This window comes from Strongylocentrotus purpuratus, unplaced genomic scaffold, assembly GCF_000002235.5.
Source record: "Strongylocentrotus purpuratus isolate Spur 01 unplaced genomic scaffold, Spur_5.0 spur5_scaffold_1, whole genome shotgun sequence".
Lineage (NCBI taxonomy): Eukaryota > Metazoa > Echinodermata > Echinoidea > Camarodonta > Strongylocentrotidae > Strongylocentrotus > Strongylocentrotus purpuratus.
The window spans coordinates 30,260,465-30,324,831 of record NW_022145594.1 but is presented as its reverse complement, the minus strand read 5'-3'; the positions used below and the strand labels follow the sequence as shown (position 1 = coordinate 30,324,831).

The following is a 64,367-nucleotide window of genomic DNA, read 5'->3' as shown; positions in this document are numbered from 1 at the left end:
GCTGCTTGTTCCAGCACATTTCGATGGGATGTTGCTGAACTGGTACTGAAGATAGTTTTGTGAAATCGGTGCCCTCAGTGTTTTCTTTTTTTTTTAAAGATTTACCATCCATTCATAAAGTTTTAATTGCAGCAAAGCAGCTTGAATTCAGGAGAAATCTAACTCACATGTGTCATTACTCATCCTGCTTTCTGATTGGTCAGTTCCAAAGGAAAGCCATGAATACGTGAATGTAACATGCTTGGAAATAAACCTGAAATGGATATTTGAAAGCCATAGCTTTATTGGTTGGCTTGGCTTATTTTACTCTCTGAAATTAACATGCAACTTTTTTGAAGTTTTGATCTAGTGAATGGAACCGAGTAGATCTACAGGTATGCAAAAATACAAATAAAATGACGGGGGGGGGGGGAATAAAACATATACATTTTTAGAATTGAACTTTTCATTTGTTTTCTCATCTTCATCTTTGCCTGAAGAAGGTTTTGCACGACAAATAATAACGCCACAGATATGACGCCGTATAGACCGCCCTTTTTAATGTGTAAATAAATGGTAACTGCATACAAACCAGATCCTGCACGTCTTCACTGAGCTCTGTGTTATAAGAAACAGAAATGTGAAGCATATTACACTCAACATCAGCATAAACAACGCCACGGTATTGCCGCATCATGATATATCTGAAGGAGATTTAGGATGGCAATTAACTATGTCATGCCCATCACACGTGGCTAATCAAGAAAGGTTTGTGTTAGAATATTTTGCACTGAGAGCAAGAAAGGCATTACCTGACCGATACAAATTTGACATCGAATCAAATCAGATATGAGTGAAATGACAAATTCTCTCCCCCCCCCCCCCCACCCCCAGCCCAGCCTTTTCTCGTGAACACTATTTGTGATACATTCTCCTGCTGCGATAATGAACTGTCTAAAATTAAAAGTTGTGCTTGGAGATACTATACAGTTTCATACGCATATTTATAACGCTTGTCTTTTTTAATACAGTGTGTTTGATTTATACAGAAACGGCAAGCAATTAGCGATCGAGATAGAGGAGGGATGGGGGGGGGGGGGGCTATGAAATAAGGGTGGAGGAAGAGGATTTTAATATTTGGAAAGAGAGGGTATGAGAAAGATTATGATGATGATGATGGTGATGATGGTGGTGGTGGTGGTGATGATGATGATAATGATGATAATGAGGGTGATTGCTTTGATCATGATAATGGTGATAATGACGATACTACTTCGGATTATAATACTTGATGATGATAATTTTGATGCCATTAATGGTGATGGTGATGGTGATGATGATGATGATGATAATGATAATGATGATGATGGTGATGATAGTGATGATGGTGATGGTGACGATGATGGTGATGATGGTGATGGTGATGGTGATGGTGACGACGATGATGACGATGTGATGATGATGATAATGATGATGATGGTGATGATAATAATAATGATCATGTTAATGGTGATGATGAGGATGCTAATTATGACATCACAATAGGGGACGCATAAGGTAATATATTGAAAGTGCCTTAAGTTGATTTTCGAAAGTAGTTGGCATGCGATCGTGTTTTTGTCCACCTCCTGAGGTTTTTAAAAATACGTTGGTGGTTATCGTAAATTATTAGAAATACTCATCAACTAAATTGTTGATTACGGGTGTTCTAAACTCGGATGTTGGAAGTTGTTTTAAAAATGTGATCAGGGGTAGATTTGAAGGACAATTTTACAAAGTATTTTGTCATATAACTAGTTGATAGTCTCCTCCTTAGGCTCTTTCCCATCCTGGATGCGGCTTTGTCGTGTAGTTGATATTTGTTCATCATGTTGCCACGCTTGACATGAGCTTGAAACTCTTCAAACTCCCCCAATTTAAACAGGGTCGCTGTCACATGAATTGAAAAACCGTTTCTGATAAGTTTGCCTAAAGACATTTTAACAGCGCCACTGCAGTTTGACGTTTGTTATAAGAAGTTGGACGATTGAAAATGTGGTTTTTCTTTACTTTCTTGATTGGTGAGACGCCGTTTAAAGACTACTTAAATAGAATTATGAAAAGAGAATATATTAAAGGGGGGAGAGAGAGAGAGTGAGAGAGAGAGAGAGAGAGAGAGAGCATGGTAACCATTCCTGTGCCTAGATACCCTTCGAATACTAACCTAATCTTCGTACATAATGGGCAATGTACACATAGATTGTGACTTCAGTTGATTGAGTTTTAAGGCTTCAAGGTTTCTTTCGTTTTCCACATAATATAACAAGTTCAAATGAATGTGCAATACATAAAAATTCGATAACATAATATTAGACAAAAGATAAGACAAAATTATACATTTTGTCAAATAAATCATCTAAGATTGGCACAGTAGTAAAAAAAAACATAGTTGAGGAGTCTATTAAAAAAGCATGTCTTGTAATTAAAGCAAGTATTTGCGTTCCAATCAGCTCTGTTGACTTTAAACGGAGCCGAATCAGCCGATACCCGGATCCAAAGAAATTGTACGCAGAGCAATAGATAAAGGAGTGAACGTTTTACTTTATGGGTGTGTTATTTTATCTCGGGAAGGGAATGTGTTCACTTTGACAGTATAGCCGCGCTTTTATTGGTTTGTGAAATTAGGCATGAGACCCCTTCCCCCCTCATGTTAAACATGTTATAACTGTTATTAAGCTACTGAAATCGTGGCATTTGATTGGCTGAGAGCAAATTTGTCATAGATATTTAGCATTTTGTTTTGTATAACACTTAAGTTGTATGCAACAGGGCCGCTTTACCAATCTTTACCAATTCATTAAGAGACGTAGTTTCCTTTGGATGAGAGTGATAATTATATCCATGGGGTTAAGGAGTCCGACCCCCATGATAAACTGAATTGTGAGGGGATTGGATACCCCCTTTGTTGATCAATGACAATTTGTATATTTTGATTCCTTGTCTGACATCAGACTTTGGGTTTTTAGGAAATTGAACATGGCATGGCTGACTAAAAAAGAAAGGAGTTTACATAACTTATTGGGGAAAAAAGTTCCTCTGTACGCTCCGATGGCTTTTATCGTAACTTTGCCATGATGATGTAAAGAGCAAATTGTATTAAATTTTTTCGTTTTTGTTTTTGTTAATTATATATATAGGCCTAACAACCAAAGTTTGATTTTGTATTTATATTATTTTATGTTCACCTTCGCTCTCTCTCGGAGAGGTAGGAAAGGAAAAATATAGTTTAGCACTGGACAGTTAACCTTTATTATTTGGTACCTGCACCCTGTTCATGGTCGATATCTAAATTATTGTTCACACCATCGATTGAACGGAAGCTGTGAAACTCACTGAATCAATATTTGAACCAGAAAAAAGGAAACAGCGCCATCTAATCATCATTGCTGAATAACTCGAAAAACAGTATTGCCCGGCGGAAATAATCTTTTCAGATTGGACAGCCTTAAAACCCAACAACAACAACAATAACAATAACAACAACAACAACAAAAGGGTGGAAACGATTCAACGGTATTCCCAGCCGGGGGCAAGGGAGGGGCCAAATAGGGGCCAAATTCGGGAGAAAATATTTAGCGGCGAATAAGCGCGGGGGGGGGGGGGGAGTAGGTATAAGAGGAGTTTTTTCTTTCTCAACAGGGGGGAGGGGGTAAGGAGCACTAATTTGTTTCTTCCCAATTCGTGAGAGAATATTTAGCGCCGAATCAGCCAGCCGGCAAATAAGCGTGGGGGGGGGGGGGGGGGGGGGGGGGGGGGGGGGGGGTAAGGAGGTGTTTTCTCATGGGGTGGGGGGAGGGGTAGTGAGCACTAATTTGTTTATTTCTTGAGCGCCTTATCAGCTAGCAAGCGAATAAGTTGGAGTGGGAGGTATGTTTACTCAACATCCACCTACCCCCAACCCCCCCCCCCCCCCCTCGTGAGGAAAGGGGGAGGGGCCTGTCTTAATTTTTTCTTCAAAAAAGGTTAAATTTACCTGTTTTTGGCCAGGGCAGCCCCCCCCCCCCCCCTAGATCCACCACTTTTTCCTATAGGAGGTACTCCAGATGAGTAATAGAGATACCCCCTGAAAGGAGGGAAACAATTTGTCATTGACTCGAGAAGCAGGGGAGGGGCAACTTCGCACATTTAATTTACAATACAATTCCCAATCTACAACAATTACATAATGAAGATAGGAAAACTAGGGGAAAATGCACATAAAAACCGGCAGTCAGGTGTGAAGAAAATGATTAAGATTGTGACCAATGACCACAACACGCAGGTACTACTTGCTTGCAACAAACCTGTCTTTGTTCTCATTCAGCTATTCAACTCATTTCTACACAACAACCGCATATTGGCATAGGCCATAAAATGGGGATTCCCCATGAGGTAATTATAAGAGCGCGCGCGCTCGCGCGATATATGTAGGGCGTGGCGTGGCCGTGGCCATCATAGACAAGTGAAGTAGTGGCATTACGTGCGCAACGATCCAAATGTCGCAGCCATTGCGTAGTATTTTCAGCTAATTTCTCACCATTGACGTAAACCTTGATTTTCATCATCCAAGCTACATGCCCAGACTGTAGACAGAAATGAGACTTTCGTGAAATAGGAAAACCACCATTCCGCGTTCGCTCTAGATCTGATCACACGCATTTGTTCCAGGCTTCCCACCACCCCATAAACGCTACACATACAGTACTTGTGCATGCGGACGAACGAACGAGTGGTTTCCAAAATCGATGTAGCTGTATCCACAGAAAATTACCACCTGGTAAGTATGGGGATATCTTTCTTAAAACTGTACATGTATTTAATGTTATCTTTAATTACCAGAGAATCTGCAAGAAGGTTCTTGACTTGAGTGTATATGGGCTTCCAATTCCATGCAACTCCAGTAATATTCCTCCTCTTCATATCTTGTTATAACTTAGTAACTTGGTGTCTTTGCTTTGCCTTGTATAGACAGAAATAACCGTCTGATATGGGTCATTTCTTTAATAAAACTGACATTTGTTGACATTCCCCATATACAGACGGTACGCCAGAGATCTCGTACCGGTGTGGGGGTAATCTATAGCCAATTCTGGACATCTTTTTGTAATGTTGGCACACGACATTTTCTCCCCCAATTTTCTTTATTTAGATCTACGTTTCTGATCTATATTAAGCAGATAGACAAATACTATGTATTTGTATATTCCTATCTGGAGTAATTACATTTTTATTTACTATTTTAAAATGAGAAATTTACGGACTTACTCTATATGAGTTATCCCATTTTCGTCTCGGAACAATGAAACAGTACGTTCATGCACTCGAACTAGTAATGACATGACCCAGCGGCCGATATATTTTCTGGGTCAACCTATCAAAACATAGCCAATGTCCAATCAGAGCACTCGTTTCGTGAGAGTTCGTTGGTCAAGCCGGGCTGACTCGTACGTATGTACGGTAGCTATTGGACGTTCGAAAAGAAAAAATGAATATTCATCAACTAAAACCAAGATGGCTGACAACGGAGTTATTTGACTACGAGACTTTCTCAGATTAATCATTAATTTAGGATCTAAATGAGCAAGCTATAGATCGTAAGTCAAAATAAGCTATATAGACCAATATGTTATTTTTAATTTTTTAATTTAGATCTAGACTCTAATTATTGCAATATTGCAGCATTTATGAGGATGTAAAGAGTGAAAATCTTGTTGCATATCTCATTCATCTCGGTCCGGCCGAACTGAACCAATTGTTCCGTACAGTCCCCATAGGACGAACTTCAGTCTCTATAATCGAAGGTCTAGTGGAGCCAGACGTAGTCTCAGTGGAACAACCGACGATATAGAGAGACTGAAGCTTTTGGTCTATGCCTTGTATTGCTTTTCTGGTGTGAGTGGAACCAGATGTAGTCTTGGTGAAAAAAGCTGCTGATTCAAAACCTTTTTTGTCTTTGGCTGATCATCAACGAAACGGAGTTAAGTCTTTTGTCAATTCTGTTTGTTGCTTCGGCAGGCAGCCAGCAAGCCAGTGAAAGGGAATTTGTTTAATACAAATTTTATGGAAATGCAAGCATTTAAATAAACAGATCTTTGTTATTCCTAGCTCATCTTTACTGATTGAGGTGTCATATAAAGGGAAAAAATGGACTTTCTAGAAATTTGATTTTCTCTTTGACATTCAGATACCATCCGCCAAATGACTTTTTGGTACCGTTTCTTCAAATTTATTTTCATCACTCATGCATGAAATATGCATCATATGAAATGCATCAAATGAAAGAGGAGGATCAAAGCTTTACAAATATGTGGCATTTGTTAATTGTAATCGTGATTAAGTTATGATAATTCTCGATTTCGTTTTTCTGGGCCGCACTGCACTGTATACAAAATAATTTTTTAACAAAAACATAATTTAACTGATAAAACAATACCAAGTATTATTCATTTAGAAAGTTGCAGAAAAAGATGGGATATTAATTACATTAAGCTATTGCTTGATAGCGTGATAGCTTGGGGGAAAGGTAAGCCGGGGGGAGGGGCATGTGGTGATGACCAAAAATTAAAACCAAAAACTAGTGTTGGGGATGATGTTGATGATGACAATGAAAATGAAAATAAAAATATGCAGATGTAAACAACTCTGACACCAACAAATTATATAAGTATACAGGAGTTATAAAATATAGTGATGGATATTTTATAGGAAATTGAAAATAATAATCAATATTAATTCAGCACTGGGAAAAGATCAAACAATGTACTCTGAAAGAAATGCTTTCTTCGTATTGAATTTAAGGTTCCACATGATTTTATTGAGACTGGGAGATGCATCCCATAAGTGATTTTTTTTGTCTATGATTACACTACTGGAAAGAAAAAAACATAAAAAAACCGTTGAAGCGTCCTCGAATTCGCACATATCTATACAATTTGTATGCATGAAATCTAGGTCTTGAATGTGAAGTGTGAGAAAACACCCTCAAACTTACAATCCCCTAATTCTGTGGAGAAAGGGTGTATTGACATGAAACTTCAGAAAAAATTATATTTAATTATGATGATATGCACTATGAAAAAAAGGTCAGATTAGGGTTCTAAAAATGTCTAATGACAAGGAATTACAAGGAAGAAATTTCGGTAACCGATGTTCGCTTCGTCAGTGCCCTGAGTAGAGCATGTGTATCATTAAAATCACTGAAGTGAGGAGGTTACATGTGTAGAAGGCGTTATCTTGTTTAGCTTACCGAAGTGTGCCTTTAACACTGCAAAATATCAGTTGACATCCAGCAGGCGTTTAAAAAAAACATTCTCCAGAGTAGGATTTCTTTTTTTTTTTGATTATTTTTTTTGGTGTCGAAATACCGGAATGTGAAAAAAATTGATGATTTTTGGTTACAGTGTAAATGCACTGAGCTAATGTTTAGGTTTCTACTAAGTACCATATACTAGTCTTATTCAACCTCGTCTCCATTGATCTCCGCGAGAGCAAGTGGTGAGAACAAGCCCAAGCTATTAATTTTTATGTGTCAAGTCAACTTGATTGTCTACTTCAATATCATACCTTATAATTGAAAGGGTTTGAGATAATTGAAGAAAAAATGGACGGCATTGATTTTTTTATCATAAACAGCATGTGTAACAGTGATTACAAAAATTTAACAAAAAAAGTTAAATCAGGGTGCACTTCGTACATAAAAAGCATTCACTGATGCCAGCACGTACACAAAAGAAATGCACTCATGCAAAGCCAGAGAGATCAATGAGAATCCCTATACGGGGTACTCCAAATGAGTAATAGAAATACCCACAGAAAGGAGGGAAACAATTCAATGGGAATCCCTATAGGGGGTACTCCAAATGAGTAATAGAGATACCCCCAGAAAGGAGGGAAACAATTTGTCATTAGGGACTTTTAGATTTGCATGTTGACAAAGTGGACTGCTACGTGTGACGTCCTTTTAAGGCACTGGCGGTATAAAAGGACTTCACAGTGCCTTAGAAGGACCAAGGAGTTACTACACTAGGAGTGAACACTCTGCCCTTAGGGCTTTTCTTATCACTCAGAGCGGGATTATGAGGGATTAGGGGGTCCAACGAAAAACAAAACGACCTCTTACGCAACGAGGTCACCCTGGTCTCGATCTCCGGACTTTTATGTCCCATGCGCGATGCCGTGCTGAACTGGCCCTCTCTAGGAGGAAACATCGACAGTCCAGTCATAATATATAGGTGGTTTATCTAGACTAGCTCTATACACATGTCGATAGCTTCATCACATGCGACACACACTCTGATGTCGTGGTAGTCTAAGAATTCAGCTCTCGATTGGTACAAAGATCTCGAAAATCGGCAAACGACAAGCTGAGTTTTGACCTGATTATTGTTGAAAAATGTCCTTATTTTGTTCCATTTATATTCATATTTCAATGTAATATTAGTGGTAGACCCAGACTACCCCAGATGAAAATCATTTTTTTGCAGACAAATGAGATTTTCTTCTTTATTTGATGTATGACTCCACCGATCTTGGCCGTTCTTGTTATTGTGATGACCTATTGGAAACCTGTTAACATCTGCTGTGTCACTATTTTCTATTGTCCACTAATATATATTGGTGTGTGTTTCAGTTCACCTGGAGGTATTATTGTGCGTGTTGGACGAGTTGAGGAACTATAGCTGCTAGCTGGGCCGGCCGCCGGGAGGGCATGAATGAGATGACATGCATATAATTATAAGCGCTAAGCTTGGCGGATAGTTAGGATTATATTTAATGATTATTAAACAAACTGTTCTAATACAATTACAAATCCATTGTGATGTCTAGACTCTAGTGATGTCTATTGATTGTCTTTGACTTTTGTGGTGATTAATGATGTTGATTGTGTTGTCAAATATGCAATTAGATCTAGGTCTATTTGTATATAAATAGTCTAATGATAATTGATCCAATGGCCGTGGGTAATAGTATATTTGTAAAGCGCTTAGAGACATCTGTATTAAGCGCTATACCTATACAAATTAAATAGTCTATTATTATTATTAAATTAATATTATTATTACTGGTAATGTCAGGGAGCACCTCCCTGCATATTATCGATGGTAATGCCTAGATGTTTACATTTATGTTTACAATTTAAAGGTGGGGGGGGGGGGGGGGTGGGGGTAAGAGCACATATTTTATTTTGTCCAGTTTTTGAGGAAAAATTTCGCAACGACTCAGTCAGCCGCTGAATAGTCATCAGTCGTCTTCCGACCTTGCGCATGCGCTATGTGATGTTATTTACGACCCGGTGCGACCAGGCAGGGGCATTAATCCATTTAGTGGAATGGCGCTTGGGGAGCGCGGCATACAGGATGGGTCGTTTGATCCTAATCCAGTCCCCACTCCTAGTGTAGTAACTCCTTGGAAGGACGTCACAAGTAGCAGTCCACTATGTCAACGTGCAAATCTAAAAGTCCCTATTGGCTGGAGAAGCAGGACACCTTTGCTCCACATAATTTCTATTTGTTTACAACATATAAAATTCCAATTTAAACATAATGAAGAATATAATAACTATCGGAAAAATTGCAGATAAAACTGGCAGATCAGATGTGACGAAATTAATTAAGATTGTGACCAATAACCACAATAGCAGATACTCGAATACAACTGTGGCTGCAGCGAGGTCGATATCAAATTTTCAAGTCTAAACAAAGGCTTCTACGGGAATCTGTAGCTTTATTGCGGTGGTCACAACCCGCCGTACTTGCAAGTGCGTGCTGTCTACGTGCAAAAATGTGGACAAACTTTGTGTTATACGTACGTGGTGAGACCGCCTCCGAATGGATTCGGGAGCACACTGCACGAGGAACTTTCGCTGCGTTCGGGCTGCGGTTCAGGCTACCGATTCACCCCCAGTACGTGTGATGCGCGTTGCCGGTACTCCCTCCCTGCCTTTGCCACTCCCTCCCTATGTTTTCAGAAAAACGTGACGGCCGTGGCCTCCCAGAAACCGTACGGACTAAAAACACGCACGGTGGGTTGTGACCAACACTTTAATGATTTGAGTAACTATTTCATTTTGTTTCATTCCGTTTCATTCCGTTTCATTCCGTGAAAACTGTGCCAATCACAGATAAAGAATCATAAATACAAGTACATCATAGCATCGTCAATATAGCAATAACACAGTCTCTTTGAGAAACTCATCTTCATAACCTGTAACATAATCCCAGTCACTATTCTAGTCCATCTGCATTATGGCTTTACATAAAGACAAACTCACAATACAAGTGTCTTAACTAGACTTCACTATAGCTTGTTAAAACAATGAACCAGACAATACTAAATTCCAAATCTCTACTTAGTGCTTCAGCACTCTCATAATATATCTTCAAATTATTAGCAGTATCTTTACTGTTATCTTGTTCTTAATATAAAATCAAATGTACATAATATATCATAACAGCATAGGCTTGCATGTATTACATTACATACTAACATCAACATCTCTCAGTATGAATTAAAAACACACACACTAATTTACACTTTATGTTTCGACAATTCATAGAAATACATTAAATATAGAACAAAACTAACCTCTTTGCCTGACTTAATGACAATATTATGACTTCAATCTCCTTGATGCGCTGGCAAAAAGGGGATTTTTGAACTCAGCACAACCATGTTCATGTAGCCTTCTGAGTGTTTGATATCAAGTGAATAGCAATAGATGGTGCTATACTAGGCAACTTGTCTGAGGAAGTGCTATTACAAATATATATGTATTCATGTCATGCATTGTATTTACAATTGCACTGACAACAACAACAACAAAACATGTCTTTGTTCTCATTCAGCTATTCCATTCATTTCTATGCTAGCCTACAAATGCATAATTCGCATACCCGGAATGCCATTAAATTTGGGGATTCCCCATGAGGTAATTTTAAGAGCGCCGCGCACCTGCATGATAACATATATAGGACGTGGCAATGGTCGGCCATCATAGACTATGTTATAGACAAATAAAGTAGTGGCATTAAACAATCCCAATGTCGCAGTCATTGAGTCGTATTTTCAGCTAATTTCTCCGTATTGACAAGGAATTTTGATTTTCATGATAATAATAATAATAATAGCTAGTTCTTATATAGCGCTTTTTCAGGACCAAAGGCCCTCTCAAAGCGCTTTACAGATATATATATTATTACCCCGGTCATCGTATTCGGCTTACCCGCACACAAGTATGCATGCACATTCTCCACTCCCTGGGGAGCATTCCAGCCAGGCGTCATTTTTACAAGCACAATGCTAATCTAAGAACATTAGCTTTCGCATTCCTACCGGGTATTCATTTAACACCTGGGTGGAGAGTGGCAAATGTAGATCCATGTCTTGCCAAAGGACACTAGTGCCGCGGTGGGACTTGAACCGCAGACCCTGTGATCACAGTCCGGTGACTTATCCACTCGTCCCACAAGCTGCCAAGGTTGTACACAGAAACTACACTTTCGTGAAATAGGAAACCATCATTCGCTCCAATCCGATCCGCGCAGTAGCACTTCATAAGTTTTATTGCATCACACGATTTGTTTCCTTCTTCCCAACATCCCATAGTATAGACGCTAAACACACAAGCTTGTGGGCGTTTGGAGATATTATGCTGATGTGACCTAGCTATGACACATTGACGTCATACGACTCCAGTGGCTAATTACGAACTTGCTTTAATATTAAAGGCATCGTTTAACAATGTTAAATCTGAGATACATGTACATTGTGTTAAAAAAATTGTGCATCAAAATGATCACGAAGTGCATCTAAAAGTAAATATCTTTGAGTGACCAGGTTTACCATACCGACTCATTTTCCCCAATGGACTGTAGTGTTATGAAAACCGTTAGGAAAACGCCAAATTAAATTTCGATTTCACTCATAAAATATCTTGATAATCAGAAAAGTCATGGTGGTACTGACTGACCTAAAGTTTTGATTATCAATGCAGCATGAGCTAAATCCAGGATTTCGTTTCAGAATCTGAGACAAAGTTACCCAATCCCTTTAAGATTATAGAGATTTTGATTTATTTTATATCTATTTATAAGCTCTTCCATCAAATTGAAGTATTGTCTTCTATATGATACATATATAAACCTCGTAACTCTACTGTAAGTATACGGTCACCCAGGGGTCATTTTGTGAGCGTTTGCAGTACATGCACCCCACGGCTGCCACGCCTAGCATATTGGCAAAACGGCACTCAAGTCGCTTGCCACTGCACTACGGAAGTAATTTCAGCAGCGTTCGGATATGTCAGGCCAGGCCCACCCTGCAAGTCAAGGGCACACCGTACTGTATTGGCACTATATAGTATGGTATATTAGTGTCAGTTTGTGTCATGTTTGTGTAAATATTATTTGATTATGTTTGAAACCGTAAACATGACATGTTACATTGTAACTCAGATTCTATAATTTCCACTGAGGTATGGCACGACAAGCACCAAAATGCACCATTATTATATGTAAATAAATGCATCAGATTGCACAATTTGAAGTTAAAAAATGCAAAAGCTCCCACACTTTCCTTTTTTGTTTCAACTTTCACTATTCTCCTTGATTTTTCTGCTTACTGTAAGAGTAGGGTGTAAATACAAAGAAATACTAATAGTGTATAATGGGAGTTAACATAGAGACCGTAGTGATATCAGATGCTATGAATTGTAAAAATTTACATATTTCAACAATAAAAAAAAACATTGCACTACATCACGGAGGGTGGTGGGGGGGGGGGGGGAGGGGGATGCTCCCAAGAATTCCTTTGTATTTACACCCTACCATATACACAATGAAAAAATCTCAATATGATATTTGATTACCGGAAGCTTTATTTCATAAATCCTTTACATGTGTATTTTGTTTCTCTGCAGCACAAATCGAGACACCCATCCCGCCCCCTTCCCTTCCTGGATATAAGCTAGATCTTCACATGTCATCCCCTTTTATCTTTGAATAAGATTCAGTATTAAATTGCAAAAGAGTCAAGTCAGGAGGCAAATATTTGGATAAGGGGCGAAAAAGTGTAAACAGTGAACCATTTTTTGTACATTGTACATACACGTACATGTATGTCACTATCATTAATATGAGTAATTTACTCATTGTAAATAGTCATTTATTGTTTTACTCTTGACACTAAATTTACTTATAACTATCTTTTAATTTATATTATATCGCTGTAGAACATGTATTTTAACTCATGTCATGTTTATATTAATGATCTTGTGTTCAATGTTTTCAATGGTGGTGAATAAATAAATTCAATTCAATTTAATTCACTTCAATTTGTATAATTAACTGCATCAATCCCCTTTTTGGTCAATTACAGGATGTCTTGCTGGGGTTATCATTCATGTACCTTTCCAGCGGACTGAGTTTCTGTCGAATGAGAAGGATATCTTGCACCATGGATGGATTCTGCCTTCTCTATCTGCTCATGTCTTGCTGGGGTTATCATTCATGAACCTTTCCAGCGGACTGAGTTTCTGTCGAATGAGAAGAACATCTTGCACCATGGATGGATTCTGCCTTCTCTATCTGCTCATGATCCTCCTGGTGAGATCTGGTGATGTTGAAACCAACCCTGGACCAGACAGGTCAGTCTATATATGTATTTAAAACTATTTCCAGTTCTTTATTGTAACAGTAATGAGCAGTAGGGATATTAAAGTACTTTTCTTATCATTAAGCATAACACTACATTCGTGCATGCCAATTTTCTTCCATATATTCAAGTGCACTGCTTAATGAGGTATAAGCCTTGTGTGTGCACACTTCAATATACCTTTGAATAAATCTCATCAGTACATGTAGCTTTATAGAATCAGATATGTATACTCATGAAGCTGCAGGTACTAACAGTGCTCAGCTGTAGGAGCTAGTGTACATATTTGTAGGCTGGAGTAGTTTATTCTTCCATGTAGTTAGTTGTACAGTCTGTTTCGCCCAAAAGCTCATCAAGAACTGAACTAAACTTACAAAGTATGGAGAAAGGTGCTTTAATGAATCTTCTTCTTATCGAGTTCGAGTCACTACACAAGTCCTGTCCAGAATATGCAGTAGGGGTTACAACACAATAAGAGACACTTAAGGCCCCTCTAAATTGTTGGGAGCCCCAAGAATTTGATGGCAAAATTTCACTTAAATCGTATCATAATGTGAAAAGGGATGTCATTTTATACACATTTCTGCAAGGATTTAAAAAACAAATGTGTTAATGTCGAATGTTGATGGAAGAATACAAAATTTAGGTTTTCTGTGTACAACAGAAAACCGATATTATGTATTCTTTTTATCAATATTTGTCTTCAAACACATTTTTGGGGGAAATCTTTGCAGATGTGTGTCTTAAATGACATTCTTTTTCACATTATCCACTTGACTGCTATTGGCTTAAAAACGTGTTCATACCCCCTGTGCTACAGCACTTTTGTACTGTACAAAAACCTGACAAAAACTGTACACTGTACACACACAAAAAAAAAAACTTTTTTGTTTTTGTTGGAAGAGCGCCATCTACTGTTCAAGACCTGTATAACATCATTGCAGTGCTAATTACACAGTAAGGCTTGGCATTGTGCAGTGCTACGGTCTTGAAAGTGCAATGCCCTAAGCCCGTACATATACGTGGTACGCACAGGCGTGCAAGAGCGAGAAAACGTAAATGTCGTGGATATAGCAGTCAAGTGGTTAAGATACAATTTAAGTGAAATTTTGCCTTCAAATAGTGGTGAATTTGGGGCTCCAAACACTTAAGAAGGGCTTTAAGAGATACTTAAGAGATGCTTGATAAACTCTTGTTTTTAATTACAGGATTGTCAGTGAAAAGGAATTCTTACAGCTGTCCAAGCAAATTGAACCTAGCCACTACAAAGAGGTGGGCATTAACCTGGACATCTCCATTGCAGAGCTTGGTCAAATCAAGGAACGTAGCCAAAATACCAGTGATGCATTGATGACAGTCTTCACGAGATGGAGAGACAAACAGTCTCCAGGCACAGACATCAGGGCTCTTCTAGCAGAGGAGTTAGACAGAAGTGACTTAGGGTCCCTCTCTGGCGAACTACTTGCTGGCAGTCTAGTCCTGAAGCGGACAGGTGAGAAAAAGAAGGAAATCATGTCGGCTGCCCGCATGAAGGCCTTTACTGCCATCGATAATGTATTGCTCTTGCAGGCAGCCAACAAACACTAATTTGACACTTCCTTGTTGGCACAAATAGGGTTATTTTATAGCAGGACATCCCAGTAGACGAACAGCCCATGAGACTGATACTGCTCGTCTGTTGAACCCTAAAAATAGTTGTCAGAACACCAACGAGACCAACATGTCAGTCTTGTGGGTTGTCAGTCCATGGGTAGTTGGTCTCATGGACCTTTTAACAACTTTTCAGATAATAATAATAATAATAGGCATTTCTATAGCGCCGTCTATCTAGATAATTCTATTCCGTCTTGTGGGCTGTCGTTCTCATTGGCTGTGGTCATTAATACATGGTTACAGAACCACTCACTTTGTGCTGTGTAAGGGAGATGATTGAATTAGTTTCACATGAAGCTGTACAAAGATTTTAATTTAAATTTCCGTCATTTCAAGCCCAGCCACTTTTTGACTTATTTTTTTACTTCAAGTCGTGCACATCTTTTGACACAAAGTTTATGAAAATTGTATCATTACAGAGTCTTTAATCTTTTGTGACTTTATGGAAAATTTCTGATTTGTGTACAAAACAAAAGGAAGACTACATTTCTGTAAGTTCTTTCCATATCACGTGGAATTGCTTTGTAAGTTGTAATACATAAGGTTAAATTGTTATTGTTATTGAATCTTAGTCCAGATAACACCCTCAAACAGCAGAACTAAAAAAAATGGAAATTTGAAGTTGACGAACAGTAAATACATCAGAAAATTGTTTATATGTTCATACCCAGGGGGCACAGCAGGTTCGTGAGACATGGAATGTTGTAAAACGTTGTTGGGTATTAACGTGTTCAGGGGACCTCCCTGCACAATTTCTAGGTGGACTACCTTTGCGATATGCTACTGGAAAAACATGGCCGCCATGAATAAATACTGTTCTACAAATATGGAGATTACTTTTAACAGTACCTCATTATACTGTGTCGTCCCTATTTTCACGAAGTGACGGTAGTGAATGAAAATCGTGTACAATTTGCGTGCGGATTTTCCTCATTATCGTCACTTCATTAAAATAGAAACGATGTGTAAGGCGTCATATGAAAGACAATTAAATTTCCCACAAGATTATACCTCACTCAATAGGTTTGGGGATGATTGCATAATAATTTTGAGCAAAAAATGTCATTTTTTACAATTTTTTGCGCCAAAGTACATAAATTTGTCAATATTTAATCGATTATGATGTTGACTAACTTGAAACTTGCTTTAAAACTGTCTAGAAGCATGGTTGATATCATGTGCGAATTTCAAGTCTATTGCTATTTTGACTAAAAAGTTATAGCGCTCTAAAGTTGACACTTTGTTATGAGACAAAATGGCAAATTTGGTTGCTAAGGGCTGTCTTTTCCTTAGCAACGGTAACATAGTGACTGAAAAATAGAATATGTCACAAAAAGACGCTATCACCAAGCAGATGAATACTTTGATAGGAAGTATGATGTCAGATAATGCATTTTCATCATATTTTAATGAAATATATCGCTTAATTTCCGTTGCTATGGTGATAATATGCCTAGCAACCAATATATCAAAGTCAAATAGGATATAGGTCAAATAATACATACAATATGACCTGTTGCAAGTAACAGACATAATTTGCCATTGTAAACATGTTCATAGCGCATGGTGTGGTTCAGAAATTTCACCCTACCCCCCCTCCCCCCCCCCCCCCCCCATTGAAGCCCCCCCCCCCACCCCCATTAAAATCAAGAGTAATTTTGGGATGGGGGCAGTTTGTTGTGTAGGACATGATGTGTGTTCATAAATAATGCAGGCTATCGATCAAGTGATACATAAAATGAGTTCTGGATCCAGAAGATAGTCATGATTTTCAGTCTGAATCATGAAGACAATGGATGGAGGGGTTCAGAATGTGCACCCTACCCCCTTTCTGTGACCCACCCCCACACACACTCCTAGAAGAAAATATGAGCAGTTTGTACAAAGCTATATTCTTAAAGGTACTATGTCCCATTTGCAGGCCAAAAAAATGAAAAAGTTAAATTCCAACTACATTTGAAAGATAATACTAATTTAGAACTTCCCTAAAAAAGGTGGGGCTTGAAAATGTCTTCAAGTGGGAAAATAACCACTATTAGTTATCAAATTGACTTTAGGGCTATAGAGCCCAAAAGTAATAGTCTTGATTTTCAGACAATTGTACCGAATGGTCATACATTTTATGCTGCGCAAAGATTCAATCAGTTTAATCTTGGCCATCACAAGATGTGGGTTATTGATGTAGACAAATGCTCATGTACCCTTTACAACTCTTTTCATGTATGTTATTACCAAAGAAGAAAAAAAGCCAGTCAGTCACTCAATAGTGTCTGACAGTGAAGTCTAGCAAGTAAACGGGTTTCCTTGCATAATTTGAATATGAGGACACTGCTAATGTTTAAATTTCACAGATAGGATATACATGACATATTCATAATTCCTGCAAAGTTCTACAGAATTTGAGGTTGGCTGCAAAAGGGACATAGTACCTTTAAAGTACATTGCAATAAAAAAATTTGGTCTAGTATTTTTTCCCCAAGGAATCTTCTCAATGCGGTTCCATGACACATGCTCCGCCGACGATTGCTCCGCCGACATTTACTCCGCAAAACCCGACAATTGCTCCGCGACATTTGCTCTGCGACATTTGCTCCGACGTCAAATGCTCCACCGACACTTGCTCCGCCGACATTTGCTCCGCCGACATTTGCTCCGCCGACAATTGCTCCGCCGACAATTGCTCCGCCGACAATTGCTCCGCCGACATTTGCTCCGCCGACAATTGCTCCGCCGACAATTGCTCCGCTGACATTTGCTCCGCCGACAATTGCTCCGCCGACAATTGCTCTGCAAAACGCGACAATTGCTCCGGTGACAAATGCTCCTCGAACGACAGTTGCTCCGCCGACATTTGCTCCGCCGACAATTGCTCCCCCGACATTTGCTCCGCATGAAGCGATACTTGCTCCGTACGTGACATTTGCTCCGACGACATTTGCTCCGCCGACAATTGCTCCGCCGACAGATGTTCCGCCGACAATTGCTCCTCCTACATTTGCTCCGCATGAAGCGACACTTGCTCCGGTGACATTTGCTCTGACGACATTTGCCCCTCCTACATTTGCTCCGCATGAAGCGACACTTGCTGCGCCGACAATTGCTCCGCAAAACGCGACAATTGCTCCGGTGACAAATGCTCCGCCGACAATTGCTCCGCTGACAATTGCTCCGCCGACAATTGCTCCTCCTACATTTGCTCCGCATGAAGCCACACTTGCTCCGGTGACATTTGCTCAGACGACATTTGCCCCTCCTACATTTGCTCCGCATGAAGCGACACTTGCTCCGCCCAAAAAGTGTCCCATCAAATACAAATGATACTAGTACTACGACAAATGATTCGCCGACAATATTTTTTATCACGGGTTATTTTCGTTTTTTTTTTCTTCTTCATTTTCTGAATGCATTTCATGAAATATTGTAGATTAAATAAACTTAATGAATGTTGATGATGGGAGGAAAAAGGAGTTACCTAAAAGTCATTTCGAATATACTGAAATAACCATCTATCACTGTACGTCCCATATATTGTACACTAAACACTCATTATATATCGTGGGAAGTTTAACAAAAAAAGTAGAGCAGCAAGCCACATTCCCCAATACGCCCATACCTCCTAGTTAATTTAAAACAGCTCATCAATATGTAAGACCTGACCTCAATGCAAGCAAGCACATGCATCTTAATAGGTAAACCATCTGCAAGTAAAGCATTATACAATGTACTAGGTCATCATGGAAGTTCTAGAAAACAACAGGGGAGGGATCGAAATAAGCTTTGAAGGGCACTTATACGTAAAAGAGATAACTCATTCAGACAGGAAAATTAGATGGCAGCCTTTCTGCTTATTCCCATTTATACAAATCATTTTGTTGCAGTTTGATGTTAGTTCTTCATGATAAGCCAATTGCTCTTCTTCCGGTGGTTCCGTGAGTCTCTTAAAGTCAGTGAAAACAAAGTACTCGAATGAGACGGGGTGTTCTACACACTAATATATATATATATTTAGTAAAGCACTTAACTGAAGGAAAGAAACCTATAGAAAACGGACTGGATATTATTAATAATACTATTCTAAACAAGAATGTACTTCATGTACTACATTACGTTACAATTTCACGAGAGAAATAGAACTCGAGAGGGGGAGAAGAGAAGAAGTGATGAAAATGAAAGAAGACTAATAGCATGAGAGGAAAGAAAAGAGCTAAGAAGACAAGAAAAGAGCTAAGAAGACTAGAAAAGGGTGTGATAAGGAAAAGGATGAGCAAGAGAGAGAGAGAGAGAAAGATAGCCTTGAGCTTTGGATCAGCTAATGAGTAATACATGAAACAGATTTTTAGCGGAGCAATTATCTTTCGCCGGAGAACTTGCATAAGGAGCTTCAACTTGATTTTTTTTATAAATCAAACATTATGGGGAAAAGCAAAAAAAGGCTGAGCATTTATTGCACTAATTGTCAGAGCAGCATTCATGTCTTCCACTAGGCCACACTTTTGGATCAGAGAGCAATTTTATTGTCGGCGGAGCATTGTCTTTTACGGGGTACTTTTGGGGAGGAACAACAATTATTGTCGTAGTAGCCTTTGTATTTTACGGGGCACTTTTGAGCGGAGCAAATGTCGGCGGAGCAATTGTCGGCGGAGCAAATGTCGCGGAGCAAATGTCGGCGGAGCAATTGTCGGAGGAGCAAATATCACCGGAGCAAGTGTCGCTTCAGACGGAGCAACTGTCGGCGGAGCAACTATCGTTCGAGGAGCATTTGTCACCGGAGCAATTGTCGCGTTTTGCGGAGCAATTGTCGGCGGAGCAATTGTTGGCGGAGCAAATGTCGGCGGAGCAATTGTCGGAGGAGCAATTGTCGGCGGAGCAATTGTCGGCGGAGCAAATGTCGGCGGAGCAAATGTCGGCGGAGCAATTGTCGGCGGAGCAAATGTCGCGGAGCAAATGTCGCGGAGCAATTGTCGCGTTTTGCGGAGTAAATGTTGGCGGAGCAATCGTCGGCGGAGCATGTGTCGGGTTACCTCTCAATGCATTTGAAATCTAATGGGAAAGTTTGTCAATGTCTTCTCTCACCCCCCCCCCCCCCCCCCCCCCGATTCGAAAATTTGACCCCAATAATTTATTTTGTACAATAAATTCATTAACCTGCTAATAAGCGTAAGATAGTTAGAAACATGGATAGACTGGCATCATTCTCTAAAAAAATAGATCCTTGGAGGTTGGAATCAAATAAAATGATGAGTTGGGGTGGGGGAGGGGATGCAGCTCCCCTGCCCATTTTGAACCTATCCATATATTGGGCAATCGTCACCTCTTATCCAGGCAGCAAGAAGCTAGAATAACGACATATCCCAGTATGCGACTAGGTGCTGGAATACATATAATCTGGTGTATTTTTCATAACAAAATGACATTTTTACCATAACTAGGTGTACTTTCTAAATGTTTACAATTTGGAATTACATTATGATAGGGAAAAGGAGTCTTGTCTAATTATTTAAATCTTTTAAAGGCCAAGGGAAGATAAATGCCAATGCCCAACTCATTATGTGTGTCTCGGAATCCCTCCTTTCTCCTTATAGACTTTGACCCAAATTTTACAAATATTGACTTCTGCAAGAAACCAATGAACGTCATCAGTGAAAATACACGAGTCCAGTACACTGTCTTCATTAAAGGAATAGTTGAGTGTTGGTCAATACTCACATTAGCGAACGAAACTATGATCTACACATAAAAAACATACAATAAATGTCTAAGAATGCATCATTGAAGATATAAATCCGAAATATTACATTAGAGTGAATTTATATGCAAAAAACCTGTTCGACTGCAAATGATTTTATTTATCAAAAATTTTACTTTCGAGGCGTGTTCAGTGTAATTGTATAGCGCCACCTCTCGGTCAAGCGGCAGCACACCGTGAATTTTCGCCAAGACGACGATCGGATATGGGCGCGCGTGCAAGTAATATCCGAACCATGTCTATAGCGCGCTGACTGATTTATATTGTACACATTATGGTATGCGAGGCCTGCACATAATTGCATGGTCTGTGGTACTGGTAGCGCTATTGTTTTTGAGCGCGATATGCGAATACTGTATGTGTATGTAGTGCGAGTACGCTCGACCTAGTAGTGTATGTGTATGTATTGTACGTCGTATGACCCAGTTGATTACTTCTACAGTGTAAAGAAAGTGGCTTACTCTATCAACCAATATGTGAGACAACGCAAGGGCAATTTTGTATTTCGTTTGTAGGAACAAAGCTGTGGAACAGGGGCGTAGACAACGGGGGGGATGAGGGGGATGCATCCCCCCACCTCACAAGGTGGGGGGGATGGCATGTACAATCATCCCCCCCAGGTTTTGGGGAATGATATTTGCTTACTTAATAAGTCATAATGATGATAATAATAGTAATAATAATAATGATAACAATTATAATATTAATAATAATAATAATTATGATGATGATAATAATAATCCTCATCATTATTGTAATTGTGTTTATTGTTATTAGCCGCATTCACACGGTGAAAGCCAATTCAGCCGGTAAAAAAAAGAAAATCTTACAAGTATTTTGTGGTTATCTTGTGGTTTGGAAACCACAAGAAAACCAGAAGATTAAACAGGCGCGGATCTACGGGGGGGGGGGGGGTTTAGGGGGGTTAACCCCCCCCCCTTGGGCGGCCCAAAAAAAAAAAAAAAAAGGAAAAAAAAAAAAGAAAAAAGAAAGAAAAAAAGAAAGAAAAAAGAACGCACGCTGGAGAGAAACCCTTTCAAGTGCAAATATTGTGAGAAGATATTCAACTCATCTGGTAACTTAACCAAACACATGATAACTCTGGATATAACTTTGTATTTAACTGTTACTTGATTTAAAAAGACGTTATCATGCACTGCTTTTTATGGTCTCCATTGTGTTAATAGATGCCAGGAAAACATCACTTACGGGGTTCAAATAAACACCCCGAAAAAAATCGGCTCGCCGCTTCGCGGCTCGTGGACGATGCTCCGCATCGTCATTATTTTGGTCAACCCCCCCCCCCTTAGCAAAAAGCTAGATCCGCCCCTGAGTCATCCCCCCCAGGTGTACGAACCTGTCTACGCCACTGCTGTGGAATGATCTCCCAGATGAAATTAGATTAAAAACATCGAGGTTATCTGTCCACCTACCTTCTATGTAAATGACGTGGGCCTTCGTTTTTCCTTTTATATTACTTGTCTTCCTTTTATAATATGTGAAGAGTTTCATTCCAAAAGGAGCCAAATCCACTTTGGGTACTTCTGAGTAAATTGCCTTTTTTATTTCTCCACTTTCCCTTTAGCCATGTATACCTTCATGTTGTTATATATGTTAAAGGTGTCACCCTGCATGGACCTGATTATCTGCCAATAATGATAAGAAAAAATCTTCCCTTCGGCTTTTCTGATGTTTACTAATTTTTTTGATTTTTTATTTTCGTGGATTTAGCTCCTTTTGGAATGAAACATGTTATTGTACCTAAAAAATAAAAAATAAATCATATTTTCTCAATAAAGTCACTGAAATTTTATTCAAATTTAGCAGCAAACCTTTCCTTTTAAATAATAATAGTGAAATCACACATAAATATAACCTTTCGAAAAGAAAGTAAACAACATTATTACAGTTTCATTCCAAAAGGAGCTAAATCCATTCAATTCCAAAAGAAGCTAAATCCATGTTTCATTCAAAAAGGAATTACTAAATCCACATTTTTTTTTTGGCACATATCGCACGACAACCAAATGCCCTAAGATGTTGATACCCACTTTGATAGAAAAATAAGGTTTTACAAAATGGAAAAATACTAGAAGAGAAAAGGTAAGAAAGAGTAAAGACGGATTGAGGACGGTAAACCCCAAACAAGAGACTCAAAAGATCTACCCCAGAATCCTCTCACCGGCACCAGAGTTGCCTAGGCCAATGATGGCCGAGAAGATTGCGCAATGTACCGCGCCGGTCTGGCAGGAAGGTGCCAATTGCGGTGAGGGGTTTTCATGGACCAGTAGATCTGAGATTATATTATCCAAAAAAAAGAGATGAATATGAATTGACAAATAGTACCAAAAATAGAAGAAAAAAAAAGAAATAAAGTGAAAGGCGTAAATATTCTAAAAAAGAATGAAACGCCGATAATACCAAACAACAACAACAACACAAAATCTAAAAATTTGATAGAAATCAGAAATAACTGGTGGATTTTTTGTCTTATCATATGTTATAGGTCCAGAGCGACACCTTTAACATATATAACAACATGAAGGTACATGGCTAAAGGGAAAGTGGAGAAATAAAAAGAAATAAATTAAAAAAAATATTAAAAATTGTTGTATCAGTATACTATAATGAATAACAGTAGTGAATTAATTTAACATCTTACTTGATTCATACTTGTCCATAATGCAGTGTTTTTCAGTATTCTTATTTTGGTACTGCATGCAATTGTAAAGTTTAAAAAAAAAAAGTGATTGTCACTTCTTGTAAATAAGTTGTGTTCTACAGTGCCTGTGTATTGCATGACCTACGTCAGTACGTGATAACTTGTAAATGTGTAAAGACATAAGATTTTAATATAATTATAGTAATGCTAAAATGAAGATACATAACATATTTTTATGGTGTACATTGAAAGCTTTATTCGGCCATAACTAACAGTTAAATTTACACAACATTATTGAGATGAATACAAATTATAATTGCTGTACTGAAGGCAATATTTAAACGTGATGTTGATTTCAACCATTGCATACAAACAGATCATGTGTATCAACAAAGGCACATTTTTATTTAGCATCTATCGCTATGACAACTTTAACCGTCGTCATTAAGAAGGAGCAATATACTTTATTTGTATACCACCACGTCTTGTTACTTATTAGTTACTGCTTATTTATATACATCTTATCTTGTGTCTTTCATAAAAACTTGACATACTCTATAGGCAATGTGTAGATAAGTTTACCAAAGAAAAGTATCTATAACAGTAATGTTTCTACGCGCTTGACAAATATACTATTACCCCGGTCATTTGATTCAGTGCTTGCCCGCACACAATGTTTTGACTAGTACGTGATCATACAAATTTTGCCGAGAAACTGCCTACTAATTGATATATTTGGTAAATTATTATATCTATTTGGACTTGATAGATATAACGCATGTGTCGCGCACTTGTGTGTAGTCCCATATACATCTTTCTGTGTACAGTGCTTGTAACTTTACCAAGACTGGGCCAATTTTTTTATCATTTCGATGATTTTAGAACCTTGCAGTACACACCAAGACTTATATGCTAGATGATCAACCTTTTCTGATCGATTCCACAACAATCCTTTCACAATGCAGTCGCATGACCATAACTGGTTTTATCTTTTAAGTTTCACGTCTTACTTTATATATAAATGCTTTAAAAATTGTCTGAGTGATTCTTTTCCTTAATGTGTACGAGTATACATGTATACATACTCCATATCGATCTCAAATCCTGAATCATATCAGTTTCAGCACAAAATTAAGTATAGTTAGGTACATATATGTCTTTCATCTTCCCTAATGCTCGACTATGAATATCACCTCAAGTGATTAACATCCAACATAAGGTTTTTCAAAAAAAATAGCACAGACATTTCAAAACTGGTAATGTCCTATACGCACACAAAAGACAATTCTGCGTTGTGTGTACTGAGTTTCATATGAATCGATCAAACTACTTCCAATAGTTTGCTCACATACTTATTTTACACACTGCACATGCATTGAGTTTTATACTGTTATTATAATGCCTCATCAAAGATACCAAAACTATAAAATTGCTAAAACTTGGAAAGAATATGCTCCACAAGATTATTAAAACAAAATTGTATTCTTTGTGCAAAGCTTGGTTACCATGGAGGTACCTTAACAGACAGACACAACAAATGTGTCTTGCACACCCTCGGGTCAATCGGTATACCAAGTTTTATTACAATTTGCAAAAAAATTGGAAAAAATTTGACCCAGTTTTTTACAATAGACCAACAGAAAGACTCGCCTGCCCAACTGTATCCTTATTCCTTTATACACCCTTTCAAACTACAAAGTAGTTACAGGCAGCATATCTCTTGATGGTATAACCTTGAACCGCAATACTTTGGCGTTGAGCTGATTCACGTTCATTGATTCAAATGATGCATGAAACCAACTGTTTTGCTGTCTTGTGATCATTTCTCTTTTTCGCTTGCATTATTTTAGTCACATTGATTGCATTAAACAAAAAATGAAGACTATTTACAATAAGATATTCTACAAATCTTTCTTCTGTCCATGTTGATTTTCAACAGGTTCCGAAGTATAGTCTTTTTCATGATCGACTGTCACCTCAGTTACATGCACAGTCACTAAAACCAAACACATTGTTGACTCATGGTTTGACCTCTTGGCTGTAAATTTTATAATTACTACCGTAACTTCTTCAAGGAATATAGGTTGCCAAATAGATACAAATTGAAATATCCACCATTTCCACATGAGCAAGCACTGATTTTATCACAAATTATGAATTGTATAAATCACATAGAGCTTTTATACACTGATGTCACAATTTGTCTTTTATATTCCTACATTTCTTCCATTTGTAAACTTGCCAACCTCTTATTGTAATACAATATACAAGTGCCAAGCATGGTGGCTAATCTAGCAACAATAACAATTTATTTCTGGTACATGTATATCATGTGTTATGTGATTTTTTTTCTCCAGATAACCACATCCCCATGATCCCCAGGGACACTCTAGTATCAAGTTTGGTGGTATTTTGTCAAAGGGTCTCTGACATATCAAGAATACATGCTCGTAATGCTAAGCCATGCAATCTTTCACCTCCGGACCACAAAATCATTAGCAACCAAATGAGTCCAAAATGTTAAGTTCCAACCAATCCTCAAGATAGCCTAAAAACATGCCACATGGACAAATTAAATCGAGGCGATTAAGAGTCTTGCATGCAATCATGCAACAATGAACCTCATTTGACCTTTGACCTACTTATGTGACCTTCAACTCCAGAATATCATGGAGGCCAATAAAGGGCATCTACCAATCAAGTATGGTTACAAACAGATGCAGGGTTGGAAAGTTAGCAACCCTAATTGATTTTTGCAGGTAAGATTTCACATTAGACTTCATTCAAATTTGTGTACAGTCACGGAGGATGGACGGAAGGACGCCATTTGGATCCCTTAGTCTCTGCTCGAAAAAAAGCAGTTCTCAAGTCAGACAATCCCAAATGTTCACTACAGAGGATTACATGGATTTCTCTAATCGGCCTAGTCTCCTGGCTAGGATCACATCAACTTGTGGTGGAGGAAATGGTGCAAGCCGGGGCCTTGTGTGTCTAGGGTCATCAGGGAGCAGAACAGCCTTCGAGAACAGTGGTCCTTGGTCCTGTTCTCTGCGTTCCAGTATCGCACCGATGAGTCCTTGTACATACATGTAGGGGTAGGTCTTGGGGACCTTCTCCTTCCGGGCCACATAGTTGTTGGCACGCTTTGACCATACTGCAACATATCTGTATCATAAAATAAAAGAACATGCAAAATGTAACAAGTTGCATTATATGCACACTCATTCTTGTCAATTGGAAATGATTCATATCTCTTAAAGATAAACTTGAGTTCTGGTAAAAAAAAGAAAATGAATTCTCACAGAATCTAACGAAACTTACACTGAATGTTCAAGATTACAAATAAATGTCATGTGCCAAACAATTTTGGAAGAAAATGTATACTGGCTGAGTAATGAGCATAGAAAGATAAGGAAATCAGGGCAGTACTAGCCCCGACAGGCCGACACCATGTGTGTTGTCCCATATACATCTTTCTGTGTAAGTGATTGTTACTTTACCAAAACTCTGCCAAATTTATGATGATTTTGATGACTTCAGAACCTTGCATTACACACCAAGTATATTATTACACTGAATCCAAGTCCGCATTTAGGGTCCAAAATCAGCAGCATGATTGACAAACCATCAGCTTACAGTCCGTCATCTACATAATTTAGATGTGCGTCGTGTACAGGGACAACTTCTTTAGATGACGTCATAGTTTGGCGATTTAAAAGGGGCGTTCCCAGGAAGGACAATTAGATATTTAATAATTTCCCCAAAATTGATAAATTTCATGGGAAAGAACTGCCAATTCGGATTGCCCTGTCCAACTACACAGGGAAAACAAAAAATCATGTTTTTTTTTTTTACTCCACCCACTTTGGATTGCCTTGTCCATCTAAAAAAAAATGTACAAATAAAAATAGGAAAAACAAGAAAGAAAAGAAAACCTTTTTTTCTTTCTTTCTAATTTCCACTCACTTTGTATTGCCTTGTTCATCAATCTGGTCGGGCCTGTCCTTGTGTGCCATGTAGTCGATGACCGCAAGCAAATTCCTTGCCCGGTTTGCTGGGTAGCTGGATGGATAAGACAAACAATTGGTATTACCACTACCATGATGAATGAATAGTAAATGCTTTAGACAAATCTCAGACTCATTGGCCCGTAGTCACAAAGGAGGTTTGTAGGAGGTTTGTACAAACCATGGTTTGACGATGGTTTACATCTATGGAATGCTGCTCGCATACCGTAAATTGTAAATTAACATTGTTAACAAGTATGGAGTTTACATTCCTTCTCGGACTCCATCAGTTTACAAATGGCATTCCATAGATGTAAACCTTGGCCAAACCATGGTTTGTACAAACCTCCTTTGTGAATACGAGCCATTCACTTCAGTTCTGGATTTGTGTTGTAAATTATTGACTCTTAATTAAAGGTAGTTACATTTCCCTGCTACAACCACTCCAACTTGACTTAACATCAGGTACCGACACAAGTACGATACAAAGTCTGCTGTTTCAAGACTCTGCATGCATCCAAAAGTGATTTCAGCATTTATATAGATGTCATTCATAATTTCTCATTAACTTTGCTATTTGCTTCAAAATATGATATTGTAACTGTAACCGTACTGTAATGATATGTTTCAACTTTTCCACAATCTTACTTCAAACATACAAAATGATACTAAAAATACTTACTCAAAGGAATACCGCTTGGAAGCATACATCAGTATATGGTTGTGGAAACACTCGAGCATGCTGGTGTGCCTAAGGAATTATGAAAACAAAATAAAAACTGATATAAATGATAGGGCATTTCATTATTTTCATACCACAAAATCAATATTGAAAATCCCATGTCATACACATGAGCAATTATCTTGACCTGCTGATATGTCCCAATTTTATAGGTCATAACCGAAAAAGAGCTCAATCTTGCAAACATGTACGTAATGAACGCATTCTCATTAAATTCCTCTCAATTTACAGAGCCTTTCGTACATGTATACAGAATCCTACCTGAAGCGAGCAAATCAGCAGAGTAGGCCAAGTTCTCCATGAATTTGCGGTCAAAGGTGACTTGTACTATTCACCTGCTAATTCCCCTACTGCTGCTTGGAATTTCTTCGCTGGGGATGGATTGTGTTGTCTGTTCTTCATATCTGTAAAAAGTGAAGAAACGAAAGTCATTCACAAAGTAAAAAACATTCAGATTTTAAATCACCAAAAGAAATTATTTTGAAGATGGCATTCTCTAATAATTATCACAGCTAGCCAGATTTGGAATTTGCATGACTAATAACTGATGCATTGGTTCTCTGTCATGTATGTGAAGTTGAGACACTCTTTGGTAGAGATAAATATAGATGAGACAGTCACATCTCAAGCAAGCTATAGTATAACCTTGTCGACTTTTAAAAAGAGCAGGATGTTTACCCGGTTGACTAGCCCTGCACGTCATCATTACAAAGAAAACTGCAGTTGTAACGAGGGACATTAAAGGTAGGGTCTATTACAAAGTTTTGGGAAATTTTGAAAATTGGGTGGATAGTGATTCTTTACAATTTTGATATATTTGGATGCCCCTGTGGAAGTATTATAAGCACTAGAAAATTTAGCTCCTAAAACACTTCTGCTTTCGAAAAAAATTGAATATAAAAATTTACCGGTGCTCCCGGTAAATTTTGATAAATTTAAAATAGCGCCTACGGTCGTACAACGGTAGCTGCTACCATAAAAATCCCGGAATATGTAGTTGTGATATATAATTTCAAAAAGGTAATAGCCAATCGGTCAATTGTAGCTTGTTGTATAGCTGAATTAATATATTGACCTTGAGAGAGAGTTATAGTATACCCCATAAAGAGATTATTATTTACAATTTCATCACTTTAGACTCGATTTCAACGCGACAACGTTCACTGAATATTGTAGGATCGCATAGATCTATGCTTCCAATATTTTCATTTGAACCAAATTCATCCAGAGGTCTAGTGGAGCCAGACGTAGTCTCAGTGGAACAACCGACGATATAGAGACTGAAGCTTTCGGTCTACTGTAGACCTAGGCTAGACTATTCAATATCATATGATTCATGAAATCTGAATTAAAAATCCAAGGCAAGAGATAACAAAACGTAATTTCTTAAATTTGCCGATTCCATGCATCTAGTCTCTAGACTAGATCAAATTAAAACGGTAGGCCTACCCAATGCAGTGGGGCGTATATCATTTCAACTTACCTCTCAGTGAGCTGGCATGTCTATTGCATCCTCTAGACTCGGCAACGAGAAGGCCGCCTGCAGCTCGTGAAGTTTCTCCGCCGTACCCTGGCCTTGTTCACAGCCACTCCCGCGCCTCCTCTGGGCCGGATGGTCGAGCTGCCATTGCTTGTTTCTCTCCTTCCTCTTACCGTCTTACTTAGTCTTATTCCGATTTAGCGTAGCCTTAGCCTTGTCCTTAGGCTTAGCACTAGCTGAGTCCGAGTCGGCCATCGTCCGTGACCTCGAGCTCCTTTTCCAATCTCGATCTCGTTATCGTATTTCAATCAAAGCTTGTCTGTAGCTGTCTAGCGTTCGACCGGGCCGGCGCCGGTGATAATCTGATATGAGCTGTGTGTGTTATACTTTACGCGTATTGGAATTGATCAGCTGTACTGTATTACTAGCGCGCGGTCGGATACCCGCCTGCTAGCTACCTGTAGTACTGTACGTACCAACGAACTGAAACACTCGTTGTAAATACGCTGGTTGTTAAATGACATAGAGGGAGCTAAACACGTAAATTCAAAAAATAAACCGTCGAAAGTCAAAAGTGATGTCCGGACGTCAAACACTTTTATATAATGTTTTGAAAGCAAATTGCACAACAATTAGAGCATTTGATTTGGAATTATTATCATCTCCCATGTTTTTTTCGATGATCTTTCATATGGTACTGAAATAAACCAAATTTGTTTTGGAGGGGCACTTTGGAAATTACCAATACTCAACTATACCTTTAAGAGTTATAATTAATCCAATTTGACCGAAAGCCCTCCAACCAATCACAAACCTACATATTTATATCTATTTGGAATGCAATGGCATCTCTATGGGGGTAAGGGGTACATGCATTTGAAGAGAGTACAGAAAGGGGGCACACAAAAACGTAAAAGAGAGAAAACAGAAAGGGAGAAAAGAAGAAAACTTTTGATCCCATTGAATACATGCACCCCAGTATGAGAGGCTAAATGCCTTAGAAATATAATTTTTTGTTAAAGCTCGGTCTCAGCTCACATTAGAAAGTTGCACAGGTCTCATAATTTTGCATACAAATATAGATATAGGGCCTAGTTTATAATTAGCATTTTTTGAATGGTTCCAAATTTGACACCAAAAAGTACTTCCCATTGCTTTGCCCCCTTTTATAAGTTTCACCAGCCTCTTGTGAGATATTGCACCCTAAATAACTGAATGTTTACAATGGGATTCAACTTTCTCAAAAGAAAATCATCTTGGGTTACCTTGCTATATTCCTCGACCGAAGTGTTCGTTAATTTTGTTCATCATTTAAGTAGAAATGAATAGAAAACCACTTTGATCACTTTGCTCCCTTGCAAAATTCCTAAGCCTGTCGCCTTACTCACTTGCTTGTGCAGTTACGTACATGTAGATAAGTTTGGGCAATGGGGTTTGGGCGCAGTTACATTGATTGCTCTAGGCGCCACTTTATTGTGGTATCGGGCCATTGTTGTATCGGGGCAGTTGTGTGAGGGAAATCTCAGTTGAAATTTTTTCATTGATTTCCATCTTCGATTTTTCACAATGTGTTCGCACAAATCTTTGGTTCTTATAAGAGTGTGAGGAGTTCGATATTATCTCCTCCATTAGGCGCTCTAGCCATCATTGGTGGTGTGGGTGTGATCTGTGCATAATCACATATAAGTTTTGAACCACGTCTCTGATCTAGGACTGATATACTCTGGAACTCCCGTTTTAGTGTATAGTTGTCCGGTATTAAGCTGTCATATCTACATTAAGTCATTTAACAATTTTCTTGGTCACGGAGTGATACATATCAGGTAAAAAATGAAAGGAGCTTCCAGCTCATCCAAAAGCCGCCTGAATGCGGCATCATTATGCTCATAAGGGTTCAGTTTCAACAAATCAGAAGGAATGCTCAAAGACTTTAAGTTATTCATAAAGGATGTATGTTATGTTACATCATTACCTACCAAATTGTAACCTCGCCAAATTAGTTGAAACTACCGGTAAATGCTTTCTCTGCTAAGCCTCCTCACTATTTCCTCATTTGATTTTTAAAAAACTTTGTTTGTGTGTATAACTTGCACATTGGCCCCTTTCCCCTTATAAGCCCCTGATTATTACAAACCTCTTAAATCTTTTAGACCCTGCTGTATTATGAATCCAACTCTCAGGTTATTTTGACTTTTGTCAAACTTAGAAAAAGAGGGAAGCAAGAAGGATATAATGTTGGCATATATACTTGCCTTTAACAATCTAGGCATAAACGATTAACACTGATTTTTCAAAATTATATTGTACCTGGCACTAGAGGAGGTTGGATGGGCTTGCGACACAGAAGGGGTGGGGGGGGGGTGCAAGCTATGCAAACCAAAACTAAGTATGTACATGGAAATGTTTCAGAGTGTAAATCCTGTTGAGTCTCGTATTATTTGGTAATGTCCTGATAATCAGTTTCTGTCACAAAACTGGAGATTAGATTTTGATTCATGATTTATTTATCTAGATTTATTTAGAATTTTAGAAGGAAAGAGAAGAGTGAATAATTTCAAGCTTTTCCCTGTATCATTTGATTCTTCATGATCTATTTATAAAATTATAAAATTAAGTGTACTTTTAAATAAATGATGCTTTGCATCAGTTTCTCTCATTCATTTTGAGAGTATGAAGAGGTGGGCCGGGGAGGGGTATTGACATGAACGGTAGTGGCGTTTGAATTGCAGGTTCTGATGACTTTCGTCAATGTCTTTCAATCTACCAAAAAATGAAACGGCAGTACAAGTTTTGAACTAAAGCGTCCAGTTTTTTCTAATAGCTTTGTATCGATTGGATTATGCCAAAGTTTTGAGATGAAAACTATGGAGGGGGTGGCGCGGCAAGAAGTATAACCCACTGACACAGACAGATAAATTAACTATTATAGCCTACCAAGACATTGCAAATGCTGCGTGAAGATTATTTTATCTCTTTTTCATTTGCCACTTACTTTATTAATATAGCTGCGCACTAATTGCTCTAATTTTATTCTAGGCGAGGGGGGAGGGTCACAGATGAAGGGAAGGGTGCACATTCTGAACCCTACCACCCATTATCTTCATGATTCAGACTGAAAATCATGACTATCACCTGGATCCAGATCTCATTTTATATATCACTTGACAGAAATCCTGCATCATTTTTTAACACACATCATGTCCTACACAACATACTGTCCCATCCCAAAATTACTTTTGATGGGGGTAGGGGGGGGGGGGGGGGGGGGGGTTGAAAGTTCTGAACCAAACCATGCACTATGAACATGTTTAGGATGGAAAATTATGTCTGCCACTTGCAACAGGTCTAATTTTATGTATTATCTGATCTATATCCTTATTTGACTCTGAGAACTCATTATATATTGGTTGCTAAGCATATTATCACCATAGCAACGGGAACTAAGCGATATATATCATTAAAATATGATGAAAATGCATCATCTGACATCATAATTCCTATCACAGTAGTCATCTGCTCAGTAATAGCTTCTTCTCGCGATATATTCTGTTTTTCACATCACTATGTTACCGTTGCTAAGGAGAAGACAGCCCTTAGCAACCAAATTTGCCATTTTGGCTCAAATCAAAATGTCAACTTTAGAGCGCTATAACTTTTTAGTTATAAAAGCAATAGACTTGCGATTTGCATATGATATCAACCATGTTTCTGAACAGTTTGTCAGCAAGTATCAAGTCAGTTAGCACTATAATCAATTAAATATGGAGAAATATGTATTTTGGCACAATTCATATTTCTGAAAAAATTGTAAAAACTTAAATTTTTGGCTCAAAATTATAATGCAAATCATTCCCAAACCTATTGAATGAGGTATCATCTTGTAGAAAAATTAATTTTCTTTCATATGACACCTTACACATGGTGAAATAAGGTACTGTTAAAAAGTAATCCCCCAAATTGTACAACACTAGTTATACATGGCGGCCATTTTGAAAAAAGCCGCCATTTTTTTTTCTCCAAAAGCCGCCGTTTTTTCCAGTAGCAAATTGCAAAGGTAGTCCACCTAGAAATTGTGCAGGGAGGTCCCCCGCACACGTTGAGACCAAACGACCTTTTACAATACGCCATGTCTCAAAACCCCCCAAAATGGGGTTTTGACCCCTAGGTATCATGTGTATGTTATCCTCAAATGAAACATTTTGATTGACAGAAAAGTTTTCACACTTCTGTTCTTAAATTTATAGGTGCACCTGCTACGATGTCAGGATCACAGACTCAACCACTTTCTCCTGACCTGATCAAGAAATGTGCAGAAGATTTGAAATCCAAATACCGGACAACTTTCTGTAAGATCAGAGCTGATCCTCTCGACCCTGATTCCATTGTGCAATTTGACGACATGTTTGTTAACCTTGTCCTGGAAGAGGAATATCGTAAAGGCAAGCGACCACTTACGTACAGGGATCTCTTTAATCACAAAGTCAATGGAGAGTTTCCCAAGCGGATCATGATTCAGGGAGAGGCTGGGGCTGGAAAGACAACATTCTGTTCTAAGATTGCCTGGGACTGGATAACTGAGAATCCTGTTCTCCCAAAGTTCTCGTGGGTACTTGTTATCCCTTTTCGTGAAGCCAAACAATACACGATCGGTGAGATTGTCAAGTTGTATCTCTCCAAGGACAACCCAGCAACAGCCTGCCAGATCACTGAGTACATCCGTTCAAATCCAAAAGATGTATTCATTGCGTTTGATGGATTAGATGAGCTTGATGGCAAGGTTGTACAGCAAAGGAAAGCTGGTACAAAGTCAGAATGTCACCAGCCAAAGTCATCAAAACTAACAAGTGACACTTTGCAGCCAAGAGTCCACAGTGCAGAGGCAAGTGGAAGTGCTTCAGAGAGAGGTGGCATTGCACTTAGAGACATTCTTAGTTCAGATGAGCTTGCTGCTTGCCCGGTGTTTGTGACAAGTCGCCCATGGAAGGTCGAAGAGATTAGATGGGACAATAGTCTACGGAAACTGTACACTTTCATGTTTGTAGAAGGGTTTAGTAAGGAGAATGTGGAGGTGTACATTCACAAGTACTTTCAAGATGATGGGGCCAAAGCAGATCAGCTTATCCAATTAACCAAAGACAATGTCATCATATCTGAGAATATGGCCCCGTATCCTATCTACATAGCTATGCTCTGTCTTATGTGGAGAGAACTTGGTGACGAAAAACAAGAAAAGTTGAAGTCATTGCAAACTTTTTCTCAAATATTTGATGAAATGTTTGAATTCTTGAAGGTGCATTATGCTCAGAAAGAGATCACAGATTTAGACAGCCAAGATTTCCAAACCTTTCGCTCTCAAATTGAGAAGCTCATGGAACCAGTTGCCAAAGTTGCTTTCACCGGGCTACAAGAAAACACCCTTAGTTTCAAAGAAGGTGATTTTGAACAGTGCTCAGACTCCATTGAAACAGCTTGTAGAGTAGGGGTGTTGTCGCAGGAGAAAAAATTGTCATCTTTATATGATAAGAGCAGTATGTACCTGCAGTCTACTATCTTCTTTCCACACAAACTCTTTCAGGAGTACATGGCTGGGGTCCATCTTGCTTCCCTGTTTGAATTAGATCACAATGAATTCAACAGACTGATTGAGCAAGTAGTGCTGCCTAGAAAGGAAGAGTTTAGGTATCTCCTGTACTTCACTGTATCACGGGACAAGACCATTGCAAACCATGTCATGAAATGCATGTTACAGGGTGGCACTCCAGACAGCAAGGGGGTGAATTTCTTGGTTGATGTATCCTTTGAGAGTCAGGACCTAGATACTGCAGCCTTGGCGAGGGGTGGAATGTCATCTCTGAAAATACACCCATCCATGACAGCACACACCATAGCAGGTTATGTATTCACTGGACTAGGTGTACATAAAGATGTGGTAAGTTTGATATCTTACGTACATTAATAAGTATTACAATTTAAAGGGGATGTCCACCCTGATATTAAGTAGGTTTGAATAGAAGCAGAAAATGAGAAAAACATTATTAAACTGACTTAAAATTCAAAAGTTTCCTATTTTAAATTGAATATTGCTCAATAATTTGTTTCTCTCCTTTTCCTGATTTTATTAAAACCAACTTAATATCAGGGTGGACTTCCCCTTCAATTGCAAACCCAATGGGCATCTACAGAGATGCATTTTTTTAGGAATGGGTATTTAATATTTATTTATTCATTTATTTGTTCATGGTATGGATCAAAAAATGATAAGCAGCCAATGGCTGAATTGTTCACATTTTACAAGCATGTTTTAAAAATACATAAAAATACAATACTAAAAGTGGTAAGAATATCCAAAAGCCAGATGATACTCATGGTATATAGAACACTGTAGATTAAATAATTTAAGAAAAACAAAAACAATACAAGTATAAGTCATGAAACATAATTCATGGAGAGAAGTAAATTGCACTTTTGATCAATAAATTATGTCCATCATTCCCACATTCTATCCGTCTTCTTCTGCCCCCTCTCTTTCCCCTTCTCTCTCTCTCTCTCTCTCTCACTCTCACTCTCTCCCTCTCTCTCTCTCTCTCTCTCTTGCGTGTGGGTTGTCGGCAGATATATCAATAATTTGGTTACAGATATTTGCTTTAATTCATAGTTCAAAGTATTTATGATAAGCTCAAAAGAAAATATAAATCTAATCAATGGTATGAGTATTAAAAAAAGTTTAAGAAATATTGCATAATCACAATTTACAAACCATCAAATTGGTCAATAAATTGTATCAAATTCTTTTGCAGGGCTTGAATAGCATGTAAAATTGTACACATGGTATTATAATCTAATTAACACTAAATAATTTACAACAATGACAAGATAAACGCATTAAACCGAGGATAAAGGGATTTTGCGGGTACTTTTACCTAAGTATGATGCACAACAGATTTATTTATGGATCCCCCTCCCCCTTTACTTTAAATTTAAATTCAAGAGCCTGATGAGGTAGAGGAGGAGCACTTATTTTGAAGCGCTCCGTTTTAAGACTTCGGACTAGGTTTGGCCATTTTGCAATGATCGACAATGTAAAGTTGATTGCAATGGAGGAAGCCCGTGGTGAAAGTTTGATGATGGGCTGGTCAATCTTTTGAACAGACTCAATGCTAGTTTCTCTCGTCATTCATTGAGAGTGGGCAATTCCAATTCTTTTAGAGCATGTTGGTAAGTACAGTAGTGCAGTCCAAGCACAAGGCAGCATGCTCATTTTTTGGATTCTTTCAATCTGATTACTTTGGTTTTCAGTTAGCCCAGAGGGCCAAGCAGGGGCACAGTATTCTACCATGGGCCGAACGTAAGAACAGTAGACAAATTTGATCATTTGCTGGAAGTTTGAATCTGTTTAATATTCTGAGCATGTATAGTTTTGTGCTTGCTCGCTTGACAATATTATTCACATGATATGAACATTTCAGATCATGTTTAACCAGTACTCCAGGGGGGTGTTTCATAAAGCTGTTCGTAAAGTTACGCATGACTTTACAAATGACTCATATATGAAAAGCCAAATGGGATGCTCAATCATTTTTAACTGCATCAACTTAAGTTGAACTGTGCAGATGTAGATTATTATAGTAACGCTGCCTTGCGTCCTTCCGTGCGTCCGTCCGTGCATCCGTAACAAATTTGGTTTCTGATTGATAACTTCAGTAATGTTTGACGGATTTTAATGAAATTTGATATGAAGGTACATGATATCAAAATACAGGCTATTTTCGTTTTCAGAGTATGTAGGTCAAAGGTCAAAGGTCATAGCTCATTAAATATGCAAAAAACTACACATCTGGTTTCCAAACGATAACTTTAGTAATGTTTGACAGATTTTAATGAAATTTGATATGAAGGTACATGATATCGAAATACAGGCTAAGTTTGATTTCGGAATATGTAGGCCAAAGGTCAAAATCATAGCTCATTAAATATGCGAAAAAATACAATCTGGTTTCCGATCGATAACTTTAGTAATGTTTGACAGATTTTAATGAAATTTGATATGAAGGTACATGATATCAAAATACAGGCTAAGTTCAATTTCCGAGTATGTAGGTCAAAGGTCATAGCTCATTAAATATGCGTATCTGATTTCCGATCCATAACTTTAGTATTGGTTGACGGATTTTAATGAAATTTGATAAGAACGTTCATGGTATTAAAACACAGCCTAAGTTCAATTTCAGAGTATGTAGGTCAAAGGTCATAGCTCATTAAATATGAAAATCTGGTTTCCGATCCATAACTCTAGTATTGTTTGACAGATTTTAATGAAATTTGATATGAAGGTTCATGGTATCAAAACACAGCCTAAGTTCAATTTCAGAATATGTAGGTCAAAGGTCATAGCTCATTAAATATGCAAATCTGGTTTCCATTCGATAACTTGAGTAATGTTAGACAAATTTATTGAAATTTAATATGAAGGTACATGGTATCAAAATACATGTACAGCCTAAGTTCGATTTCTGAGTATGTAGGTCAAAGGTGAAATGTAATAGCTGATTAAATAGACAAAGCACCCAGCACTTTACAAAATCAAATTAATAAAGTTTCAAATAATTTATACACAAAACAACATTTAAGAGAGAAAGAAAGAGATGAGAAGGAAGCATTACAAATTTGCACAAGTCTTCAAGGAGATGTCTTTAATACAATATTTACACTAATGATATTTTTAAGTGGGTATACTACCGGCAATGATGATTATTGATTGTCCATTTTTGTTGTAGTGGAAGGGAGGGGGGGGGGTTGATGTGAAACATACATTATGATAATACTTGAGCAGTATCATTTCATATACCCATCACTATAGGCATATGATAAATATCAACAGTCAACTATTTGAATTAGTTTTATTGGACTACCAACCCTTTTCTGGTTGGAAAATAAACTGTCTGCTTGAAATGGCATCCTACACCTCAGTTTTGCTGCAACCAGTCCTCTTGATCATTTGATGCTCAGACTTCAGAGTAACCCTTAATTTTGATGGATGGAATAATTTAGGGCCCTTTAAAATGGCCTTTACCATGCTGCATTGCAGATAAAATGTTATAGCAGGCCTTCCTTTGCAAATAAATTTGGGATCATATAGGTTTCGTAGCACTACTCTGATGATATCGACCACTGTATTAAGTAACCATTCTGTAATCATTCAATGAGACTTTCTTAATGCAGGCCGAGTGACAGAAGCATCAACAAAATCTGAGGTGGTCTTAAACTTTATCAATGGACTCTGACTTTCTCATATTTTAATTTTTTGTTTGTTTTGTTTTTGTTTTTGCTTTTGATTTAGATCGATCTTGGAGTAAATGGAGAATTTGGACCAATTATATCACATGATATGGGGGAGATTATATGCTCTGTGCCCTCTCTAGAGGATGTTACACTATTTCAAGCTGCCTTGCACAGTGACTTCTATGCAGTTCTCGCTAAAGAAGGAAACAAGTCCAAGGTGAGTGAAAAAACACATTGTAATGCCGTAGTCTAGCCTAAGGGGGCGCTTTGTCAAGACGCAGAACATCAATCGCTTGAAAATTTGAAAAATCACTGTGATTACAGTTGTAGAAACAAAATTAAGTTGGGTCAGGAATTTAAAAGTTAAAAACTAAAATGTGTATTGTTTTTGTCATTCTGTCACTTTGCATCCTCCCAGTAAGATTTACACGAGGATGTTGCAAAATTTTCTCACAACATAATACAAAATTGTAGTGGGAGAGGGGGGGGGGGGTTAACCTTCCCCCTTCAGTTGCCAAACTTCCTTAAATAATATCTTTTGTTTCTTGTTTTGTGTGGAACGTGTTCAGCTTCATAATACTTGTCTTCTTCTGAAGACTGGACAGTGATTGAGACAGTGCCTCCACGCCTATTTGTTTAACACTGCTCAAGTTGTCCTAAACTGTGCAATCAGCACATTGCCCAGTTGACACATTTATCAGGGATGTTGTAGTTGCACTGGATGGATTCGTCTCGACTGCTACCATTACCTTGATGACCATCTCTGTGTCCCTTGTACTCGACATACACCAGATTCATTGTTAGGGCTGGGTGAAAGAAGATGCAGCATCGATATTTACTGTGCAGAGACAGATGTGATGGGTTTTAATTGTTTAAACCCATTTTATCCATGGGGCGGGGTTAGGTGTAATTCCGTCATGCCCACTTTCTTCTTACTTGGCATCTGCATTTGTCTGTTCAAGAAGCATGTCAGGAGAAACACAATTGTGCTTGCCGTCTGCTCTCCTTGCAACAAATGCACCCGCCATAAGTGCTTCATGTACATCAGGGGCTGTTTTAGGAAGATTTTTCATCTCATCAAGATAGAGAGGCAGAGACTGCTGCCCATATTTGTAATGCCCTGCTGCTTTGAGGTAAGGTATCATTCAATATGATTCACAGACATGTCCTACCCAGTCAGCTTCTCGCTGGTAGTAGTTAAATCTATGCAGAACATCAGGAAGGTGGACCAGAAGATTGCTGTTGGTTGATCAACCATTGATTCTGGGAAGAGTTCCTGAAGGGCTGATAACTGTTCATGGGAATTCTGAAGCATTTGCAACTTTTCAGTGGCAGTGATGTCTTTTTCATAGAGCATTTTCAAGACAGATTCCACCTCAGGCTGCCAGTGATCTGTTTCTCTGTCTGCTGCCCATCATGTCTAGAATGCTTCCTAGTAGAGGCGCCACATAGTTTCGCTCAGGATTCTGAGGGCATGTATGGCCTGGTAGTAGTCGGCTTTATCACCAAACATCTTCCTGGCACAGACCAGCTGCAACAAGAAAATCTTCTGCACCTGCCGCCCTAAAGATCTGCAAACTGCTTTCATGTAGTTGTGAGCTTGATGAAAGCCACCCAGCAGTAAGACCACATTGCTGAACTCACTACGATGCTTGTCTCTGATGGCTACAGCGAGCTCATATGTAGCCTGATCTCCAGTTATAATTTTGTATTTGTTACCACGTGCATGTGATGTCCTGACAAGTCAAATCATCATTTCCTTTAGTACAGTAGGGTCAGTTGGAGAAGATGGGATCAGAGGAAGATAGCCAATGATTCTAGCCTGTCTATGTGGATGGAGGTCAGCACGGAATGAGGAAAGCCCGGAAGTCCTGCTTCTAAAACTCTAGGAGCATCCACCAGTTGCGAAGTTGTGATCATTCTACCGAGGCGCCACATAAGCAGAACGTCCTCAGTCTGCATGGCCATCTGAAGAGTGAGTGAGTCTGGAACCATATTGTATGCAGATGTGAATGAAATCTCAGTTGAATTTTTCTCACACATCTCTTTCTTACACTTCACAATCTGCTCTAAGAATCTTTGATGCTTGCAGGAGTGTATGGTGTTTTCCCTCGATATCATCTCCTTCTAGGCGCCTCAGTTTTTTCAGTGCGTCACCAAGTGGTAATGTGGAAGCACATATAAATCCTGAACCTTTGGTTTGATTGAGAACCAAAATATGTGACCCATAGTATTCATGTAATGTATGTTTCAAGATGGTCGCCCGGTATTTATCTCCTTTATCGACACCAAGCTCCTCAAGAATGTCTCGGTACCTTACGCGGATGATTCTACGAGGAATGTGGACAGACCAGGAGCTGGAAAAGAGGAGCTTCCAGCTCATCTACAACATCATAAGGGTTTAACTTTGACCGACCAGAATGCGAAGAGCCTTAAATTTGTTCATATATGTTGTTACACACGTAACTGGATGAAGAATAGGCTTATCACAGATTCTTGTTGGCATATGATGCATTTTGTGTAGTCAGTGCTCATATCTTTGGAAGACTTCTTAGCAGGCACATGCTTCATGGACATGGCACTATCTGCCACACGTTTTCTTGGCTGGTTACTCATCTTGCTGTAGGAACCTATAATATAGAGGGGTGTATCATTTGAATAATAGTTGCACTGTATTTATATTTCATATAAACCTAACTTTGAAATGTTACTTTACATTAGCAGGCAAACTTTCACTCTTTCTTGTAATTCTTGTAAGATCTTAAAAGACAGACCCAGGAATTCTGAAATTCATCTAGTATGAGGTTGCTTTGGTCAATGTCACCCTCTTATACCCATATCAATTATAAAACAACATTGAGATGGGGGTAATAGGTATATTAGTATTGGATTAACAGGAGTATTGGATTAACAGGAGCATTGGATGTAACAAACATGTAAAGTCATCACAAAAGGTTGCAAATCCGATTTAAGTGTTGTGATCCAAAACACAAGATGGAACAAAATTTATGCTACATTATATTAAGGTTTATTCTAATCTACAAGTGTTAAAGTGGAACTAGTATCAGAAACTATATATTTATTGGTTCACTTTCTCTTATATTTACATCAGGTAATGTTTTAATACAGAGTCCTTGAGAAGAATCTTCCGGATTGCTCCATAGTGATGCCAGATGATTACATATGGAAATTCTGTAATAAGCTGCTAGATAATATTTTATCAATAATCCAAAAGTTTGCTATGAGTAAAAATATTCTGATTTGAGTTAGCAAAACTTACTACATCCTCAAACCTGCAACTGAAATTCCTACCTCATACCAAAAGGTTCAAGCTGGTTAGGAAGTTTCTGATAGTTTCTTCATCATTCTATTAGTTGAAATGTACTTGTAATGTTTGATTTCCTGTCTCTCTGATGTTGCTAACAACTCTGTTTAGTCATTCATAGAAAAAGGGAAGAATGCAATTAATCATTCACGTTTCAGTTGCAAACTTGACACATACGGTATGCGGCAATGATGACTCATATTAAATGTATTATCAGGGAACTAAACTGCATATTGTCCAAAATGAACTTTGTTATGCTATAACTTTTTTTACATGAAAAGCAAAACATCTGTAATTTTCAGATCATATTCAACTAATATTACATACCTGCCAACCCTTACAAATAATCCGGAATATTCTGTTTTTCTGGATTAGTCATTTATAGAACTTCATTAAAATATTTGTAGATCCAGACAGGATTCTATGTTTTATTTGACCATGTCATACAAAAACCAAGATTCTACAATTACCTTACACAATTTGTATTAATTACAAATCAGAATTACTAATTTTTGGGTGAATTTATGATTGCCCCTGCCACTTGTGTCTCCCCCATCGCCCAGCCCAACCGTTCACTGTCCCTGCAATCATTAAGAAAAAGGATAGAATGCAATTAGATGATTCACGTTTCAGTTGCAAGGGCAAACCTGACAGATATGCGGCAATGACGACGCACGTTAAACGTATCATCAAGGAACTGGTCTGTGCATATTGTCCAAAATGAACTTTACTACGCTATACATTTTTTTACATAAAAATCAATGAACCTGTAATTTTCAGATCGTATTCAACTAATATTAGGAAGGTTTTCTATATATTTTTAATTCTTCAGTTTCAAAAGTGATTGAAATATGGAGAAATAACTCCACCAGGTGTAAATGGGTACCTGATATTATTCAGCACTAGTTACTTTGGCAGCTCGGCTACGACCAGGGTAATATGCGTAAAGCACCATGAGCGTCAGAGCTTGGCGGATACTGGTGCTATATAATTATCCTATTATTTATTATTATTATTATTATGTAAAATAAATTCAATCATCATGAATGTGGTATCATCTTGTAGATAATTTAATTTTCTTTCATTGATACCACATGCATGGTAAAATGATGTTCTGTTACAAAATTATCTTCTAATTATTGACTATTTTTTTTCCAGAAAAATATTGTCAGGGTAGTCCACCTAGAAATTGTGCAGGAAGATCCTCTGATCATGTTTATACCGACCGACCTACAACATCCCGACCAAAACCCCCCAAATTAAGGTTTTGCCCCCTAGGTATTCAGCTATTTTGTTGTTGCCTTGATGGTATTATGTCTTCATTCAACAGAACTATAGTACATACAAATTATTAAAACATAGCAGGCCACATAATACGAACCACAAAGGAAAATTATTGTAAGGTATGTATATGTTCTATAGCTAGACCACTTTCATGTACAATATAACATCTATTATTATAATCATCATAATCATTTTAAGCTTGTAAATAAAATTATCATTCTTTAAACTCTCTAATAGAATATTATCTTTAGCAATGCTGGTCTAAATATTTGAATTACAATGAAAAGGTGCTATACTGAATATTTTACTGAGAAGATTTGCATTTAATTCACATACCTCTAAAATACAGTAGAATCACTGCAATTCGCTCCTACGCTCAGGAATTCCTGATCTTCCTCTTACCTGAATCTTCAGTATGGTCATATCCTATTGGACTGTCTATCCCTGACTCTTGACAAAGGCCTTATATTTTCATGCACTTTTGATCTAACTATAATGTACATAAAAATCACCTGAAGGTACTAGCTGTAACATCACGGATATCTCCAATTCCGTTTAACCGCCTGTCAAAACCGGACGGTTTTCGGTTAAACGATTTTTTTTTTTTTTTTGGCCGTGTGAAAAAGCAGGAAGGTGATTTAACTGAAGGCGCCGATTTGTGCTTGTGAACTAGTCACAAATAATAGTAACAATGTCGTTTAAGAATAATGTGTAAGATAATTAAAGTAAATTAAAAACAGTAGAGGACCTACATGTAGGATAGAACCTTGTGGTACACCATGTGTTAAACTTGGATGAATATATATTGAGATCTATTACAAAGATTACTTTCAAACCAAGATGACAGACAAATTGGAGTGTTGTTCTAGTTTCCAAGTGGTAAGTCATCACACCGATTACTGAGCTGGGAGACATTGCCAGGCATAGTGCCAGGTGGAGGGGCATAAATCGAAACTTTAAAAAAAAAAAAAAAAAAAAAAAAAATTATTAAAAAAAAAAAAATTATTAAAAAAAAAAAAAAAAAAAAAAAAAAACGGGAAAACGAAACCGTCCAATTGAAAACGGAATCCGCCATGGGCGGTCGGATACCGGACGGTTAAACGTTTGACTACAGCACTATTAAATAATACACATTCTGACTTCTCACTGTCTGATTATACTACGTAATACCAATTTCGGGATTACGTTAAATGAGACCCCGTTAGTGCGCATGCGCTAATCAGCAATTCGTTAGTCGCGTGTTATTTGAGCGAAAGGACCCCTTTCTGGCTCAAGAAATCAGATTTATTATCCACGCAATCCCCGAAATCCAAAGGTAAAAAACGTTTTTAGTTTCACCTTTGACATTTACTGATAACTTTGAGACGCTTATTTTTATAAATCACGCCCTTCTGAAGTGATATTTTATCGATAGAATTGTAATGTCTCAAATGGATAGCAGCACTGCTGCGTTTCCTCCGTCCGCGCTTTCACCCCAGGCTCCGCCTGGTAGCGCAGGAGCCACGGGCTCCGACGGAAAGAAAAAATTACCCAACTCCAGTGGCAAAGTCACGGCTGGCAAAGTCAGCAAGAGTGGGCCGGGGAAAGCTAAAAGTAAAACAAAGTCGGACTCGGAGCCAAAGGCAATGAGCGAGAAAAATCAGGAAGTGGAATCAACGGTTCCATTTTCTACTTTTAATAACAGACTTGATAAAATGGAAGCGCTTCTTGCGCGAGTGGTTGAGGCGTTGCCCGCTACTAATGCTACGGCTGTCACCGGCAGCTCACACCCGTCTTCGTCTCGCGGCCCCACCGGGGCTACCGGCGGGGAAGACTATGTGCAACGGCCTCCGTTCGACCACGGGAATGACATACCGCCCACCGGGCTCATGGATTTTTACGGTCTACCCGCGGATGCAACCGAAGCGGGCGCCGTCTCGGAGGAAGAGAATTTTGACTCGGACATGCCTCAACCTGATAACTTTGTCATTCCCTCGATCGCCGCAAAATTCGCAATGGCGTCGGATATCGGAGATCCTATTGAGGAGGAGATAGCCCAATCTACTTCATATCTCATGACACACCAATTGGAGGGGAAAGTTCTTGATGAAGTTACTGCAAAATACCCAGCTCCAAGCAATTGTCAGATTATAGAGGCACCAAAGGTGAACCCTGTGATATGGGACAATCTACCTCCGATGACAAAAAGCCGTGACTTGAAGTTACAGCGAGTTCAGAAATCACTCACTCATGGCATCAATGCATTTGCCCGCTCCGTTTCTACGAGCGGTATAACTGATACACAGCAAGATGCTTTGGCGTTGATTTGTAACGCTAACTTTGAACTGAACTGCCTGCGAAAAGAGCTCATAAAACCTGACTTGAATGCAAGGTTTACGCATCTGTGCAAACCTACTCTGCCAGCTACTAGACTTTTGTTTGGTGATGATCTTGGAAAGCAGGTGAAGGATCTCAAAGATCAGCAACTGGCAGCGGCCGGTGTAATGAGGGACAAATTCAAAAACCGCTTTGCTTCGCATCCCTATCGGGGACGTGGCTACAATGCACCGGGGCACCGCTGGGGCTCACAGAGCCAATCCCGCGGGTATAGCAGGCCAATGTCAGGATCGCAGGGTGGCCCTTTTTTAGGGTACAGACAGAACAGGAGGGGCAGACAGCCTCCGTACACTCAGTCTCAGGCTCCGAACCAGCCTCAAATGCAAGCGCCAGGTGCCCAGAGGGGTCCCATGGGCCAGCAGAGGAGGAAGTAGAACTCCCAAGACCAAGTCACGACAAGGTTAGTGATTCACACTTTGATCTCATTTTTAGCGAAAATGATATGACTAATGCTAGTACTAGTACTAGTAGTGTTCCCCCAGTGGGCGGTCGACTGAGGTATTTTAGGAAAAATTGGCAAGAGCTAACGACAGACCCTATTGTTATCAGGGCTGTCACGGGATACAAGATCGAGTTTGATGTAGAAAAAATTAAAGACTTGCCTGAATTAAAGGCTAAACGCTATAAACGGAGTGTCCAGGATGCCAAGCGCATTCAAGAAGAAATTTCTAGCCTTCATCGTAAAAATGTTATTGAGCCCTGTGTACACGAAGAGGGTGAATTCATTTCTAATATTTTTACTACGCCTAAAAGAACTGGAGGTGTACGTCTAATCCTCGATCTTTCAGAATTGAATAAATGCATGATGTATAAGCATTTTAAGATGGATAATATCCACACTGTGCTGGATCTTGTATCCCCTGACAATTTTCTAGCCTCTGTCGACCTCAGAGATGCATATTATACAGTACCGATCCACCAAGAGGATAGGAAATACCTCAAATTCATTGTCAATGGTCAATGTTGGCAATTCAAAGCACTGCCCAATGGTCTCAGTACAGCACCAAGGCTATTCACAAAATTACTAAAGCCAGTTTTTTCTAAGCTCAGACAAGCTGGTCACATTGTGGTAGGATATTTGGATGACACAATCCTCATTGCAGAAAATGAGGAAAAGCTCAAAGCAGCTGTTAAGGCTACCACTGACATCCTTGCACAACTCGGGTTCATTATTCACCCTGAAAAATCGGTACTTACCCCCACCAAAGAGATAACGTTCCTTGGCTTTGTTCTGAATACAAATACTATGCAAATTAGGCTTCCAGAAAGCAAGGCGCTTGAAGTCGAACGCCTCTGTCAAGAGCTTATTGACACTAAGGAGCCCTCAATAAGGCATGTTGCCAGGGTTATTGGGAAGATCGTTTCAACTTTCCCAGCAGTCCAATATGGCCCTCTCTCCTATCGTACTTTAGAGAGAGACAAAATTGCAGCACTAAAAGCAAACAGAGGTCATTTCGATAGAAAAATGACACTTTCAAATGAAGCCAAGGGTGAGCTTCAATGGTGGGTCGAGCATGTAACGTCTTCATTTGCACCAATAAGAAGACCGAAACCAGACCTTGAGTTGCGCACGGACGCCAGTGGGGCTGGCTGGGGTGCTACTAACCTCCAATCATGCACAGGTGGTAGATGGAATGAAAAAGAATTGCACAAAGCTAGGCATTATGGCATTAACTACCTTGAAACAGTTGCTGCGGGGTTTGGCGTTCAATCCTTCTGTGCTGATATGGAAAATGTGCATGTACTACTCCGTGTTGATAACGTAACCGCAGTATCATACATTAACAATATGGGGGGCTGCAAGTCTGCAGATTGCAATGAGGCAGCCAAACACATTTGGGAATGGTGCATGAGTAGGAACATATGGCTATCAGCTGCCCATTTACCAGGGAAACTAAACACAGAGGCAGACCACATGTCTAGACACTTTAACCACAAGACAGAGTGGATGCTAAATACAGATGCATTCAAAGAAATTGCTCAGCAATTTGGTTCCCCAGAAATAGATCTATTTGCATCAAGATTAAACAAGCAAGTTGACAGATACATCTCATGGCTGCCTGACCCTGGAGCTGAAACAGTTGATGCTTTCACAATCGACTGGAAACCATTAAGTTTCTACGCTTTCCCACCCTTCTGTCTCATCGCAAAATGCTTACAAAAGATTAAATGCGATGATGCAACAGGCCTACTAGTAATTCCAAACTGGCCTACCCAACCATGGTTCCCTCTTTTGAAGAGTATGATTATTGGGGAGCCAATGTTCATAGCTAGAAGGCCAAACTTACTAGCACAGCCTATTACAAATGAGCCACACCCGCTTAATAATCAGCTTGATTTGCTTTGTTGCAGGTGCTGCGCCAGCCACTAGAAAGTAAAGGTTTGAGTGCAAGAGCTATCAATGTAATAGCAGCATCGTGGCGAGCATCAACGACAAAGAACTATGCCGTTTACATAAGGAAATGGAAGACATACTGCCATAAAAAAGGCTTGAACTATCTCCAGGCGAGATCCAATGATGTAATTGATTTTTTGTCAGAACTCTTTGAAAGTGAAAGAGCTAGTTATAGTGTTATAAATTCTGCACGCAGCGCCTTGTCTGCATTCCTAGTACTTGAGGATTCGTCATGTACAGTTGGAACTCATCCTCTTATTAGTCGTTTTTGTAAAGGAGCTTTTCAATTGCGCCCTCCAGCGCCAAGATATAAGGAGATTTGGGATGTGAACATAGTGTTTAATTATCTACGGAAGTGGGCACCAGCGAATTCGCTCACGCTAAAAACTCTGACTATGAAACTTTGCACACTTATGGCGCTGATATCGGCCCAGCGGGTCCAGTCACTGCACAGCTTGCATCTTGACTACATGAAAATCAAGGGCAGCGAAGTTCTGTTCATTTTTAAGGACCTCCTAAAGCAAACAAAACCGGGGAATGTGAACTTCAACTTGAAAATGAAGGCATATCCACCAGACAGGAGGTTATGTGTACTTAACTACTTGCGGCACTACTTGCGCAGAACGGAGAGCGTCAGGGGACAGGAACGCTATCTGTTCATCAGCTTCAAGAAACCGCACAAACGCGTTACTACGCAGACCATCGCCAGATGGGTGAAGGAAACGTTGACCTCAGCAGGGATCGACACAGACATCTACAAAGCTCATTCTACTAGAGCTGCGTCAACTTCAGCAGCAAACAGTTCAAATCTGCCTATCAAGCATATACTAGCCCAGGCGGGCTGGTCTTCTGAACGGACGTTTCGAAACTATTACATGAAACCAGTAGAGAACAGGAACGTCAATTTCATAGGTGCAATCATGGCGTCCTAAAGGATGTCCTAGAATTGGCATCGCCTTTTTAAGGTCAGCTGGTTTACCTTCTTAGCAGCATGCTTTAGCTTGCTATTCTATCAATAATATATTCTTTTGTGTTGAGCACTGGATCGGATGGCCTACTGAGCTTCGAAATCTCATTTAACGTAATCCCGAAATTGGTATTACGTAGTATAATTGAAAGATTAAACGAGAACTCGTTTGAGATTTAATCTCAATTATATAAGTAATATAAAATGAGGGTTTACGTCCCTCCCTTACCCTCCCTAGTGCTGGGTATTGTTATTAATTACAGTTCTCGTTATCTTTCTGCTTGGTTCAGTAGGCACATCCTCGGCTATCTACGAATATTGCTGATTAGCGCATGCGCACTAACGGGGTCTCATTTAACGTAAACCCTCATTTTATATTACTTATATAATTGAGATTAAATCTCAAACGAGTTCTCGTTTAATCTTTCAATTTAACTTATAAAAGTATACAAAGGACTAATATTGGGAAAACTACTCTGTGCAAATAAATACTAGCCCCAACAAGACCCTTTCATTGATGCGGTCTCTGACCACATGTTTACAAATTCCTGCTCCCCCTCCATCAACCAGTGTTAACCCTATTTAGCCCGGGGGGGGGGGGGTGGGGCTTTAGAAGCCCCCCCCCCTTGACATTTTACGCGATAATTTTTTAACGCAAGAAAATCTTGCACTGAAATTTTGTGACTTTTTTCTCTCGAGTCTTGCGCATCTTCTGAAAGAATTTTTTTGAAAATCAAACCTACCATTATGAAGTCACGTGTCATTTTGTCTTTGCATGTCAGCCCGAAAATCGCTCATTTTTGTGATTTGTGTACAAAACATATGGAAATCTCATTTTTCAAATAAAGAGATAAAACATTGGTTATTTGGTCTTGTTTATAGTTTAGGTGTTTATTTTTGGATCCAAATAGTTGAATTATAGTTGGAAATAAAATAAAACTACATAAGTTAAAAAAAACAAAGAAATGCATAAAAAATTATCAAAACAATAGATAACATAAGGAATAACCCTGGTTTTTCAATGTTTTGTGTTGTATTATTATTCCAAATGGTCTAAAAAATATATGTAGTGAGAAAGAATGCTTAAAATATGAATAATGTCTGATTTATGGGCAAAAATGTGAATTTGATGACCTTATTTGCATAAATTACCATAAATATGCTAATGAGTGAATTTTTCAAAAAATTAAAATTACCATAGTATTCTATACACTTCACTTGACATGTATGCAAATTTTCGCGACGATCGGGCGTTTCACGGCCGAGATCATAGGGGGGGGGCCTTAGAAGCCCCCCCCCCCCCCCCGGGCTACGCAGTTTCAAAATAGCCCGGGCTAAATAGGGTTAAACCTATTTCAGTCGTTCAATTTCTGTACAGATCAAGACTCTCTGCCTTCATGATGTTGAGTACCTCACACCAGCCTCATCACATGATGACAGCTAGTAAACAAAAGTTATATAAAGAGAAACATACATGTTGATCTAGAAGTATATGTAAATTAATGAAATTGAAAATATATTTGGCAAATTAACGTAACCTTCATATTGTAGTTATGTTCAAGATGAGCTGGGTATTACTCAGCGTCCTGTGTTTGTTTTTGTTCATAAATATTTTGGATGGATGCAATTACTCAGATGAATACGCAGTAGTTACATGTACTACGGCTATAATAGTAAAACTTAGTCCTATAAATCTTTTTTGATGCATTTTCTGCGCCCACTACCCTGAACTAACCGATTTCTGAACTTAACCCAGCACTATAATCTATAATAAACCGTAAGACTAAACCTAAGCTCAAAGCCTATTTGCAGCTCTCATGCGGATCCTATATATATTTGTGACTTAATAAAGCCCAGAACATTTGTCAACTGAGCTTAGCCATACACATACATGTATATTGGAGCACCCAGTTATATTTGCAGTCATTCAATAAATACATGTATTCTGGTAATGTACTTTAATGAATCACTGTTTGTATCACTATGTAGTGAGAAAATGCACTATGGCTGTGTTTGTCGATCCTCCTGTTGTTTTAACGCATGCCCATCAACAATTTTTCTGTGCTTTCCATCCTGTACTATCCAAATTCTTAACTTGATCCCTGCACTAAAAAGTATTCCTATCACTAAACCTGAGCTCAAACCTATTTGTAGCCCTTATCCAAATCATATATTTGACTATATAAAGCCCATTGCATTTGTCACTCAAGCATAGCCATACACATACATGTATATCAGAGCACCCAGTTATATTTGCAGTAATTCAATGAAAACGTGTACTCTGGTAATGTACTTGTATGAATCACTGTTTGTATACATGTAGGTCCACACTGTCGAGCTTCAATCTGTTAGGTGTCCAACATCAGCCTCTTCACATTACCTAGCAGACGCTTTGTGTTCCATGCCAAACCTGACTGACCTGACACTAGATGGAAATGATTTCCAGGAGGAGTTCTATTCTACACTGAATGCAAAGGCGTCAACCTTACAGGTATGAATGTGTGTTTGTACTCTTTATCCATGCCATGATGAATTCAGGTACACATGCAGCAGTGGAGATGAGTATTAGGAGTTACTAGTATGATATTTTAACAACATGCAGTCAATAATTTTTCAACGTGTTAATTTTTTTATATGAAAATGTATAATAGTCTTAGCAGACAAAGGAACAGTATTATAAAAAGAGGGGTTTTCATGTGCAGTGTAAGATACAGAATTCAGATGGCTCGGGTTAAAAATATGATGTTCTGCAAAAAACATCACTTTTAAAGGATTGCCTCAGAAAAGATATTTTGGTTTAATGAAGACTAACTTAAAGTTTTTAAGTAAGCTTTTTTGGGGGGACTTGATCCCTGCACCAAAAAGTATTCCTATCACTAAACCTGAGCTCAAACCTATTTGTAGCCCTTATCCAAATCCTATATTTGACTATATAAAGCCCATTGCATTTGTCACCCAAGCATAGCCATACACATACATGTATATCAGAGCACCCAGTTATATTTGCAGTAATTCAATGAAAACGTGTACTCTGGTAATGTACTTGTATGAATCACTGTTTGTATACATGTAGGTCCACTATGTCTGGCTTATAGATGTTAGGTGTCCAACATCAGCCTCTACACATTACCTAGTGGATGCTTTGTGTTCCATGCCAAACCTGACTCAACTGAAACTATGGGGAAAGGAGTTCCAGGAGGAGTTCTATTCTACACTGAATGCAAAGGCGTCAACCTTACAGGTATGTATGTGTGTTTGTACTCTATATCCATGCAATGATGAATTCAGGTACACATGCAGCAGTGGAGATGAATTTAAGGAGTTATGATATTTTAGCAACATGCTGTCAATATTTTGTCAACGTGTTAATTTTTTTATATGAAAATGTATAATAGTCTTAGCAGACAAAGGAACAGTATTATAAAAAGAGGGGTTTTCATGTGCAGTGTAAGATACAGAATTCAGATGGCTCGAGTTAAAAATATGATGTTCTGCAAAAAACATCACTTTTAAAGGATTGCCTCAGAAAAGATATTTTGGTTTAATGAAGACTAACTTAAAGTTTTTAAGTAAGTTTTTTTCTTTTTTTGGGGGGGGGGGGGGGACTTGATCCCTGCACCAAAAAGTATTCCTATCACTAAACCTGAGCTCAAACCTATTTGTAGCCCTTATCCTAATCCTATATTTGACTATATAAAGCCCATTGCATTTGTCACCCAAGCATAGCCATACACATACATGTATATCAGAGCACCCAGTTATATTTGCAGTAATTCAATGAAAACGTGTACTCTGGTAATGTACTTGTATGAATCACTGTTTGTATACATGTAGGTCAAGACTGTCTGGCTTCAAGATGTTGAGTGTCCAACATCAGCCTCTTCACATTACCTATCAGATGCTTTGTGTTCCATGCCAAACCTGACTTACCTGGAACTAGTTGGAAAGGAGTTCCAGGAGGAGTTCTATTCTACACTGAATGCAAAGGCGTCAACCTTACAGGTATGTATGTGTGTTTGTACTCTATATCCATGTCATGATGAATTCATGTACACATGCAGCAGTGGAGATGAGTTTAAGGAGTTTTCATGCCTCATTTACGAAGTAGCCGGAGGCATTATGTTTTCAGGTTGTCCGTCCGTCTGTCCGTAAGTCTGTACACACGTCTATATGTACGTACGTTCCGTTCTCGTGATCACGTTATCTGAAGAACCGATTGATGGATTCCTGCCAAACTTTGGTCATGTATGTATCTTGCAGAGCCAATGAACTGATTAGATTTTGGGGTCGCGAGGTCAAATGTCAAAGGTCACAGGGCTCATTATGTATGCAAAAACAGCTCGTGATCACGTTATCTGAAGAACCGATTGATGGATTCCTGCCAAACTTTAGTCATGTATGTATCTTGCAGAGCCAATGAACTGATTAGATTTTGGGGTCACGAGGTCAAAGGTCAAAGGTCACAGGGCTCATTATGTATGCAAAAACAGCTCGTGATCGTGTTATCTCAAGAACCGATTGATGGATTCCTGCCAAAATTAGGTCATGTATGTTACTTGCAGAGCCGATGAATCGATTAGATTTTGGGGTCACGAGGTCAAAGGTCAAAGGCCACAGCGCACATTATGTATACAAAAACAGCTTGTGATCGCGTTATCTCAAGAGCCGATTGATGGATTCCTGCCAAAATTAGGTCATGTATGTTACTTGCAGAGCCAATGAACTGAGTAGATTCTTGGTTTATAAGGTCAAAGGTCAAAGGTCATGGGCTCATTATGTATGCAAAAATAGCTTGTGAACGCATTCTTATTAGAACTGACAGATGGATTACTATTTAACTCGGGACATCTTGCAGAGCCAATGAACTGAGTAGATTTTAGGGTCATGAGGTCAAAGATCAAAGGGTCATATATGTATACGAGAAATTGCTTGTAATCACGATATTCTGAGAACCTGTTAATGAATTACAATTGAACTTGAATTCGAAAAATTTCTTCTGTTTCGGTTTGTAATATTGCTCTATGACGGAGGCATCATTTTCGACTGCGCGCAGTCGAATTCCATCTAGTTTTTTTTTTGGGGGGGGGGGAGAGTGTTGTGTTACTAGTTACGCAATAATACAATTTCAGTATAAACAGATCACTGAAGTACTCTAAAGACTAATAGATACAAATAGTTCAAATCAATTCATAAGGTTTGAATAATGTCATCATGGGTCTGAGAGTATACGCAGGGCTCGAATTTAGCGGTGGCCCGGTGCCAATGGCCACCTGAAATGCTGTCGGGCCACCTGAAATCACCGACTAGATGGCCCGGCTGGCCACCCAAATATTTGGACAGTAGGCCCTAATATATAAATTATTTATCAACAACTTGTTTAACCTTTAGATCTACCCGAAACCAAGGCGACATTTATTTTTCCAAGCTTTTCCAAGCTTTTCCAAGCTTTTCCAAGCGACGCAATCCGATCTATCAAACAAGGAAATGTTTTGTTTATCATACTAACTTTATAAAAACGATGCACGCCGTCGTGTAGGTACTGTACACACCGCCGCCGCCACCCCGGCCCGGCCGGTACATAGGCGTAGCGCTATCATAGTATGCTACCGCGTATAGCCATCAATGTGCGTACGAGCCAACGGTGATTGTAGTCGAAATAAAAACATGCAATCTTTAAAATTTCATTAAAAATCAAAATTAGCAGGAAAGAACTAATTGATTAAGAATTACCGTAGATTAAAGTTGTATTCCAATATTGGAAGCATTTTATTCACAAGTAGAATCGTAGAATCAATCAAAATATGGCAGTAAAGATGAGCTCTAATTCGCCCATTGGCCCTTTGCAAGCGTTTGAAACGCACTGCGACAGCCATGGCACTGCTTTTCTGTGACTCTCTGAAAAACTGCGCATGTGTACATCAAAATCTGGAGGTGCTCCCGGGGTCACACAATGCCCAAATTTGGACATGCCATTCATTGAAACTGAGAAAATAATCCATGCGCGTTGACTTTGATGCCTACATTTGAGCGGTAAAAAAAAGTTTCAATTTATAGCGATCTTTTTCTTATAAAAATTAACTTTTTGCAAAAGTCAATGTTAGTATATTTATAAGCGATATTCAAGCTATCTTTGAGCCAAAAATCTAAGGGAAATTCATTCAGGATCATCTATAGATAATCACAAACTTCCGATGTATACTACCCAAGACTGAACAACCGTAAGTCTTGCCACTCGCCCTAAACCCCTGGTGATTCTGTGCTGAACACGTACGGACCGAACGAAATATTTGCAGCTAGAAACTACTTTCCATGGATAAATTGAGAATTTTGATCGACTACAAACGTTGAATATAAGTTTTTCATAATTAAAGACTCCATTATTAAAGCAATAACTCGGTATTTATTATAGAAAAAGAAGTTGAAATGTTGAATGTGTGTACGAGTGAAATGCCAGGAGGAAGTATAAATGAAAGAAGAGCGTGATGTTATCATCAAGCCGCAATGGCCACGTGCGCGCACGTGGAAATTTCCATTGTAAGCGCCGGCATGTGGCTCTTCTTCTAAGTGTACAAACTTCCTCTTTAAAAAAGATGAAATGCAAGAAATTATTAAACAATGTTTCAAGGGAAACTAAACATTGTTTCGAGGGAAATTACGTAGAAATGAGCAATTCTAGTGACTCAGCTGTAATTGTAAATATACAGGTGTTATTCTCTGGATACATTTGTAACATTACAAGAGGTTTTCTGGACATTTACCATATTTGTTTTCCTTTATCAAAAAGCAATTTTAAATGTACTTGGAATTGATATATTTTTCCACCATGACTGCCAGAATTTTAATCCAAGACGTTTACATTGAAATATCATCTTATATTTGTATCGCTGATTATTTGAAAATCTTTACTTGAAAATCATCGATCCTCCAGATCCTCAAATCGATCCTCAAATTTTATCAGGAAACATTTTTCCTGATTTTTTTTTTTTTTTTACATACATGTATTTATATTTATTTAGCTTTTTGCCAAAACTTATTCTTCCACAGGACTGGTGCTACTTGGCATGTGTTTGTGTTTGTTTCTTGGTGTACAGAGAAGCATTTAATCACTTTATTTACAGGGTAACACCTTGAAAGTACCTTGCCAAAACCGAAAAGGCAATTTGCAGCCATCCTAATTTATTTAGTTGTTTCAGTTTGTTTTTTAACTGACTCAAGGGCGGGTAGCCCATATATAATTACATGCATGTTCTTCACTGTCCATGCTAAGAAAACATGCAGTGCAATAAAATGTTGTCTTGAAGAAAAAAAGAACAAAAGAAGAAATTCCGACTTAAATTATTTTGAATGACTTGGTGCTAATCTTTCCGTGTGTGGTCCTCTTTAACTGCATGTATTTTTGCATGATTATTGACTGATTATCCAATCCAGAATAACCAGAAAATATCAAAATAATAAATTACAAAAATACCATTTATTCAGTTCAGAATAGAAGTACAACGTCAAGTAAATATACAATCAATTTTATATCTTCCAACAGAACTTGGAGCTCAAAGAAAAGCAGAAGTTTGGCGCCTTGTGTGCCCTGTACAATCCTAACTTAAGGGGGAGGGGGTCCTTGTGATGCATGATAGTCAAGGAGAAAGGGAGAAAAACATTGAAGTGAAGTTGAGACTGAAGTATAGAAACAAAGAGAGAGGATTTGGAATGAGAGTCTAAAGAGTCACTCACCTTTCATTATTAAATGCAGCTCATGCTGCTTTTAACACGTATAATTTATGCATTTTTTTATTAAACATTTGCATTATTTAATAACGCATAAAAGTGGGGCCACCTGAAAATCCATTTGGCCACCCAGATCTCCTACCCAAGTGGCCCTGCTGGCCACCTCAAAAAAAAGTTAAGGGCAAGCCCTGATACGTCAGATTGAATAGTCACTAAACAAGGATGGAGATCTTGATCACAGTGTACTTATTTTAAGCACAGTTTTTGTTTTTGTTCTTGATGTTTTGGACAGGTGCATGATAAGGGAGGAGGGGGTGTCAGCATAAAGTTCTGTTGAAATATTGACCAGTTCAATCAACATAGCTTTTTTGTATGTGTGTGTATTTGGTGGGGAGGGGCGGTGTATAGGAGGTGTCAGTGTAACAAGGACACTAAGTCTATATGCCAGAGAGAGTACTGACCTGGTATGTACATGTATGGTATAGTATTTCAGCCAGACTTGAATGGAGGAAAACTACATGAATCACTATCACCAAGCATGCCCATACATTTCTTTTCAGGATTCTTTTCCTCAAATCAGTAATGGAAATTTCATGCTCAATGGAAAGTACCAAGCGGATTTTGATTCATTCCTGCAGTCACTCACTGACTCTCCACGGTAAGTGAACTATTAAACATAATGAATTACAAATTAATTTTATTGCTATACAACTTACTCCTAGATCCTAATCAAATGATTGGTTAAGCAGGGTCATGTGTGATTCCTTTACTGAGAATATTACATGTTTTTCCATGAAAAAGCATGCTATAGTTTCTAGTACTATTTAACGATCTTTCCACAGCAGGGCATGTAGAGTTTAATATGCTGTATATACTGTGTGTGGATTAATACATGTATATCACTGTGCATTGATGCTTGTGCCCTTATCCCTGTGTTCGCGCTAAATTAAGCCTATTAAATTTGGATTTATTTATCAGCGATAATTACTAAGAACAATCTTGAAAGTCTCTTTAAATCAAATAACAAGGATCTAGGATATTTTTCGTATAAAAAAATGGTGGATGTTTTATTCGTTCATTACAGGATCTGTCTGCTCTTGATGAGGCCGGTTAGGCACCTATCCTATTCAGCCTGACGGCTGTGAACAATATATACAAGTGTCCCCAATAAACATATGTTTTAGTTTTCTCGGGTTGTATTCTGTGCACTATACCTTATGTTGTCTGCTACATTCAAAAAGTGAAAATTATGTTAATTATCATAAATTGAGGTTGCATGGAATGGGACTAATTGTAGGTGTTGGTGCAGATTTATCTCTAAACTGTACAAATACATAGCCAGCTTTACATAGAAATTCTCGCTATCGCCAATATGCCCAAAATGCACAGATGAAGCCTCTCTGAAGTAACTTTGAGCCAATGTACATAGGTACGTCTCTGAAAGCTACATCTAGGTTCTTTATTTTTGGTGACGGCAGCAATGACAAACAAGAGAAAGATCCTCCAAATCGTATCGATGTCTAGATTAAAACAATGGAAGGACCTTCTTGAAACTTCAAGAAAATGACAGGCTTAACTTTAGAATATCCCACCAGAATGGAGTATGTCCATTGGTCATCTAAAAAGCCAACGAACCCTTTAATGTAGTCACATCCTTTAATATTTCAGACAAGGTTTCACTCTTGCCAATGAACACAACCAAAGAAAGGTGACATTATTATTTCTACGCTCCTACTTGCTCTTTCCAATCACAACACCAAATATGTTAATTTTAGTATGTGTACAAATATTTTCATACGTTTTTACGTAATGATCCATTTTTAAAATCGTTGAGAATCGTGATAAATCACTGTGTGTACTGTCTGAACATAGAGTACACACACACATAATCATAATCAAAATAATGTGTGAAATAGACAGGAAGCGACTTGGACACCAAACTATCCCAGAGTGCATTTGAAATGGGGCCTGAATGTAACATACTGGTGTTTTTCATCTGGTATTTTACATACTGGTATTTTTATATTTGCTTTAACAGGAAACATTTTTTCACAAGCATAAAAGATAATTTGAATTTTAGAATACCACCTCATGCCTCTGGTGCCTAGGCCCTGTAACATTGAAATTTACTATTAATATTATCACAAATTGTTTGTACATGTATCTCCTTCAATAAATTGGAACATAATAAATAATAGCAACTTACCACTACTTTTATGTAACAGGTTAATACAATGCTTAATGAGAAACAATTAATTGCAGCAAAACTGGATATACAACAGATTTTTACGATTGATTGGATTGGTACTTAATTTATATGTTACAGGGCAAAGATCCTATCCCCCAAACCTATATTTCTTCTTCTTTCCTCAACATCAATTCAGGTGGGATTACATGTACATCTCAGGCGAGGAGGATAGCGTCTCGGATGACGATGATGACGTCTTGGACGAGGAGGATGACCTATGATGGACATCACAGCCATTATAATACCTTCAAGAGCCACACAATGGCAGTGTACAACTATCCAGATCGCACAGCTGGATTAGGTGCTGCTCGATCGTATAGAACTATCTCCAAGACGGTTGTATGACAGGAGCTCCTGCGACAGTTGTTCCGCGTCGGTTTCCTACACTAACCAAAATTCCAACTTCAACCTCAGACCTTCCATATTACTTTAAAGATAAAGTTATTACATTTAACACTAGTAACGAAACAGCAAATCCGATGTACTGCATATCACAACATAGCAACGTTATATTCATACACATTAATTATATCATATTACATGTACCTAACCGTAAACATTATTACCTGAACTCAAAATAAAGTGCGACCATAACCCTATATATTTCATAAAGTATAGCCTGGATCATAGGATCAAATGTTGACCCTCCATGGCAACTTTTGTGACAAGCATTTTATCTCCTCATCCACAGGATTCCTTTATTAGACAATAGCATACATTCATGTAAAAATACGCAACATATACATCTAAAACCATGAAAATTCCATATTTACATCACTCGGTCAAACAAACAAAATTAAGAGAATATAACTAAACAAAAATCAATCATATACCGCGTTCAAATTGTTTTATATGACAGATGATGACTTTAAACGTAAACACAATCAAAAGCATTTAATCAAATAAAAACACTTTTTCATGGATTTCTTTTCTCTTACTTTTGTTTTAGCACTACATTTTTCCATTTCATGATAAAATGTTATAGCTGGCATAATATTGTCAAACAACGTAAATGTTTGTTTCACTGGACTGAAAAATAATTCTTTTCTTACGACCTACACAAGCATCAGGTCAACCTATTGTGTTACTTAGTATCCCAAGGTGTAACGCCCGATCGTTAGCAATTCAGAAAGAAATAGCTGGGAAGGATGACTTAATGAAGTCTTTAACTTTTTCCTGCACTCATAATAGTAAATTGCAAAAATTAACACAAATCAAGAATCAGAAACTTGAAATCTGGGCCCTGTTTTATGAAATTTGTTATCAATAACAAGTTGCAATAACTGTTGTAAGCTTCTGAAATGGTTGCATTTGATAGGCTGAGAGCCAATTTGTCATAAAAATGTGACACTAGTTATTGGTAGCAAGTTTTATGAAACAGGACCTGGAGTTGCTTTGAGCCAGTTTGTCTGGAAGTGAGATTCCGTTACGAGGGCCCCTTGCTTTAAAAGTTGCAATGTCAAACGCAACTCAAAAACTAGGGCGAAATACGCTATCCTGATTGGTTGCAAATGTAATTGTAATTTCAGCTTTTAATGGAAGATTGAATGTGAGGTTGTTTTGTATTGTGATTGTAATTTTGTTAAGTATTTACAGTACCAAGTTGTAGTTTAATTGTATGCATGTTCAGGTTCAATCAAGTTGAGGATACACAGTAGGGCCCCGAAAGTTTACATGCACCTGGAAGAAACTCATTTAACTCATATTTTCTCAACTGCACCCATTCCCATCAGGAGTCACTCGTCTCAGAGTGATTGGTGATGTATATACTATATATATTAAACAGAGACCATATTTGTTTATCTTCCTGAAGTGAAAATTTGGCAGGACTGAGTGAAACTGTGATAATGTATATCTGGCCCAACTCTACAATTTGGGAACCATTCCAGTACTTGATAATGTTTTTGGTTTTCTTTGTATTATTCCATTTTAGCTATCAGTAGATTTGTACTATATTGTGTGTGCCTTATGCTTTGTATAAACAGAGACAAATTTGTCTATCTTCCTGAAGTGAAAAGTTGGCAGGAATGAGTGAAGTTGTGATGATGTATATCTGGCCCGACTCTACATGTATGTACATCGACAATTCAGAGATCATTCCAGTACTTGATAATGTTTTTGTTTTTTCTTTGTCTTATTCCATTTTAGCTATCGGTAGATGTGTACCAATTTGTGCGTGCCTTATGATTTTTTATATACTATAAACAGAGACAAAATTTGTTGTATCTTCCTGAAGTGAAAAGTTGGCAGGAATGAGCGAAACTGTGATAATGTTTATCTGGCCCAACTCTACAATTCTGGGATTATTCCAGTACTGTTTCATGTTTTTGTTTTTTCTTTGTCTTCCATGTTTAACTATCAGTAGATGTGTACCAATTTGTGTGTGCCTTATGCTTTGTATATACTATAAACAGAGACATAATTTGTCTATCTTCCTGAAGTGAAAAGTTAACAGGAATAAGTGAAGTTGGGATCATGTATATCAGGCCCAACTCTACATGTATGTACATCGACAATTCAGAGATCATTCCAGTACTTGATAATGTTTTTGTTTTTTCTTTGTCTTATTCCATTTTAGCTATCGGTAGATGTGTACCAATTTGTGCGTGCCTTATGATTTTTTATATACTATAAACAGAGACAAAATTTGTTGTATCTTCCTGAAGTGAAAAGTTGGCAGGAATGAGCGAAACTGTGATAATGTTTATCTGGCCCAACTCTACAATTCAGGAATTATTCTAGTACTTGACAATATTTTTGTTTTTTCTCCATCTTCTTCCATTTGAACTATCAGTAGATGTGTACCAAAGTTTTGTGTGCCTTATGCTTTGTATATACTATAAACAGAAAGAGAATTTGTCTATCTGCCTGAAGTGAAAAGTTAGCAGGAATGAGTGAAGTTGTGATAATGTATATCTGGACCAACTACATGTATGTACATACCACAATTCAAGGATTATTCCGATACTTAATAGCATTGTTGTATTTTATCAGGCCTCTGAGTAGATGTGTACCAAGTTTTGTGTGTCTTATGCTGAAGGCCTGCATGTATGAACAAAGTGGTCATGTGATTTGATATTAACCTTGATGCCAAGAGCTTCTTGTAAAGGAGGGAGATATGCATTGAACTCCTGAACTCTGTGACATGTTGAAAATGTCAAAATCACCTTTTTCAATACAAACTGGCATACCAGTGTGTGTTTACTGTAGGACATACTTTCTATCAGTGTATAAATCAATATTCTTTGAAGGTACATGATTTTTATGAGAAAGATGTAGCAATAAAAGAATGTTTCCAACCTCAAGAAGAAAATCTGATCACTGTTATTCGAATCAGATGATCTTATAGTTTGTAAGTTTACAGCCTTGTATGTATATGATATGCAAAGAATTCTAAATTAACTGAAATGGAAATGTCATTACATCTGGAATATGTTCATAACAATCATGTTTGTGCATACCATGTTTATGTGTACAGAGTATGTGCAAAAGATTAAAGTATTTTTTTATTTCTTATTCCGAGTCTGAATTCATGATTTATTTGTAAGGTTTAAATCCAGAAAGAGGGAGAAGGTAGGGAGGAAGGGAGGCAGGGAAAGAAGGGAATGGAGGGGAGGGAGGGAGATGAGGGTGCATGGGAGTGGAGGATAGAGGGAGGGAAGGGAGAAAGAGGTGAGGGTGCATGGGAGTGGAGGATAAAGGGAGGGAAGGGAGAAAGAGATGAGGGTGCATGGGAGTGGAGGATAAAGGGAGGGAAGGGAGAAAGAGATGAGGGTGCATGGGAGTGGAGGATAAAGGGAGGGAAGGGAGAAAGAGATGAGGGTGCATGGGAGTGGAGGATAAAGGGAAGGAAGGGAGAAAGAGATGAGGGTGCATGGTAGTGGAGATGGAGGCTGGAAAGAGAAGAAAGAGCATGAGGGAGGAAAGGGAGAAGAAACGGAGGGAGGAGAGGATCAAGGGAGGAAGGGAGAGAGAGTTGAGGGTGCATGGGAGTGGGGATGGAGGCAGGAAAGAGCATGAGGGAGGAAAGGGAGAAGAGACGGAGGGAGGAGAGGATAAAGGGAGGAAGGGAGAGAGAGTTGAGGGTGCATGGGAGTGGAGGATAAAGGGAGGGAAGGGAGAAAGAGATGAGGGTGCATGGTAGTGGAGATGGAGGCTGGAAAGAGAAGAAAGAGCATTAGGGAGGAAAGGAAGAAGAAACCGAGGGAGGAGAGGATAAAGGGAGGAAGGGAGAGAGAGTTGAGGGTGCATGGGAGTGGAGATGGAGGCTGGAAAGAGAAGAAAGAGCATGAGGGAGGAGAGGATCAAGGGAGGAAGGGAGAGAGAGTTGAGGGTGCATGGGAGTGGAGGGTCAAGGGAAAGAAGGGGAGGGAGATAAGGTTCCAGGGAGTGGAGATGGAGGCAGAAAAGAGAAGAAAAAGTATGATGGAGGAAAGGGAGAAGGAGGGAGGAAGGGAGAGAGAGTTGACGGTGCATGGGAGTGGAAGATAAAGGGAGGGAAGAAAGAGAGAGAGAGAGAGAGGGTGCATGGGAGTGGAGATGGAGGCAGAAAAGAGAAGAAAAAGTATGATGGAGGAAAGGGAGAAGGAGGGAGGAAGGGAGAGAGAGTTGACGGTGCATGGGAGTGGAGGATAAAGGGAGGGAAGAAAGAGAGAGAGAGAGGGTGCATGGGAGTGAAGGATAAAGGGAGGGAAGGAAGAGAGAGAGAGAGGGTGCATGGGACTGGAGATGGAGGCAGGAAAGAGAAGAAAAAGCATGATGGAGGAAAAGGAGAGAGAGACGGAGGGAGGGGAGGATCAAGGGAGAGAGAGTTGAGGGTGCATGGGAGGGGGAG

At 38.6% G+C, this 64,367-nt stretch overlaps 3 protein-coding genes across 3 annotated transcripts; 2 read left to right on the top strand and 1 right to left on the bottom strand.

Moving 5' to 3' along the window:
* The first annotated feature begins 4,651 nt into the window (after positions 1-4,651).
* LOC100887979 lies at positions 4,652-58,165 on the top strand. Its single transcript, XM_030978012.1, has 7 exons — positions 4,652-4,774; positions 13,372-13,639; positions 14,856-15,139; positions 34,182-35,866; positions 39,275-39,433; positions 51,887-52,054; positions 57,846-58,165. The coding sequence occupies exons 2-7, from the start codon at positions 13,503-13,505 to the stop codon at positions 57,945-57,947; spliced, it is 2,535 nt and encodes an 844-aa protein (XP_030833872.1). The 5' UTR covers positions 4,652-4,774; positions 13,372-13,502; the 3' UTR covers positions 57,948-58,165.
* On the bottom strand, positions 24,831-30,296 carry LOC105437939. The gene is made up of 5 exons (XM_011665139.2): positions 29,941-30,296; positions 28,719-28,861; positions 28,398-28,466; positions 27,675-27,770; positions 24,831-26,873 (listed from the first exon to the last, which is right to left on the bottom strand). The coding sequence occupies exons 3-5, from the start codon at positions 28,454-28,456 to the stop codon at positions 26,609-26,611; spliced, it is 420 nt and encodes a 139-aa protein (XP_011663441.1). The 5' UTR covers positions 28,457-28,466; positions 28,719-28,861; positions 29,941-30,296; the 3' UTR covers positions 24,831-26,608.
* LOC105442077 lies at positions 45,238-49,017 on the top strand. The gene is made up of 2 exons (XM_030978013.1): positions 45,238-46,601; positions 48,554-49,017. Exon 1 carries the CDS (start codon positions 45,247-45,249, stop codon positions 46,573-46,575), a length of 1,329 nt encoding a protein of 442 aa, XP_030833873.1. The 5' UTR covers positions 45,238-45,246; the 3' UTR covers positions 46,576-46,601; positions 48,554-49,017.
* Positions 58,166-64,367: the final 6,202 nt, after the last annotated feature.

What these genes read in the sequence shown, in the direction of transcription:
- LOC100887979 (XM_030978012.1), top strand. Translation starts at nt 13,503, where the DNA reads ATGAACCTTTCCAGCGGACTGAGTTTCTGTCGAATGAGAAGAACATCT. An exon ending in ACCAACCCTGGACCAGACAG is followed by an intron (nt 13,640 to 14,855) that starts GTCAGTCTATAT and finishes TTTTAATTACAG; the next exon opens with GATTGTCAGTGAAAAGGAAT. An exon ending in AAGAAGGAAACAAGTCCAAG is followed by an intron (nt 39,434 to 51,886) that starts GTGAGTGAAAAA and finishes GTATACATGTAG; the next exon opens with GTCCACACTGTCGAGCTTCA.
- LOC105437939 (XM_011665139.2), bottom strand. Translation starts at nt 28,456, where the DNA reads ATGCTCGAGTGTTTCCACAACCATATACTGATGTATGCTTCCAAGCGG. An exon ending in TCCAAGCGGTATTCCTTTGA is followed by an intron (nt 27,771 to 28,397) that starts GTAAGTATTTTT and finishes TTATCCATCCAG; the next exon opens with CTACCCAGCAAACCGGGCAA. An exon ending in GATGAACAAGGCAATACAAA is followed by an intron (nt 26,874 to 27,674) that starts GTGAGTGGAAAT and finishes TTTATGATACAG; the next exon opens with ATATGTTGCAGTATGGTCAA.
- LOC105442077 (XM_030978013.1), top strand. Translation starts at nt 45,247, where the DNA reads ATGTCTCAAATGGATAGCAGCACTGCTGCGTTTCCTCCGTCCGCGCTT.